The sequence below is a fragment of the Pongo pygmaeus genome, chromosome 18 (assembly GCF_028885625.2).
Source record: "Pongo pygmaeus isolate AG05252 chromosome 18, NHGRI_mPonPyg2-v2.0_pri, whole genome shotgun sequence".
NCBI classification, from domain to species: domain Eukaryota; kingdom Metazoa; phylum Chordata; class Mammalia; order Primates; family Hominidae; genus Pongo; species Pongo pygmaeus.
This window is the reverse complement of record NC_072391.2, coordinates 66,008,236-66,079,179: the sequence shown is the minus strand read 5'-3', so window position 1 is coordinate 66,079,179 and position 70,944 is coordinate 66,008,236. Positions and strand designations below refer to the sequence as shown.

Genomic DNA, 70,944 nt, shown 5'->3' with positions numbered 1-70,944 from the left:
GGTCACTCTGGCATAGCTGGGGGAGGAGTCCTCGGGAAGCAGGGAGCACAGCTGGGAGGCCCCTGCAATTGTCTCAACAAGAAATCTGGGGGTCTGGCCTAGGTCAGGGGAGGTGGGCACCAAGAGGAGGGATGGAGGGTTTGTAAGCAGACTCTGAAACACTTGAAATCAACACCCTGACACTATTCCCTGGCAGCTCCAGGGTCGGGATGTCTAAAATCCCTGGAAAAATAAACTTGCTCCCGCCTCAGCCAGCAGGAAGAAGAGCAACCCGATATGCTTGTTGATAAGGATTAGGGAACTTTTTCCCCCTTTATTAAGGGTCCACTGAATTATTAGTGGGGCAAAAGAGACAGAGGGAGACATATAAAAGTGAAGCGACTTAATTTTATTGTTTTTCCTTGACGGAAACAATATATGAGATAGATCGACATTTAAAATGTTTTTCAAGGGTCATAAAGAGTAGTCAACCAAAAACAATCTTGACGTCATTTCCATAGAGACATAGAGAGTGGGGAGAGGAGGGACAGAAGGGCGGGGAGATGATCACAGGAGGAGGGGAGACAGGCCAGGAAGGGAGGATGCTGCACTGGCTGCCAGGGGGCTGCTTAAGAACCTTGGAATTGACCAGGCACGGTAGCTCATGCCTTTAATCCCAGCACTTTGGGAGGCTGAGGCGGGTGGATCACCTGAGGTCAGGAGTTCGAGACCAGCCTGGCCAACATGGTGAAACCCCAACTCTACTAAAAATACAAAAATTAGCTGGGCATGGTGGCGCATGCCTGTAATCCCAGCTACTTGGGAGGCTGAGGCAGGAGAATTGCTTGAACCCAGGAGGCGGAGGTTGCAGTGAGCCAAGATCAAGCCACTGCACTCCAGCCTGGGTGATAGAGCGAGTCGCCGTCTCAAAAAAAAAAGGAACCTGGGAATTGAGAGGTCCCGAGTTCGAATCTCAGCCAAGTTCTCCCACCGTTCTCCCGTATCTGTCAAATGGGGATTATAACATCCTCACCATCTGCACAATGTTATGGTATTGGATTTTCATCTTAGAAAGACCTGATCGCTCTGGCCACCTGACTGGAGCCAGATAAGAGAAAATGTACCCATAGACTACCTGCTCTTAGAATGCTTTTAAGACAAGGAGATTATTATAATTATTATGACCATTATTATTATTATTATTACTATTATCATATCTTTATTATTATTTTCTTTTGAAATTCTGCTTGGCTACTGTTTACTCCCAGCTCCAGCTGCTCTTGTTGAAACCACTCTGGGCCGGGTGTGATAGCTCATGCCTGTAATCCCAGAACTTTAGGAGGTCAAGGCGGGAGGATTGCTTGAGCCCAGGAGTTGGAGACCAGCCTGGACAATATGGAGAAACTCCATCTCTATAAAAAGCACAAAAATTAGCCAGGCATAGTCGCATGCACCTGTAGTGCCAGCTACTCGGGAGGCTGAATGGGAGGATTGCTTGAGCCTGGGGGGTTGAGGCTGCAGTGAGCTATGATTGTGCCACACTGCATGTCAGCCTGGGTGACATCGCGAGAGTCTGTCTCAAAAAAAAAAAAAAAAAAACCCAAGAAACAAACAAAACACAAGGAACCTCTCTGGATGCCCAGCTTCCTAGGATCATGCAGGGTGGAGCGTGCACTCTTAAAACTTCCACCTTAGGGCTGTCCTGGGAGCACTGGCTCTTCCTCCATCCCTGGGCTGCACCCAGAGTAGACAGGGCTGCCTTGTTCCTCTTATCCTCCCACTCCACTGTCCGATACCGAAAGGCGACACAAGCAGGGTTCCTCTGTTCCTCTCTGTGAGTCAGTGCCCATGCCCTCGCCCTCGTGCCCCCTACTCAGGCCTCACCCCTCAGCTTTTACTTCTCTTCCTGAGAAGCCACCCCAGCGGGGAGGCAAAGAAGATGAAATAAAGGATGTAAGTTCCCACGGGACCACCACTTCCCCTTTCCCCTTCCTCTCCAGCTGCTGGCCACTTCCCCGTCCCCTCTCTAGTGGGAAGCAGAACAGAGGCTGTGGGAAACCGGCACCATACAGTCCCTGGCATCGGCGCAGCCAGCCCTGTGTGCAGTTCCTCGCCTGTGTAACCTTGGGTAGCCCTGCTGCACCTGAACTTCCTCACTCACAGGTCCCCCAGCCGCCTCCAAGTGTTCAAAATGCCCAGAACTCTGCACTGCCCTCCTCATACCTGCTCTTTCTCTTTCTTTCTTCTTTCCTTTTCTTTCTTTTTCTTTTTCTTTATTTGTATCTCTCTTTCTTCTTTCTCTCTTTCTCTTTCTTCTTTCTTTCTCTCTCTCTCTCTCTCTCTCTGATGGAGTTTCACTCTTGTTGCCCAGGCTGGAGTGCAATGGCGCAACCCAACTCGCGGCAGCCTCCGCCTCCTGAGTTCAAGCGATTCTCCTGCCACCTCCCGAGTAGCTGGGATTACAGGCATGCGTCACCATGCCTGGCTAGTTTTGTATTTTTAGTAGAGACAGGGTTTCTCCATGTTGGTCAGGCTGGTCTCAAATTCCCGACCTCAGTGGATCCGCCCACCTTGGCCTCCCAAAGTGCTGGGATTACAGGCGTGAGCCACCTCGCCTTCTCTCCTCTCCTCCCCTCCCCTCCCCCTCCCTTCCCTTCCCCTCTCCTCTCCTTCTCTCTTTCCCTCTCGCCTTTCTTTCTTCCTTTCTTCTTTTCTTCTTTCTTTTCTTTCTCTCTCTCTCCCTTTTTTCTCTTTCTCTCTCTCTCCTTTCTTTCTTCCGAGACAGAATCTCGCCCTGTCGCCCAGGCTGGAGTGCAGTCACTCGATCTCGGCTCACTGCAACCTCTGCCTCCTGGGTTCAAACGATTACTCCTGCCTCGGCCTCCTGAGTAGCTGGAATTACAGGCGCCCGCCACCACACTCGGCTAATTTTTGTATTTTTAGTAGAGACGGGGTTTTGCCATGTTGGCCAGGCTGGTCTCAAGCGATCCACCCGCCTCGACCTTCCAAAGTGCTGGGATTACAGGCGTGAGCCACCGCGCCCAGCCAGAGTTTTTCAACCTAAGCACTATTGACTTTTCAGAGGGAGGATCATGTGCTGTGGGGGCTGTCCTGTGCATTGTAGGGGGTTTAGCAACATCTCTGGACTCTACTCATTAGATGCCAGTAGCACCCCCACTCCAGTGGTAACAATCACAAATGACTCCAGACATTGCCAAATATTCCCTGGGATGGCAAAACTACCCCTGGTTGAGAACCACTCGGTTAGGGTGACCAGCTGGGATGGCGAGGCATCCTCAGACTAGCAAATGGGAAGCCAGGGCAGCCCTTAGTCCTAACAGGGCAAGTGCAGAAACTGCCTTTCAGACCCCAGGGAGTGTTGGAGCCATGGAAGAGGGTCCACACGACAGAAGCTGTGGCCGTAGAGGGTGCAGAGCGCAGCCAGAGCCAAACCCAGCCCGGCGGGGAGGCAGCAGGCGGAGTGATACTGCTACTTCCCCTCCTTCCCGCCCCATCTCCTGTGGGTTCCTTCCCCCAATTTAACCAACCTAATCCAGAACACAGGGCAGCTAGGGATGCCTCCTGGGTGCAGAGCAGCGGGAAGAAGGGAAGAGAGTGGATCTGGGGGAAACGGGGAATTAACCAGCACAGAGGCCATTGTGGTCATCCCAGTTGGGGTGCTGGTGGCTGGGACAAAGGTGGTGGTGGAGAATGGATAGAAGTGGCTGAATTCCAGGATATCTGGAAGGACTCCATGGCTGATCAGCATGGGCAGTCAGTAAGAGGAAGGAGTTGAGGACAAGGTGTTTAGGTTTCTGGTTTGGGCAGCTGGGCTGATGATGGTGCCGTCTTCAGAAATGAAGAAGACAGAAAAAAGAGGCCAGGCGCGGTGGCTCACGCCTGTAATCCGAGCACTTTGGGAGGCCGAGGTGGGCGGGTCGCTTGAAACCAGCCTGGCCAACACGGCAAAGCCTTGTCTCCACTAAAAATACAAAAATTAGCCGGGCGTGGTGGAGGGCGCCTACAATCCCAGCACCTTGGGAGGCTTAGGTAGTAGAATCGCTTGAACCTGGGAGGCAGAAGTTGCAGTGAGCCGAGATTGTGCCACTGTACTCCAGCCTGGGTGACAGAGGGAGACCTGTCTCAAAAAAAGAGACAAACTGTGCAACCCTGCTCACCCCACTGTAGACTACACCTCCATGAACCCTTCTCTGGTCACCTTTTGAGCTTGCCTCTCTTGCTTGCCAGCACTCTAATTGACAAGAGTGCTTCTGCGCCAGGTGCAGGGGCTCGTGCCTGTAATCCCAACACTTTGGGAGGCCCAGGAGGGAGGATGGCTTGAACCCAGATCGAGACCAGCCTGGGCGACACAGTGAGATCCCGTCCCTACGAAAAATAAAAAATTAGCTGGGGGTGGTGGTACACACCTGCAGTCCCAGCTATTCAGCAGGCTGAGGTGGGAGGATTGCTTGAATCCAGGAGGTCGAGTCTGCAGTGAACTGTGATTATACCACTGCACTCAGCCTAGTAGATGGAGTGAGACCTTGTCCCAGAAAAACAACAAACAGGCCGGGTGCAGTGGCTCACACTTGTAATCCCAGCACTTTGGGAGGCTGAGGTGGGCAGATCACCTGAGTTCAGCAATTTGAGACCAGTCTGGTCAACATAGTGAAACCCAGTACCTAATAAAAAAATACAAAAATCTGCCGGCATGGTAGCTCACACCTGTAATCCCAGCACTTTGGGAGGCCGAGGTGGGTGGATCACCTGAGGTCAGGAGATCGAGACCAGCCTAACCAACATGGTGAAACCCTGTCTCTACTAAAATACAAAAATTAGCCGGGCGTGGTGGTGGGTGCCTGTAATCCCAGCTACTCAGGAGGCTGAGGCAGGAGAATCGCTTGAACCCGGGAGGCGGAGGTTGCAGTGAGCTGAGATCATGCCACTGTACTCCAGCCTGGGTGACAGAGTGAGACTCAGTCTCAAAAAAAAAAAAAAAAAAAGAAAGAAAAGAAAAGAAAGAAAGAAAAGATAAAGCATTGGAGGGTGCAGGGCTGCAATTCTAAGGAGGATGCAGTCCCCTTCAGGGCTGGCATCTCTGACAGGCTGACATGTGGGTGATGCCTGAAGGATGTGAGGGAGCCGAGAGAAATCTGGGGGAATGGTGTGCCAGGCAGAGGGCACAGCAAGTGCAGAGGCTCTGAGGAAACGTGGTTTGATTTGGAGTGAAACTTCAGCATTTTGCCTGGCACATGGTAACTGCTTAATTTGTTCAAGCCCTACTAATTATCTTTTTTTTTTTTTTTTTGAGATGGAATTTTGCTCTTGTCACCCAGGCTGGAGTGCAGTGGTGGGATCTCGACTTGCTGCAACCTCCACCTCCCAGGTTCAAGGATTCTCCTGCTTCAGCCTCCGGAGTAGCTGGGGTTACAGGCGCCCTCTACCATGTCCCACTACCTTTTGTATTTTTAGTAGAGATGGGTTTTCACCATGTTGGCCAGGCTGGTCTTGAACTCCTGGCCTCAAGTGACTGGCCCGCCTCGGCCTCCCAAACTGCTGAGATTACAGTCTTGAGCCACTGCGCCCAGCCTATCATTCTTGTAATTAGTGGGCATCGTCTTCCTGGAGTGCCTGGGTCGTCAGGTTCCTGGAGGACACACAGAGGCCTCAGCGCCCTGCCCTGTCAGCTATGGGCCGGCCATGGTTTACCGGATGGATGACAGTGGGGACAGAAGTTGGAATGGAGCCCAGGCATTCCTGACCCACCCAGCCCCTCTCAGATTCCTCCCTGCCCTGCCACACCCCTGCCGCTTGCTGGGCAGTGGGTACAGGGAATGCAGGGGCGGCTCCCCACCCCACCTCTAACTTGGAGAGGGCCTAATACCAAGCGAGGACAAGGCTGGCAGTGACCACCTGGCGATCCCCAACTGCACTGCAGGCTCAGCGCTAAACACTGAGTGCTTTTCCACCGTTACCTCCTAGGGGTCTCCTTTCAGCCCACTGAGAGGCCAGGCTGGTGAGTCACCCCCACATCTGCAGCCTTTAGGGGCTGCTGTCTTAGCCACCGCCCTACCAGACTACAGGGCGCTCTCAGACAGGCTCCCCGGTTCCCCGAGAGAGGAATCTCATAGCTCCTGCCTGCCAGCTCTGCAGCTGCCCACAGGCCCCGACAGGCCCTGCTGCATCCTCAGGGACTGAGGATAGAGCAGAGGAGGAACCAGGTTCTGCCAGCCCTGGGATGGAGCTGAGTCAGGCCTTTTCCAGGGCTCCTGGGACTGGGCCTTGCCCTGAACTCAGCCTCCAGCCCAGGCGTGAAGGAGGACACCCAGGACTGGGCGCCTGCGCCCCCCACTCCTTACCTGTCCAACCTCATCTCTGCGCACACTCTCGACCCATCTCGACCCGTCCCTCTGCTCCAGCCACACTGGCCTCCCTGCGAAACCCTGCTGACCGCAGGCCTTAACCCTTGCCATTCCTTTTATGTAGACAGGACACTGCATACTTGCTCCCTGATAGCCTCCAGTCTTTGCCTAAATGCCACCTTCCCAGCAGTGCCTTCCCTGCCTCCTAGAACTGAGCCCTACCCCCAGGCCCTTCCTCCCTAGGCCCCATCCCAGCTCCATTTTCCTCCACGCTTCACCTTTTACTAGACCACGTGTTTTACTGATTTGTCTTGTTTATGGTTTGTTTCTCATTGAAAACTCCCTTAAACTGGGCAGCAAGGGCCTCTACCCTGCCCTTCTGCCCCTCCTCATAGAGCTAAGGAAATGTGACTACTGGCCGGGCACAGTGGCTCACGCTTGTAATCCCAGAACTTTGTGAGGCTGAGGCAGGTGGATCATTTGAGGTCAAGAGTTCGAGACCAGCCTGACCAACATGGCGAAATCCTGTCTCTACCAAAAAATACAAAAATTAGCTGGGTGTGGTGTTGTGCACCTGTAGTCCCAGCTACTCGGGAGGCTGAGGCACAAGAATCGCTTGAACCTGGGAGGCAGAGATTGCTGTGAGCCAAGATTGCATCACTGCACTCCAGCCTAGGCAACAGAGTGACTCTGTCTCAAAAAAAAAAAAAGGAAATGTGACTACTAGAACCAGCGTCTTTGTCCCTCAGGCCTTCCCCAGTTCCGTCCCCAGGCAGCCAGCACAGCCCAGGTGTGTACTCCAAGGCCCATGGGATGGTCAACAGAAGGCTGTGCTGGAGGACAGTGGAGGGAGCTGGGACACGTGGGTTGGGGTGCCACACAAGGAGCCTGGTGGTGCTGGACGGTGCTAGGGCTGGGTAGAGCAGGGCACTGGCCTCTGCTCCTGGGCTGGGACTCACCCTCCCCACGGAGCCACACTCTAGCCCAGTATTCTAGGTGTCTGAATTCAGATTTAAATCTGGCTCTCCCAATCACTGTGCGGATACACCTGTCCAAGTAGAAAGATAGAATATCTTTTACTTAGGAGTTTGTGACGTTGATCTTGACACATTTGGTATGTGGGCCCTACACATGTTTACCTGCAGCCCCCATGTTAGCGCTGGGCTTTTTTTTTTTTTTTTTTTTTTGAGAGTCTTGCTCTGTCGCCCAGGCTGGAGTGCAGTGGCACGATCTCGGCTCACTGCAAGCTCTGCCTCCCGGGTTCATGCCATTCTCCTGCCTCAGCCTCCCGAGTAGCTGGGACTACAGGCATGTGCCACCACACCCCGCTAATGTTTTGTATTTTTAGTAGAGACGGGGTTTCACCATGTTGGCCAGAATGGTCTCGATCTCTTGACCTCTTGTTCCACCTGCCTTGGCCTCCCAAAGTGCTGGGATTACAGGAGTGAGCCACCACGCCCGGCTAGCTGGGCTTTTTTACTGTTTTCTGCATTGCTATAACCCTAGCACCAAGAACACTGTCTTGGGGCTGGGCGCGGTGGCTCACGCCTGTAATCCCAGCAGTTTGGGAGGCCGAGGCAGGTGGATCACCTGAGGTCAGGAATTCAAGACCAACCTGGGCAACATAGTGAAACTCCGTCTCTACTAAAAATACAAAAGTTAGCCAGGCATGGTGGCATGCACCTGTAATCCCAGCTACTCAGGAGGCTGAGGCAGGAGAATCACTTGAACTCGGGAGGTGGAGGTTTGCAGTCAGCCGAGATCACGTCACTGCACTCCAGCCTGGGGGATAGAGCGAGACTCTGTCTCCAAAAAAAAAACAGTGTCTTGCACAGAACACGTGCTCAATGAAGTTGTTAAACGAATGAATAAAAAAGCCTTAGATGATGCCACATACTCAAGGGGACCCCAGAAGTGGCTGGGAATGCTGTGGCTTTTGTGCTTCAAGGCTACAGAGTCTCAGGGTCGGTGAGGCCAACTCCACCTTGCAGGAGGCCATAAGCATTACCTGAAGGGCACCTGCTACGGCCTGCCTGCCCCATGGCCCCATGTGCAGCTGGAGTTTATATACTTAAAAAGAGCCCACCTGGCAATCAAGGAGATCTAGACCCCAAAACTGTCTCTGCTGCTTCCTGATCATATGTGGCCATTAACCTCTCTCTCATTTTTTCGTTTTTTTTGAGGCAGGGTCTTGTTCTGTCACCCAGGCTGGAGTGCAGTGGTGCAATCATGGCTCACTGCAGCCTCGACCTCCTAGGCTCAAGTGATCCTCCTCCTCAGCCTCCTGAGTAGCTGGGACCACAGGTGTGTGTCACCACACTCAGCTGAATCAAAACAAAATTTTTTTTAATAGAGATGGGGCCTCACTATGTTGCCCAGGCTGGTCTGGAACTCCTGGGCTCCAGTGATTTTCCCACCTGGCCTTCCAAAGTGCTGGGATTACAGGTGTGAGCCACCATGCCTGGCTGCAATTTCCTTTAAAAAAGGGAACCATCGAACCTCTCCCCAGGGTTGTGAGGCGGGAGAACATGTAACTGACTCCATATTGACTGTCTTCATCAGTGTCCAAGTCCGTTCCTGCCACCCAGCTGACTCCCTGTGTGGCATGTGGCAGCCAGTGCCACTGTTCCCTTCCTCTCTCCCTCCCTCCCTCCCTGCAGACCTGGCGCTTGGGCTGGGAGCTCTATGGGCTGTGGCGGTGGCTTGAGTGAATGGTGCCCTCTGCTGGGCGTGGGGGAAGAGCCTTCAGGGAAATCATACCCGACACTGGCACTCCCTGCAGGCTGGGAATCTCAGGGAATTCCTCCTGCTGAGAAGTGCAGTTTCCACCCAGGGAGCACTAGCAGGCCTTGCAAGTCCCTACACTACCACAACAGTAGTGACAACAGGCAGTAGCCTGTGCGCCAGGCACCCTTCCAAGCCCTTGCAGATATTAACTTTTACTCGCCCATTTTATTATTTATTAATTTATGATTATTATTATTTGAGACAGAGGCTTGCTCTGTTGCCTAGGCTGGAGTGCAGTGGCATGATCTCGGCTCACTGCAACCTCTGCCTCCCGGGTTCAAGCGATACTCCTGCCTCAGCCTCCCAAGTAGCTGGGATTACAGGCATGCACCACCATGCCCAGCTAATTTTTTAATTTTTAGTAGAGATGGGGTTTTGCCATGTTGGCCAGGCTGATCTCAAACTCCTGACCTCAGGTGATCCACCTGCCTCGGCCTCCCAAAGTGCTAAGATTACAGGTGTGAGCCACCATGCCCAGCCTACCCCCCCATTTTAGATGAGAAAATGGAGATAGAGAGGTTATGTGGTTTGTCCAAGGCCTCATGCCTAGAAGTGCCAGGATTTGAACTTGTACTCTCCTGGGTGGATTGTTTTAACGGGAGGCCAGAAGGTGGGTTCTGCCTTTAGCCTGGAGGGAGTTGTTCCCTGGAGCTCTCCAGCGAGCCTGGAACTGGACACATGGGGTGTGGGCTGTAAAAGGGGCTTCCCAGGGTGATTGCTCCCACACTTTCAATGGCAGGCCCATCGCCTCAGGGCCCTTTCCTGAGTGGCCACCCCCCAGCAGTCCCCAGGCTAGGTCTTCTCCCTGAGTCCCTTTGTGGGCCCGGAAGTGAGGGAGGTCCATGCCTAGAATTGGGGGGCCGGGAATTCGGGGCCTCAGCTCCTCACCAACTGTCTAGGAATGAGAGCATGCCACCCTCCTCAGGCCTCTCTAGGGAGTGGGAAAGCACACTGTGGGGACAGGACCTATCTGTAGCCCCTTTAGTCCCTTTGGGAAGAAAAAAAGATCGTTGGGTCAGTGATAAAGGAAAAGTCATGGTATGAAGTGAGGCCTGGGCGCTGGCCCATCTCTGTCCCCACTGGAGGGGCCATAGGGAGTGCCGTCTTTTGAGCCTCTTTTTCCATCTGTAAAATGTCAGGGATGGATTGGGGCAATTTTCAAAATGCTCTGGATTTGGGGGTTCATAAGAATACAAGCTGGGAGGATGAGGCTAGAGAGAAGGCTCTCTGGGTACCCCTGACCCCTTCTTCCAGTAAACCTCCACTTTTTTTTTTTTTTTTTTTTGAGATGGAGTCATGCTCTGTTGCCCAGGCTAGAGTGCAATGGCATGATCTCGGCTCACTGAAACCTCTGCTTCCTGGGCTCAAGCGATTCTTCTGCCTCAGCCTCCCGAGTAGCTGGGATAACAGGCATGCCCCACCACACCTGGCTAATTTTTGTATTTTTAGTAGAGATGGGGTTTCACTATGTTGGCCAGGCTGGTCTCAAACTCCTGACCTCAGGATCCTCCTGCCTTGGCCTCCCAGAGAGCTGGGATTACAGGCGTGAGCCACCGCACCTGGTCAAAGCTCCACTTTTCTTTTCTGTTGGACTTGGATTCTGGGACTTTGCCTTTTAAAAGTCTGGGAGAAAAGATCACTTAATAGAATGAGTGCCAGGGGTGCTTTCAAGGGCCAGTCATCCAAGAGTGAACGCCACATTCAAGGAAACCCTGATCTCAACCAGGACCACGATCCCCATTCTCCTGCCCCCGACCCTGCCGTAGAATGGAGGACTGGCTTTGAAGCATCTGCACAAGTGGACGCTGCAGGTTGTTTGACATTGTTAAGGGCAAAAAATTAGAATGACTAATATCTGTGGATTGTGGTGACATTAAATAACACATCCAAACTGGATGTGTTGGGGACAGTAAGTCAATATGCCATGTTATGAAAAGCTATAATGCAAAGTGTGTGTGTAGGCTGGGCACAGTGGCTCACACCTATAATCCCAGCACTTTGGGAGGCCGAGGTAGGCAGATCACTCGTTGAGGTCAGAAGTTCGAGACCAGCCTGGCCAACATGGTGAAACCCCGTCTCACCAAATATACATATCTATAGATATATCTATAGATATATATATTTTTTAGATGGAGTTTTGCTCTTGTCGCCCAGGCTGGAGTGCAATGGCACAATCTTGGCTCACTGCAACCTCCGCCTCCTGGGTTCAAGCGACTCTCCTGCCTCAGCCTCCCAAGTAGCGGGGACTATAGGCGTAGGCCACCACACTTGGCTAATTTTTGTATTTTTAGTAGAGACGAGGTTTCACCATCTTGGCCAGGCTGGTCTCGAACTCCTGACCTCATAATCTGCCCGCCTCGGCCTCCCAAAGTGCTGGGATTGCAGGCGTGAGCCACCGCGCTCAGCCCAAAAATATTTTTTAAATAAAATACAAAAGAATAGCTGGGCATAGTGGCAGGCGCCTGTAATCCCAGCTACTCGGGAGGCTGAGACAGGAGAATCACTTGAACTCGGGAGGCGGAGGTTGCAGTGAGCTGAGATCGTGCCACTGCACTCCAGCCTGGGGCAGAGTGAGACACTGTCTCAAAAAAAAAAAAAAAAAGTGTGTGTAATGCATAGGGGAAACAGATCCTGGAAGGAGGCACACCAAAGTGTTGAAACACAAAATTCGAAGGACCAATGGTCCTCATCATGGCCAGCACATCAGTTGTTTCTGGTTAGTGTCCACTCTGCGTGGTGAGCGCTGGTGTCTTACCAATGCAAATATTTTTACTTATTACAAGCCCTAAGGATCAGAGTCCTAAGCTTCCGTTTGCAGATGAGAAGCAGACCCAGAGCGAGAGAGTGACTTAACATTGTCCCCATCACAGAGCCCAGGCTCTGATTCTTTCCAAACCACTCGGGGACTGGTGACTGGTTCCATTGCCGGGGGACTCTACGTCCATCCACCGAGGCCAGTTGAGGCTGGGAAAGGCTGTTTTTCCTCCAAATATCTCAGGGTAAGAAGGCCAGCCTGAACAGGGGCTGCTTGGTTTCATGATTAGCCTCCGCTGAAGATAGAGTTTCTGATTTATCCAGGCTTCTCTGAAGGGAGTTGAAGATAATGGGCAGCAGGTGTTTGCTAGCAGAGACACCCAATCCTCCCACACTCCCTGTCAGCAAAGACAGCCCTGGCAGAGGGGAATCTGAGGCCCCAGCTCAGTGGGAGAGGCAGGAGGCGGCTTTGTCCTGAGGGTGCCATGGACCAGGGACAGGTAAGCTTTCTCATCCGACTTCATCCCCTTTTGTTGTTGAGATAGGGTCTCACTCTGTCGCCTAGGCTGGATTGCAGTGGCGTGATCTCGGCTCACTGCAACCTCCACCTCCCGGATTCATGTGATTCTCATGCCTCCGTTTCCCAAGTAGCTGGGATTATAGGCGCATGCCACCACACCCAGCTAATTTTTGTATTTTTAGTACAAAAATGTGTGTGTAGGCTGGGCACAGTGGCTCACACCTATAACTCCGCACTTTGGGAGGCCGAGGTGGGTGGATCAGGCCAGGCTGGTCTCGAACCCCTGACCTCAAGTGATCCACCCACCTCAGCCTCTTAAAGTGTTGGAATTACAGGCGTGAGCCATGGTGCCCAGCCCCAACTTCATTTCCTTTTGGTTTCCCCATCCAGGGTCTGAGGCTTCAGGCTCCTTAGCCTCATCCTTCAGTCTTGGCAGCAAACCTGAGTGTGCATGAGCATCCCATGGAGGGCTTGTCAACCCACAGCAGGGTCCTGCCTAGAGGTTCTGATTCAGCAGGTAGCACCGATAACTCCGGGTCAGGGTCTGTGCTTTGAGCAGAGGCGCTTTACAGAATTAGTCATCCTCATGGAAGGAAATGTTTATTTCAACATCAGCAATTTCCTCAGCTTCACTTCAGATTCTTTTGGCTAACTGCAAAGATGACTGAACTTCACGTTAACAAGAGCATAAACAAAATCGTTCTATCGCTGCTGCCTATTCCCGATTCCTGCATTTGTGCCCTGGTATTGTCAGGAATGTTCCAATTTCACTGACATCTTGGGTAGTTTCTCTAATTTTGTTTTGCTTGATTTCAATGATGACCAGATGTCATTTAAAAAAACAAATACAATGTGGCCATTCTTTAAAGGAGAAAGTCCCCTCAGAGGGTGATTGTGAGGATTTAGAGGAAATAATTGAAGTCCTGTCTGGCCTTAAAAAGTACTGAATAAATGGTAGCTGTTACCAACTAAAAAATTGTGTGGACCATGTGCCAGATATTAATTCACTTAATCTCCACAAAAACTCCCCATTTTGTAAATGTAAAATCTGAGGCAACTAGAGGTTAAATGATGTGCCAGCGCTGGGCGCGGTGGCTCACGCCTGTAATCCCAGCACTTTGGGAGGCCAAGGCAAGCGGATCACGAGGTCAAGAGATCGAGACCATCCTGGCTAACAGAGTGAAACCCCATCTCTACTAAAAACACACACACACAGTCAAAAAAAATTAGCCGGGCGTAGTGGCGGGCACCTGTAGTCCCAGCTACTCGGGAGGCTGAGGCAGGAGAATGGCGTGAACCCGGGAGGCAGAGCTTGCAGTGAGCCAAGATCACGCCACTGCACTCCAGCCTGGGTGACAGAGTGAGACTCCGTCTCAAAAAAGAAAAAAAAAGATGTGCTAGCAAGTAGCAGAGCTGGCTGTTCCCCAACCCCTGCCTTTCAACAGGGACCCCTCCAGCATAGAAGAGGAAGTCGTCATGCACTGCCCTGCAGGGAGGGCAGCCGCTGTTCCAGAAGAGACCTTGCTGGGGCTGTGGAGGGGCTCAGCCTTGGGGTAAGAGGTTAACAGTTCTCTCTCATGGAGCAACTGACTTTGCAAACAGGAGGGCAAGTCTCCCCTCTCTGAGCCCACTTAGGCATGGAAGCTGACCCTGAGTATCCCCTGCCATTGAGAGGAAGCTTGGGTGAAGCCAGCAGGGTAAAGAGAGCCCACTCTTTTTGCAGAACTCTGAAAATTCTAAAAACCATTGAATTGTAAACGTTAAACAAGTGAATGGTATGGTATGTGAGTTAGATGCCAATAAAGCTTCTATTTAAAAAACAGTTCACTCCCCAGGCACCTCTGGGAAAAGTTTCTTTAATAAAAAAGTTCTAGTACATCTATACGATTGTCCTCACCCTTCATCTACAGCAATGCAACAGGGAAAATAAAAAATAAGGGGCAACCTAGACACACTCAGTATAAAAACGCAGAGATCCATCTGAATGGGAGGCTTGGGGTCTGGAAACCAGAAATGCAGGACGGCCAGTGGGCCCAGCAGCTCCGGGCTGCGCTTTTGAACTTCCTCTAATGTTTTGAAAATAGCATTAAAAAAAAAAATTAAGTTGCACCCGGAGGCCTAAGAAGGTTCCATTCCAGAGAGAAAGTCCATTGTGGGTCGGTCACAGCAGGCCCAGGCCCAGGACACAGGGCTGAGTATTTTACGGCAGGTAAGAGGCTTCTGGAAACTTGGCCTCTGAGGCAACCCTGGCCCAGGTGGAGAGGTTTTCAGTGCTGAAGTCAAACTGCCCACATTTCTCCATCCTGAAAGGCTAAGGAACCAACCGCTCTAACGTCAGACTCATAGCCTGTCTCCGCCAAGTTGCTACGGCTGCTTCCTGACAAGCTCCAAAGTCCTCAGCTGAAGGGGGAACTGAGACCCCTTGGAGATGCTCTGTGGCCTGACGTTTGGTCCCTAGCCCTGCAGGCAGGCGGCCTAGTCATCCTCCCCGCCACCGTACATGTCTGCCAGCTTCTTGAAGCGGCTGCCCCACTCGTTCAGATAATCGTAATCTTGGTCTTGGTCAGAGGCGGAGGAGGTGAGGGAGCTCAGGGACGCGGCGTCGGAGCCACTGCCCTCATAGTCGAACACCAAGAGGGAGTCGTAGGGCGGGGCTGTGGGGTCCGTGTTAGCCGCCTTCAGGTTCTGCGGCAACAGAGAACAGGTGGTTAGGGGCGGCGGGCCCTGCCGCTTGCCAGCCGCAAGCCTCCATTTCCTCCTCTGTGAGCCCCTCTCTCCCTTCCCCTAAGGTTTCCGAGGTTGAAATGAAAGAATGCGTTATTCATGCAGAATTCATTCACTCAGGGACCAGCAGACAGCAAGTGCTCAGTGCAACACAGGCCAGGGGGTAAGGGCAAGAACTGAAATCAGACAGCTCAGGCCAGAACTCACACCACACACTAGCTTTGTGGCCTTGAGCGAGTCCCTTAACCGCTCTATGCCTGTTTCCTTGTCTGTAAAATGACAATACTTTTTTTCTTCCTTTTTTAAAGGATGCATGCCTGTGACACAGCCTCGGGAGGTACTGAGGACATGTGCCTCCTTCGTACAGTTTTAAAGGAACAGATGAATAAGTAAATGAGTAAATACCAGTAAAGCAGTTATTAGAATAGCACCTCGCAACAATAGCTATCATTACCTAATAAATGCTACATGCTAGGTCAGTAGTTCCCAAACTTAAATTATCTGGAGAATCTTTTATAAATTCTGAAGCCCAGGCCATACCCAGTTCAATTATATCACAATCTTTGGGGATGAGCTGAGGCATCAGTGGTTTCTGAAGGTGCCCAGGTGATTCCAACATGCAGGCAGGGTCAGGAACCACTGTGCTGGCACTGTCCTAGCTGCCTGCTCATTCAGTCCTTGAAGTCTTCTACAGCAGAGTCTCCAAACTTTGCCCCCCAAGTGCAATCACCTGGGACCTGTAATCCAAACCCAGTTAGTCTGGCTCCAGAGTATTCAACTGCTGTATGTGTTGAATAAATGAATACATCATTCCTAATTTTTTTTTTTTAAGATGGAGTCTCCCTTTGTTGCCCAGGCTGGAGTGCAGTGGCGCGATCTCGGCTCACTGCAACCTCCACCTCCCAGGTTCAAGCGATTCACCTGCCTCAGCCTCATGAGTAGCTGGGACTACAGGAGCCCGCCACCATGCCCAGCTAATTTTTTGTATTTTTAGTAGACACAGGGTTTCACCATGTTAGCCAGGATAGTCTCAATCTCTTGACCTTGTGATCTGCCCACCTCAGCCTCCCAAAGTGCTGGTGGGATTACAGGCATGAGCCACTGTCCCTAGCCTTTTTTTTTTTTTTGAGATGGAGTCTCCCTTTGTTGCCCAGGTGTGTGGGACGCACGACAAGACATTCAAGCCTATGTAAGAGGCATTTGAGGTCGAGGCATGGAAAAATATTGAGGTGCTGTGTGCATGTTGTTTGTACACGAGACTAGATCTCCTGGACCTTGAAAACAGGACAGGGAGTAGTATGTGTGATAAGAAGCGCTGAACACAGCCTCCTAAAAATGTAGTTTGAGTGTTTTTTACAAGGCCATATGTGCCTCATACCCGACCGCCAAGAGCCACCTGGTGGATGTCTCATTTGTCTAAATTGTAGTTTAAACACGCTCTCTCAATAAATACCTGGCAGACAGATCTTAGAGCGACACTCTCTCAAAGGAACTGCTCCCCGCCCTGCTCAGCTAGAATTGTCTGAGTACTTCATTCTCGGCGTTCACTACAGCTGTAAGTTGCACCCAGGTGCGATCGTGGCTCACTGCAACCTCCACCTCCAACATGTTGGCTAGGTTGATCTCAAACTCCTGACCTCAAGTGATCTACCCGCCTTGGCCTCTGAAAGTTCTGAGATTACAGGCGTGAGCCACTGCGCCCAGCCTCCTAATCATTTTTTGTTGTTGTTGTTGTTGAGAAGGAGTCTCGCTCTGTCGCCCAGGCTGGAGTGCAGTGGCATGATGTCGGCTCACTGCAACCTCTGCCTCCTTGGTTCAAGCGATTCTCGTGCCTCAGCCTCCCGAGTAGCTGGGACTACAGGTGCCTTCCACCATGCCTGGCTAATTTTTGTATTTTTAGTAGAGACGGGGTTTCACCATATTGGCCAGGCTGGTCTTAAACTCCTGACCTCATGATCCACCCGTCTCAGCCTCCCAAAGTGCTGGGATTACAGGCATGAGGCACTGCGCCCGGCCCCTCCTAATCATTTTTAACCACTCCGCAAGTGAGTTCTATGGAGGAAGAAACCAACCCCAGAAGTGACTCAAATAAGCCAGAGGTCACAAGCTGGTTGGTGATGGAGTCAGAATTTGAACCCAGACCCAAGACTCCAGGCCCATGCTTGTTCTCCTGTGTGGCTGGTGCTGGGCTTGAATAAAGGGTAGCCCTGGACCGGCCTGCCATGCCTCACCTCGATTATAAAGTTGCCGATTTCATCTGGGTTGGCCGGCCGAGGACGGTACATGGGTGTTGGGATGAAGGTTGGTGCCACGTCATTGCGGAGAACCACCTCGGGCCTGGCCTCCAGACCTCGGTGGAGCTGGGTGATGTCATAGTCCTGTGGGGAAATGCAAGAGAGCAGGTGACTGAGGACTCCTGTCCCCCCCTCCCCTGCCACTTACATCTCACCCCACACCCCCTACCCTTTGGATACTCTGGCTCATGGGGAGGTCTTACAAGACAGATGATGTCACAGATTTTGGAAAACCCTCGTTTCCATCCTCCCTTGTCCTAGCAAATTAAACATAGGCTCGAGGTTAACTTGGCTAGGGCCAAAGAGACTACAGCAATGGACCAGAGGAGTGCTGGAGGACAGAAGAAAAGGAAGACGCATGCTTCATGCCAGGGCCTGGTCAACACAGCTAACTTGGTCAGTTGGTTGACCCAACAGCCCTGCCAGTGGCCTTGGGGGCATCCAACTCCCCATCCCAGAGCCCCCAGTGCCCCACCTGGTCCTCTTCGCCACCCCCCTCTTCGCCGTAGTAGAAGACGTTGTCACGGGTGTCATCTTCTGGGAGTAGGAGGGGCTCCTTGACCTTCCGCTTCTTTCTCACCAACAAAAGCAACACCAGCAGGAGGACTGCAAGGGTTGGGGAGTGTGAGTGCTCCCTCTGTAACCACACAGCGGGCCAAGACCCCCAGGCCCTCAGAGCCCCTCTAACTGCAGATGTCGTCACTCAGTAGCCAGAGCTTAACATGCTACAATGGCTTCACTTGCACCTAGGAAAACTTCAACTCCTTATCAAGGCTGGCAGGATTTGGTCCCAGCCTATGCCTCCAAGTCCCCCTACCCACTAAGGTCTAGGCACATTGGCCTCCTCTGTGTTCCTTGAATACTCCCAGCAGCTTCCCCTTAAGAACTTTCATACAGGCTCCTTCCTCACCTGGCAGACTCTATGCATACACATGGCTCCCACATGTTAGCTCTCAGCTTATAACACCTTCTCCTAGAAGATTCTGACTTCCTTCTCCCCACCCATAATGCTGTCAGTCTAACCAGATTGGTGGTACTGATCCTTAAGAAAATCTGTTGTCGGGATGTCGGGATGTCGGGATGGGAATCTCCCAGCAGATGTTGTCTTTCAATGAGACTCTCTTTTAGTCACCAGATGTCCCCTAATTAGCCACAGACTTTAAGAACAAGATAATGCAACTTTCATATGGTACAGTAATCTAAACTTATGTGAAATGCAGTGTTGGAATTTTTTTTTTTTTTTTTGAGACAGAGTCTCACTCTTGTCGCCCAGGCTAGAGTACACTGGCGCAATCTCAGCTCACTGCAACCTCCACCTCCCAGGTTCAAGCCATTCTCCTGCCTCAGCCTCCCCAATAGTTGGGATTACAGGCGCCTGCCACCGTGCCTGGCTAATTTTTGTATTTTTAGTAGAGACAGGGTTTCACCATGTTGGCCAGGCTCCCAACCTCAAGTGATCCAACTGCCTTGGCCTCCCAAAGTGCTGGGATTACAGGTGTGAGCCATTGTGCCTGGCAGGAATTTTTTTTTTTTTTTGAGAGGGAGTCTCACTCTGTTGCCCAGGCTGCAGTGCAGTGTCAGGATCTTGGCTCACTGCAACCTCTGCCTTCCAGGTTCAAGTGATTCTCCCGCCTCAACCTCCTGAGTAGCTGAGATTACACCACAATGCCTGGCTAATTTTCGTATTTTATTTTTATTATTTTATTTATTTATTTTTGAAACAGAGTCTCGCTCTGTCACCCAGGCTGGAATGCAGTGGCGTGATCTCAAATTTTTGTATTTTTAGCAGAGACAGGGTTTCACCATGTTGGCCAAGCTGGTCTCTAACTCCCAACCTCAGGTGATCTGCCTGCCTCAGCTCCCAAAGTGCTGGGATTACAGGCATGAGCCATCGCGCCCAGCCCCAGTGTTGGAATTTTAAAAGGGCCTGGCTTCAGTGATGTGGTCTGAAAGGCTGGCAGGCTATTTGGACATGGGGGGAACTGGCCAACTGGTTCCTGGCTGCCTTCTCTGTCATGCCTACACACAGTTAACCCTGTATTAAGAGGGGACCCTCTAGCCATCTCACTATGGCAGTTCGATTTAAGAGCATACACCACTGCTCAGGATCATTACTTTTTTGCCTGGTGATGGAACTGCTGTCTGTCCTTGGCCAGACAAAACAGACCCAACCTTCCTTGGGAGTCCATGGGTTCTGAAGATGCACACACATGTGGGCTAGACAGTAACCTCTCCTCTCCCGAGTCTAGGGGAAGGCAAGACGCCAAGTAGACTTCTCTAAACCCAGATCTAGCTGCCTACTGACACCTCCACTTGGACCGGACTGGCAAGTCTCTTCCCATGGTCCTTTCCAAACCGGCAAATGGAAATGCCATGTTCCTCCTTAAGCCAAAAGCCTTGTGATCATCCATGGCTCTTACCCTAATTCCACACATCAATCTGAAGGGACTCTACCTTGAAACATGACCACCTCTGACCACCTCAATGCTGCCATCCTGGCCTGAGCCTCCCATCACCTTTTTACCCCTGGATTATGGCAACAGCCTCCTAGATGGTCTCCCTGCCTCCACCTTCGCCCCCATATAGTCTGCTCAGCAGGAATCTTGCAAAACTTAAGTCAAATCACATCACCCCTCTGCTCAAAACCTTCTGATAACTTTCAGTTCTACCCAGAGTCTTCACAATAACCTATGAGGCCTGACACGATGATACCCTGTGCCTGTCACTGCTCTGACCTAATTTCCTACTTTCTTTTTTGTTTTGTTTTTCTAAAGGCAGAGTCTCACCCTGTTGCCCAGGCTGAAGTGCAATGGTGTGATCTCGGCTCACTGCAACCTCCATCTCCTGGATTCAAGTGATTCTCCTGCCTCAGCCTCCCAAGTAACTGGGATTACAGGCAAGCGCCACCATGCCTGGCTAATTTTGTATTTTTAGTAGAGACAGGATTTCACCACATTGGCCAGGGTGGTCTCAAACTCCTGACCTCAAGTGATCCACCCACCTCGGCCTCCCAAAGTGTTGGGATTACAAGTGTGAGCCACCGCGCCCAGCAAAGAGCATGTTCTTGTTGTATTCATGTGATTGATCTCTGACTGACGATGTGTGTTGTCTATGTTAAGACCAAGTCAAAATGTGGAAAAAACAACTGTGATAGGTTCTATCTTTAGAGCCAAGAAATTTGTTTTTAACTAAACATTTCCTCCCACTAGACCAGTAATTTGCAGACTCTAGCATGTATCAGAATGCCTTGGGAGCTTGTTAGCATGCAGATTACTGGGTTCTATTCCTAAATTTCTGAATCAGTAAGTCTGGAGCAGGGCCTGAGAATTTGCCTTTCTAATAATAGCAAATTCCTGGTGATGCTAACGCTGTTGGAAACCACCCTTTCAGAACCACTGTGCGGGCCCCTACAGATAACCTGATGGCAGGGCCGAGTCTGTTTGCTCACCACTGTATCCCCAAAGCCTGGTACATTCCACAAGCCCCAGAAAGACCTACTGATTGACTGATGCTCCTAGAATTAGGAGTTTAAGGAGTGGACTGGGCGCAGTGGCTCACACCTGTAATCCCAGCATTTTGGGAGGCCAAGGTAGGTGGACTGCTTGAGCCCAGGAATTCAAGACCAGCCTGGGCAACATAGTGAGGCCCCATATTTATAAAAAATACAAAAATGAGCTGGGCGTGGTGGCCCACATCTGTAGTCCCAGGAACTTGGGAGGCTGAGCTGGGAAGATCATTTGAGCCTGGGAGGCAGAAGTTGCAATGAGCCAAGATCATGCCACTGCATTCCAGCCTGGGCGATGGAGTGAGACCCTGTCTTAAAAAAAAATGTTTAAGGAATGGATGGGCAACGTTGGTGGCCTCTTAGTTCCAGGAGTTAAAGTTCAAGGTAGAATCCAGTCTTTCAACTCCCCCATCATTAGGGAGGGGGTGGGGGCCTGGTACTCACACAGCAGAGCCAGGACAGCCCCCAGCACAGGGAGGATGAAACCTCCCTTCCAGCGTGGAGGGCAGGTCTCGACACGGCCGTGGCAGTCGCACACGGTGGCCCTGATCACCGTCAGCTGCTCCTTGTTGCCATGGTCAGACAGAGAAAGGTGCACATCATATGTGTCCTGCTTCAGGAACTTCTTCAGGGACAAGACCACTGTGTCACCTGGAGTGAACAGATCATTGATTAGTTGTGGGAACCATCAGTGCGGGGATCTGAGTACACCATGAAGAAAGTTTGAGAATACGGCTTCCACATGTGGGCAATGCAGAGAAATACTCCACAAGCACACTTTGGAAAATAGCGGTAAAAGCTGATCTTTGGCTAAAGCAAAATTCACCATAATGAAAAGGATTGGGATAGGAAAATTAATTTGTCATTTTACTTTTAAAAAAATCAATAATCACAGCATTTTTATAACGTGAAGTTTTAAAAGCCATGTCATGCAGGACCAATAACTTTTTTGCATCATTGGCTGCTACACTGTTTTTTTGCTTCAAAAAGAATATTCTTCCCAAAAGATAGCTAACTCTTTTTTTTTTTTTAAAGTGAAAGCAACTTTATTAAGAAAGTAAAGGAGGGCTGGGCGCAGTGGCTTATGCCTGCAATCCCAGCACTTTGAGAGGCCGAGGCGGGCAGATCACGAGGTCAAGAGATAAGATCGAGACCATCCTGGCCAACATGGTGAAAACCCGTCTCTACTAAAAATACAAAAATTAGCCAGGCGTGATGGCACGTGCCTGTAATCCCAGCTACTTGGGAGGCTGAGGCAGGAGAATCGCTTGAACCCAGGAGGTGGAGGTTGCAGTGAGCCGAGATCATGCCACTGCACTCCAGCCTGGCGACAGAGCAGGACTGTCTCAAAAAAAAAAAAGAAAGTAAAGGAATAAAGAATGGCTACTCCATAAGCAGAGCAGCTGATAGCTAGCCCAATCTTATATGAAACACCCATATGTCCAACTGAGCATTCAATTTTTTTGAGACTAAGTCTTGCTCTGTCACCCAGACTAGACTGTAGTGGCGTGGTCTCGGCTCACTGCAACCTCCGCCTCCTGCTTCAAGCTATTCTCCTGCCTCAGCCTCCTGAGTAGCTGAGATTACAGGCATCCGCCACCGTGCCTGGCTAATTTTTGTATTTTTAGTAGAGACAGGCTTTCACCATCTTGGCCAGGCTGGTCTCAAACTCCTGACCTCGTGATCCACCTTCCTCGGCCTCCCAGAGTGCTGGGATTACAGGCGTGAGCCACGGTGCCCGGCCTTCAGTTTTTTTTTTAGACAGAGTCTTGCTCTGTCACTCAGGCTGGAGTACAGTGGCGCGATCTCAGCTCGCTGCAACCTCTGCCTCATGGGCTCAAGCGATTCTCCTGCCTCAGCCTCTGGAGTAGCTGGGACTACAGGTTTGCGCCACTACACCCAGCTAGTTTTTGTATTTTTAGCAGAGGTGGATTTTGTGCCAGGCTGGTCTCAAGCTCCTGACCTCAGGTGATCTGCCCACCTCGGCCTCCCAAAGTTCTGGGATTACAGGCCTGAGCCACAACGCCGGGCCGCATTCAATTATTAATAAAAATAAACGCACATGACTCGGTTATGTAAGTGCTAATGTTGAGCAGATCAGATCAGATGCTAACCTGTGTTATCATCACAGCATTAGTGATCACACAAACGCAGGAATGTCAGAAATGAGGCTGCAGCAGGTATTGGGCTAACTGGCCTTCCAAGGCCCAGGGGGTGGCAGGCTAACCACAGAGCAGAAGCCAGGCTCAGCCCAGCCTGCACACTGGGCACCACTCGGGGGAGACTGCGTGGCAATTCCAGAGTGGAGAAGTGGCTATGTGTGCGGGTGACGAACATAATATCAGTGGCCTCTTTAAAGAAAGGCCTTTGGTTTAGACTCAACTTTCTCAAGAAGGGAGCTGTTAGCCTGTGTGGAAGTTTTTTCATCTTGCAGGATTTGCCACAGCATTGCAGGTTTCTACCACTAAATGCCCGTAGTGCCCCCAATCACTGGAGCAATCAAAAACAACCCCCAAGTTTCTACCCCCACCCCCTCCCCGGGTTGTCAGCCTATCTCAGCACAGATTTCAAGTTTTTTCTGTTAAAATGCTCTGCACTGTCACTGGGCTCCTCTAAGTCAAAGGGCCAGAAGGCAGAATCCACTCTGTCCCCATTTAGTGCCAGGAGGCAGAGACAGCTCTCCAGTCTTGGGGTATATGTCACTAAAACATCTCTGCCATCCTATAAGGCTGATTTCTCAGTTGTTGATGACGATGGCCGTGGTGACTAAACGGGCACTTTTTCTTTCTTTTTTTTTTTTTTTTTTATTTTTTTGAGACAGAGTCTTGCTCTGTCACCCAGGCTGGAGTGCAGTGGCGCAATCTTGGCTTACTGCAACTTCCACCTCCCAGGTTCAAGTGATTTTCCTGCCTCAGCCCTCTGAGTAGCTGGGATTACAGGCATGGGCCACTACGCCTGGCTAATTATTTTTTATATTTTTAGTAGAGACAGGGTTTCACCATGTTGGCCAGGACAGTCTCGACCTCTTGACCTCGTGATCCGCCCACCTCAGCCTCCTAAAGTTCTGGGATTACAGGCATGAGCTACCTTGCCCGGCTAAATGGGCACTTACTAAGTGCCAGGCCCTACCCTGATCCTCACCATTGCTTTAAGAGGTGGGAACTGCTGTTATCCTCATTTTACAAACGCAGAAATTGAGGCTTAGGGAGTTAGGTAACTAGCCTGAGGTCACATGGGGTAGAGTCTAGATTAATTTCCCTGACAACAGAACAAAGGCAAACAGAAAAATGAAATTAAAGCCAAGAACCAGGTTATCAATAATGATCAATACTGTTACAGGTATTAATAACACTGGGTTTTGGCCATAATGCTTATGCTTTTTATTTTCCATACCATGGTGAGTGAGACTGCCTAGATTAAAATTCTGATAGGCCAGGTGTGGTGGCTCATGCTTGTAATCTCAGCACTTTGGAAGGCCAAGGCGGGAGGATCACCTGAAGTCAGGAGTTCAAGACCAGCCTGGCCAACATGGCAAAACCATGCCTCTACTAAAAAATACAAAAATTAGATGGGCATGGTGACAGGTACCTGTAATCTCAGCTACTCAGGCAGGGATAATTGCTTGAACCCGGTAAGCAGAGGTTGCAGTGAGCTGAGATTGTGCCACTGCACTCCAGTCTGGGAGACAGAGTGAGACTCCGTCTCAAACAAAAACAAAAACCCTAGTGACATTTTAATTTTATTTTATTTGAGACAGTCTCACTCTGTCGTCCAGGCTGGAGTGCAGTGGCACAATCTCGGCTCACTGCAACCTCCGCCTCCCGGGTTCAAGCGATTCTTCTGCCTCAGCCTCCCGAGTAACTGGGACTACGGCCACACGCCACCACGCCTGGCTAATTTTTGTATTTTTAGTAGAGACGGGGTTTCACCATATTGGCCAGGCTGGTCTCCAACTTCTGACCTGGTGACCCGCCCGCCTCAGGCTCCCAAAGTGCTGGGATCACAGGTGTGAGCCACCGCGTGTGGCCGTGACATTATTTTTAAAGCCATAACGCAGCCGGGTGTGGTGGGCATCTTGTGGGCTACGGGGGCAACGGCCTCCTCCAGAACCTCAATCAGATGCTATTTATTAACCTGGTGGAGGTCTTTGGAATTCCACAGGACCCCTAAAAGACCATTCTAGCCCAACCGCCTTCCTGTGTAGATGGAAAAACTGAGGCCTTGAGAGGGAGGGAGTGACTTGGCCCATGTCACGTAGCGAGAGTCAGGACCCAGCACAGTGATCGTAGCCAACACTCACTGAGCATGCTCTGTGCCAGGTCCACTTCACGTGCTCTACATAGGTTCGATTCCTCGAGGCCTCAGTTTTTCCATCTACACAGGAAGGTGGATGGGCTAGAATGGTCTTTTAGGGGTCTTGTGGAATTCCAAAGACCTCCACCAGGTTAATAAATAGCATCTGATTGAGGTTCTAGAGGAGACTGTTGCCCCCACGGCCCATGAGATGCTAGGATAGGAACGTGTGCAGAATCCTGGTGTGGGGCAGATGCCCACCAGTGGGGCTGGCACCCCATCCGCTACCACCACTCACTCAGGTACCTTTCTCATTGACCTGTGCCGTCCAGTAGATGTCTGAGTCATCTGTGAGCTGGGCCTGGAAAGGGGAGGTATGGGGAGACAGGTCCTTGTCCGTGATGTTCAGCACCTGGGCCGCAGGGCTTTGGTTGCAGATGGTGATCTGACGGGGCTCAGGGACTGGGCCATGGTCGTTGACATCAATCAGTGTTAGCAGAAGGGTTCCCGTGCCAGTGGTGGGAGGGCTTCCTGTTTATAATGACACATATGATGAGCTCCCTGTGACCCACCCAGTCAGCCTCAAGGGGGCTCCTGTTTACCGGCCAGCTCTCACCTCTCAAGACCTTCCATGCCCTTGCTTCCAGTACATGGCACATACATGCCAACTGGGCCATCATTCTCATTTTGGTCCACAGCAGACATTACTAACTATCATGGCATAGTTGCAGCCACTTCATCCAGACAGCCACTATAACCACAAAGCGAAACCTACCGGCTACTTCAGGGTTACTCCAGTGTTTGTGGATCAGCTTCAGGGAAGCCTCCCTTCACAGCCCTGCTGCAACCTCTCACCTGCCTGCAGGTCCTGGTTCATTACATGTCAACCAGAGGTGACAACTACGTCATAACCCCCCATCTGTCATGGCGTGGTATCACTAATCCGTCATGGCACTTTCCAGTCAGCCCCTAGCAATCAATCACAAGGGAAAACTGACAGGCCAATTCAGGACCCAGTGAACCAAAAGCTAAGGCTGAAGGGACTCTCCTAATGCTGATGTTTTATTTACTTATTGGAGAGTCTGTTGCCCAGGCTGGAGTGCAGTGGCACAATTTCGGCTCACTGCAATGTCCGCCTCCTGGGTCAGGTGATTCTCGTGCCTCAGCCTCCTGAGTAGCTGGGACTACAGGCGTGTGCCACCACACCCAGCTAATTTTTTTTGGTCATTAGTTATCATTAGTTTATTATAAGAGAGAAATATGGAAATTATTTACATGATGAAAGATTTCAGAACTTCAGTGGAATGGGCAGCTTCACGTTGATGCCATTTCAATAATGACTTATTTCAGTCTACGTACTTTCCAAGAATGTCACCATCTCCAAATAGGAGATAATCCTTGTTACCCAGAACTACTTTGGTGCCTCCATATTCTGGGAGAAGAACTTTATCTCCAACTTTCATGCTAACTGGTTGAATCTCTCCACCCTTTCCTTTAGAATCTGATCCAACAGCGACTACTGTTGCTGCAATACTTTTCCTTGAGATTTTTCTGGAAGCATAATGCCTCCTTTGGTTACAGTTTCAGCAGCACTCCTTTCAACCAATACACGGTCAAAGAGTGGAAGAAACTTTCTAAATGCTTGTGCTGCCATGACCCCCTCTGCCTCAGACTCGTACTCTGCTCTTGTGTAGCGCCGCAAGGAGAGACCTGCGGTCTGACCCTGGCGACACGTGAAAAGACCGCCTGGGCGCAGGCGCATTTGCCCCAGCCCTCGCTGCTCACCCCCTTATCCCTCCCCATGAGGGAGGGTGGTCGCCCCGAGGCGTGCCACGATTCGCCCCAAGGGCCCTGCGCAGGCCACTGATGCGGGAACTGGGAAGCGGCACACTCAGCTAATTTTTTATATTTTTAGTAGAGACAGTGTTTCGCCATGTTGGCCAGGCTGGTCTAGAACTCCTGACCTCAGGTGATCCACCTGCCTTGGCCTCCCACAGTGCTGGGATTACAGGCTTGAGTCACCACGCCTGGCCCTAACTCTTATTTTTTAATTTTTCATTTTTTGTAGAGACAAGGTCTCTGTATGTTTCTCAGGCCAGGCTTGAACTCCTGGGCTCAAGTGATCCTCCTGCCTAGGCCTCTCAAAGTGCTAGGATTACAGGCCTGAGTCACCACACCTGGCTCCCTCCCAACTCTTGGGTTTTAAGGAAATTGGAATCATGGCCAGTCCCTAGGATCAGTCTTTTGTTGTTGTTGCTTTTTGAGATAGTCTCGCTCTGTCGCCCAGGGTGGAGTGCAGTGGCATGATCTCGGCTCACTGCAGCCTCCACCTCCCAGGTTCAAGCGATTCTTCTGCCTCTGCCTCTGGAGTAGCTGGGACTACAGGTGCGCACCACCACGGCCGGCTAATTTTTTGTATCTTTAGTAGAGATGGGGTTTCACCATGTTGGCCAGGCTGGTCTCGAACTCCTGACCTCAGGTGATCTACCTGCCTTGGCCTCCCAAAGTGCTGGGATTACAGGCATGAGCCACTGCATCCGGCCTAGGACCAATCTTTAAAAGACACCTCTGAAAGACCCCTTTGATCGTCTGGATTGGTTTGCAAATAGCCCTCCTCGACACATGTTCCTACCTGTGGAGGAAACATGCTGTGCTGTGTCATGTGACCTGAGAACCAAAAGTGGCCCTTGTAGGAGGGCTGGGAAGATGCTCTCACCATTGTCCATGGCCAAGACCATGACTTCATAGATGTTGTTCCTCACAAACTGCTCATCCTCACGGTCAAGGGTGCCCACAGCTGTGACCTGACCACTGTCTGGGTCGATGGCTAGCCACCCTGCTGGGTCTCTCAGGATGCGGTAGCTGGAGAGGAAAAGTTGAGATGAGTCACATCCAGAATATTGACAATGCTGATGTCGTCATTCAGGGCCTCCTCATACCAACTGGCAGATGGCCTCTGGGCCCCTAAGCAGGATCATATGGAAAATGCACCTCACCCATAAACGGGGGCCTAAAGCAGCAGGTGCAGGAGTCTCAGGAGGGATACATGACAGAGTGAGAAATACCTGCCCCCAAACCCCTATTCAGTCTTCAGCCTCAAAGAGGGTAGGAAGAAGAGGACCTATGCAGGAGGGATATTGCTATTTAACAATCTCTATGGTAATCAGAACAAACTTTGGCCATAATCACCCACCCACCAACTGTACCAGCACACGCTGCTCACTGAGCCCAGCTCCTGAGTACCTGATCTTTTGATTCTCCTTGTCAGGGTCTTTTGCAGTGTAGACACACACAGTCTCCCCAGTGGGGATGCCCTCCTGGACCTCAACGACTTTGGAGGGTGGGACAAACATGGGTGCCTCATTCACATCCTCCACGTGGACCACTACGGTGGCTGTGGAGGTTGGGAGCTTCAGCACAAAAGGGGCCTCATTGGTCACTTCAACGTACAGGGTGTGCTGGTTTTTGGCCTCAAAATCCAAACCCTAGGAGAGAAGAGGACAAAGGACCTGGACCACCATTTTGAGAGGAGGCCCCGTGCAGTACAGTTGAGATGGGAGAAGAGCCCATACTGAGGGGCTTGAGGCCCCCACTAGCAACAATGCTGCCCCTTCCTGAGTGCACATCTAATGGGGCCTCTCAGACCATCCTAAAGGTAACTGTATTAATAAGCCCTAGAACAATGGTTCCCAGTGGAGTAGTGGTGATGTTTGAGAAAATCGGGGGGCCTAGCATTGTGGCTCATGCCTCTAATCCCATCACTTTGGGAGGCCAAGGCTGCTGGATTGCTTGAGACCATTATTTGAGACAGGATCTTGCTCTGTCACCCAGGCTGCAGTGCAGTGGCTTAATTATGGCTCACTGCAGCCTCGACCTTCTTGGGCTCAAGCCATCTTCCCACTTCAGCCTCCTGGGTAGCTGGGACTACAGGTGTGTGCCACTGCACCCAGCAGTTTTTTTTTTTTTTGAGACAGAGTCTCTGTCATCCAGGCTGGAGTACAGTGACGCAAACTCAGCTCACTGTAACCTTGGCCTCCCAGGATCAAGCGATTCTCGTGCCTCAGCCTCTCGAGTAGCTGGGACTACAGGCGCGTGCCACCACGCCCAGCTAATTTTTGTATTTTTAGTAGAGATGGGTTTCACCATGATAGCCAGGCTGGTCTCGAACTCCCAACCCCAACCTCAGGTGATCTGTCTGCCTTGGCCTCCCAAAGTGCTGGGATTACAGGCATGAGCAATCGTGCCCGGCCCCAGCTAATTTTTTATACTTTTAGTGTAGACAGGATTTCTCTATGTTGTCCAGGCTGGATTTTTTCTTTTTCTTTTTCTTCTTTTTTTTTTTTTTTTTTTTGGAGACAGAGTCTTGCTCTGTCGCCCAGGCTGGAGTCCAGTGGTGCGATCTCGGCTCACTGCAAGCTCCACCTCCCGGGTTCACGCCATTCTCCTGCCTCAGCCTCCCAAATAGCTGGGACTACAGGCACCCGCCACACGCCCGGCTAATTTTTTTGTATTTTTAGTAGACAGGGTTTCACCATATTAGCCAGGATGGTCTCGATCTCCCAACCTTGTGATCCGCCCGCCTCGGCCTCCCAAAGTGCTGGGATTATAGGCATGAGCCACCACGCCTGGCTGTAACTCTTACCTATTTATGAAGTGGGCTCCTGGGTAAGATTTAGTTTGAACAAAGGGACTCCCCAACACAAGAGTGGTAGAACAGTGTTGGGAGCCACTGGGCTGGCACGATTCCTGGACTACCCCACGGTAGACAGTGGCTCCTCATCCTGAAGGCTGCAGACCTGACTGCCCCGGGTATAGCCATTGTCTGAGGCCCGAACTGACTCACCTTCCTGGTTGTCAGGATGCCCTGATTGCTCTCAGGGTGGGTGGTGATGGTAAAATGGTCCCCGTCGTCACCGCCCACGATGAGGTAGGTGGCACGCCACGCTGGTGAGTTGGGGGCGTCCAGATCAGTGACCGTCAGCCTCTGCACTTCATGGCCCACTGCATTCTCAGGCACACGGGCCTCATACTGTCAGTGTGAGAAGCACAGCACTATCAGAGCAGAGGATGACTGTCCTACTCCAGAGGCTGAGAAGCCACCATCCAACCTCAGGGGATCCCCATGCCTTTACCCTTTCCTGGACCACCCACCCACTTTGCGGGGTTTCAGAGTATACACAGCGGCAGGATGTCCCCAGCAGCAGCCTCACAGCTGCTGGCACAGACCACACCAATCCTGTGCCTGCTTTCCCTACACGCAGGGGCCTGATGTTCCAGAAATCTCAAAGTTTGCATGCCCAAGCCCCTGCCACGTGTAGCTACCTATCCAGCTGAGATCAGAAAGGAATAAGGAAGGTGGCAAGAAAAGGTAGATGCCTGAATGGGCTGGGGCACTGAACAGGAAGTTTTTGGAGATTCTGGGACATGTGACAAAGACTGGAAAATCAGTTGCTCAGAACAATTTTTTTATTTTTTTTTAGACAGTCTCAGTCTGCTGCTCAGGCTGGAGTGCAGTGGGTGATCTTGGCTCACTGCAACCTCCACCTCCCAAGCTCAAGCGATCCTCATGTCTCAGCTTCCCAAGTAGTTGGGACTACAGGTGTGTGCTACTGCACCTGGTTAATTTTTGTATTTTTAGTAGAGACGGGGTTTTGCCATATTGGCCAGCTTGGTCTTGAACTCCTGGCCTCAAAAGTGTTCTGCCTGGCTTGGCCTCCCAAAGCGCTGGGATTATAGGCATGAGCCACCGTGCCTGGCCTCATTACAAACTTGTATTCAGACCTAACTAACGTTCAGAGCTGTCTAAAGATGGAAGCGGGAGGATGTAATTGGCACCCTGATTGGCACTGAGTCCTCTGCCTTGGAGGTCCGCAAGCATTCACTGGAAAAGATGGGCAGGTGTAGGTACGAGGAAAATATGTTTTCAAATCAATGTTTTCACTGGGAAAAGATGGGCAGGTGTAGGTACAAGGAAAATATTTTTTCAAATCAAAGATTTTCATATCCAGCACTTCTTTTCAGGCATCGTGTTAGGAAATGTACATAGATGATTTCATTTGAAACTCAGAACAGTGCAGCAGGGATTATCATTATCTCCTTTTCACAGATTAGGGAATGGGGCACAGACAGGTTAGGTAGTTTTCCTAAGGTCACACAGCCATAGTGCTGAGACTGGCATTTGAAGCAATATAGACTGGTTCCAGTTTCCTGAGAAAGGCAAACTTTGGTCCTTCGTTATCTGTGAGGGACTGAGTGAGGAAGGGGCATTACCTTCTGGGGGTCAAACACGGGAGCATTGTCATTGGCATCAAGGATCTCCACTACTGCCACTGCCGTGGTGGTGGAGCCGTCCCCATCCATGTCTGTGGCCTGGAGAGTCAGTGTGTACTCAGCGACTTTCTGGGGCGAAAGAGAGGAGAGGGGAAGCCCATTGTGGGTTCAATCTGAAGGGTCCCTCCCCTGAGCTCCAGGAAGCACTGGCTCAGGGGTGTGTGGATGGAGAAGAGGATCTCTCCCTATCATAATGCTGACTCCTTGGCCACCCCTCACCCACTGCCAGGAGAACAGAAGCAGAGGATGCTGTTGGAGATGGAACCAGTGATCCAAATAGTTCTCCTGGGCCTGTCCTAGGGAAGCCTTGGCATCGCCCCCTGACCCTTAACTGCTCCAGAATGAGTTTTGCTTTTGTTTTTGAGAGAGGATCTTGCCCTGTCGCCCAGGTTGCAGTGTAGTGGCGTGATCTTGGCTCACTGTAACCTCCACCTCCCAGGTTCAAGTGATTCTCCTGCCTCAGCCTCCCAAGTAGCTGGGATTACAGGTGCCTGCCACCACGCCCAGCTAATTTTTGTATTTTTAGTAGAGACAGGGTTTCCCCATGTTGGCCAGGCTGGTCTTGAACTCTTGACCTCAAGTGATCCGCCCGCCTTGGCCTTCCAAAGTGCTGAGATTACAGGCGTGAGCCACCGTGCCTGGCCTCAGAATAAGAGTTTTGAGTGAGGATTTGGATAAAGGTATCAATTAGGAAACAGGCAGCAAATCCAGTATCCATGGAGCTAATTCTGCTTTGTGGCACATAAGGGACCAATTTGGGTAATGTGCACACTAAGTGAGCCACTCTGAGAGGAAATGAGAAAATCTACAGAAAACACCAAAAGTAGGCATTTTACAGCTGCCTCCCAGCCCTGGAGGAGATTTAATGAGATTGGCTGGCAGCAGGCCATGGGCCCAAGGAACCAGGGTCATCGCATGTGAACCCAGCAGCGGCCATCCCAGCTGACGTGGGTCCTCACTGTTCTGCCTTGGGCTTTGTGGGCAGGGATAGGAGCTTCTGCTCTCAGAGTCAGGCCCCAGCCTGGGTAAGTCTGGGTAGGCAGTACTTTCCCTAAGGGCCACTCACTTCCCGGTCCAGGCCACTGGAGATGACACTGATGGTGCCTGTGCTCCGGTGAATGGTGAACATGAGGTCGTGTGGGTCCTTGGGTTCTTGGCTATGGATGGAGTAAGCAACCACCCCATTGTAGGTATAGATGGCATCATCCTCATCTGTGGCTGTCACCTGCATCACAGAAGTACCTGGAGAGAAGGGATGAGTACCTTTTCCTCCCAGTTCCAACTCCAGCCCTGTCTACTTCTGGAACTCTTTTTCTTCTTTCTTTCTTTTTTTTTTTTTTTGAGATGAAGTCTCACTCTATCACCCAGGCTGGAGTGCAATGGTGTGATCTCGACTCACTGCAACTTCTGCCTCCTGGGTTCAAGTGATTCTCCTGCCTCAGCCTCCTGAGTAGCTGAGATTACAGGTGCCCGCCACCACACCCGGCTAATTTTTAAATATTTTTAGTAGAGATAGGATTTCACCATGTTGGCCCAGCTGGTCTTAAACTCCTGATATCAAGTGATGTGCCTGCCTAGGCCTCCCAAAGTTCTAGGGTTCCCGGTGTGAGCCACCGCGCCCGGCCTCCGTCAGCCATGTTCTAACACCTCCAGTCTTTGCTGCATTCCCTGCGGCTGCCATGCACTCAAGAGCCTCGCGTTAGGCGCTCTGTATTACGTAACAGTCTGCACATGGTGTTTCTCATCTTCACCACTCTTCAAGGTTGATATTATTCCCATTTTTAGATGTGAGAAATGAGGCTCAGAGGTCAAGAATATGCCCAGGATCACAGCCAGTAAAGAGGGCTTTTCCAAGATTCAAATCTAGGTCTCTGAAGCTCCAAAGCTAGTGATTCCCAAGCTTGGTTGACCATCTGAAGCTTTAGGGAAAATTTCAAATATACAGATTCCAGAGCTCTGCTCTAGGATCATTCTTATTCAGGAACCTTGGGATGGAAGGGGGGCAATCTGGATTTTTAAGAAGATCCCAAGTAATCTGATACACACCCAAGGAAATCAGGTATGGTGGGATCTTTTAGCATTTAAGGGTGTGGGCCCAGCCCCATAGCAGTCCCCTTCCCAGTCCTCTTACCTGGTAGGACTCCCTCTAAGACACTCCCTCGGAAGGTGTCCTGGGTAAACTTGGGCTTGTGGTCATTCTGGTCGGTCACGATGATGGAGATGTTCATGGGGTCCTCCACTGAGGCACCATTCTCTGACACAGCATGGCCAAAGAGCTGTGGGGTACACAGCTCTGGGGTCAGCCTGGTGCCACCCACCTCACCAGGCCTAGGACCCCACTTCTGAGGGGACATTTACAGTAGACACTAAAGGCTACTTGCCTCATACTTGGCAATCTCCTCCCGGTCCAGTGGCTTATTCAACAACAACCAGCCTGTCTCCTTCTCTACAGCGAAGACACCCTCAGGGGGGCTGTCTGCCCCTGGCCCCGTGATGCTGTAGAAAATCTTGGTGTCTCTATCTTTATTAGACTTGAGCTGGAGGGAAAAGAAAATGGCAGCTGACAAAGTAACAAATATCCCGTGACTGTGACAGAGTCCTCTGTGAAGAGGGGCACTGCCATAGGAGGATCTGCTCACACAGGAGAGGTTTTTCTGTCTCGGCCCCCACATTCAGTAGCAAGAAATCTCATGTAGGCCTTTGGATGGGGGTCCCTGGGGCCACCAGCGCTCCCCAGGAGAAGGCACAGTCATACCTGATTCAGTCTTTGGGGGAAGGGACCCTTGCCATTTTCAGGGACAGATATTGGAGCAACCACCCAATCTCTCTTGTGTCTTCGTAAGATACGTTTGGATGGGAAGATCTTCAATGGATTCCTTTCCTTCAGTGACGTTCTTTCCTGCAAGGAGAGAAACTCCTTAACCCAGATGTGCAAATAGCTGGGACATGCTCAACATCCTCTCACCTATAAGAGTTAATAAGGGTGGCTGGGCATGGTAGCTCACGCCTATAATCCCAGTACTTTGGGAGGGTCACTTGAGCCCAGGAGTTCGAAAGCAGCCTGGGCAAGATAGCGAGACCCTAAGTTAAATTAAAAAAAAAAAAAAGTTAAGGGTGAGGAGACCTAGATGGGCCTATTGCAAGGGAAACTCAGTGTTTACTTACACAGGAGGACCAGTGAAATATACTACAGCACATCCATCTAGTGGAATACTATGCAGCTCTAAAAATAAGAAGGAGTATGCTCTCTATGTGCCAACAGGGAAAGACCTTTTTTCTTTCTTTTCCTTTTTTTTGAGATGGAGTCTCGCTCTGTCACCCAGGCTGGAGTGCAGTGGCACGATCTCGGCTCACTGCAACCTCTGCCTCCCGGGTTCAAGTGATTCTCCTGCCTCAGCCTCCTGAGTAGCTGGGATTACAGGCATCTGCCACCACACTCAGCTAATTTTTGTATTTTTAGTAGAGACGGAGTTTCACCACATTGGCCAGGCTGGTCTTGAACTCCTGACCTCAAGCAATCTGTTCGCCTCGGCCTCCTAAAGTGCTGAGATTACATGCATGAGCCATTGCACTCAGCCTGATTTTTGATTTATGCTGTCAAATGAAAAGATTAAGGTATAGGGCAGCTTAATAGAGTTTAGCATTTTATTTAACAAACACATTGTGCTTAATGTGTGCCAGGTACTGTTCCACCTTTTGTGTAAAAGGGTAGGAAATAAGACCATATAGTCATATTTTCTTGTACATGGATGAAGTCAGGCAGAATACAGAAAAAAACTAATAGTGGCTATCTGTGGAAAGAGGGTAGACATTGTGCTGTGCTGATATACTGTTAAGTAGAAAAAGAAAGGTGCAGACATGTGAACAGCATCCTAGCTTTTGCATAAGGAAAGGAATCTGTTTTTATATATGTATATATACGAAATAGGTAACATGTAAAAACATGTATAATATAAATATGTAACACATATAAGTATAGACTATATATAAACTCTGGAAGGAAAGAAACTGGGAACAGTGGTTAACTACGTGAAGGGGTGAAGGGGGCTTTGGGCAAATGGAGGCAAACAAGGGGAGATTATTTATTGTATAGCTTATTATTATTTTTTATTTTTGAACCAAGTGGCTATATTAGCTATTCAAAAATTAAAGCAAAGTGTGGCCAAGCACCCCAGGTGTGTCTTCCTGGAGGCTCATGGGATTGGCAGGCCTGCGTTTAGAACTGCCTTCAGTTGGGGTTAACATGGGTGATAAGGGAAGGAAGTAAAGGAAGGTGGGAGAGGGAATCCGAGGGACCCAGTACAGTGTGTGATTACTCACAAGGCAGTTCTTGGCTCCACTGGCCTGACCTCAGGCACCGCCGTTGGGTAGCTGCAAGCACTACCCCCCTTAGATCAGTGCTCACACCCAAGCTGTGGACAGCTGAGGACTAACACTAGCTCCTCTTAAGGGCTGACTTGGCTCACAATGGCCACAGCAACCAAGGGCTCCTGGCCAGCAATCTGGGCACAGAGAACATCTTTCTTTTGTTCTGCAGGTGGACATGGTGTTTTACCTGGACTGTCTCGCCATTCCGCACAGTGAAGTCGTCATTATCAGTGCTAAACAGAGCTGGCTCTTGCCCAGGGCAGCCCATGAATACTGTGGGGAAGGGGAAGAGAGAGCATTAGGAAGGCAGGAGTATTCTGGAAGTTGCCCCAGGAAAACAAGACTGACAAGAGTCCTCTGACTGGATCCAGGACTGCTAAGTGGCTGCAGAAGGGGGACTTGGCTTACTTTCTCTGACCAGGAGTGTGACTAACACAAGTTTCAGAGGAGGCTTCCAAGTTTGGTTTCAAGAGGGAAGATCACCTCGAGGGGAGATCACCTCAAGGGAAGATCGCCTCATGGTCAGTTTGTGGGTCAAACTCTTCTTTGTTCTTGGTCCCAGAGGACCAAGATCATAGACATTCAGGGACATTAGCCCCAGGTGGCCTCATGTGACAAGGGGTTGACTAAGGTCATAGCTAGAAGCAGAAGATTTTCTGAAGGCTGTGAGTCTATTTACACACAATATATATGCCCACAGGATCACCTGTACAACCTTTGGTTGTTTCAGTTCATTTCGCTCCTTCTGAATCCCCAATGCTTGGCTACTCTTTAAACAAGCACTCCGAGTTAGTAACCACCATTCACCAGCTGGAGGTGAATTTCATCCTTACAACTATGATACCAAGGTAGGTATTATCCCCCACTTTTTTTCTTTTCTTTTTTTTTTTTCGAGACAGAGTCTTGCTCTGTCACCAGGCTGGAGTGTAGTGGCACAATCTCAGCTCACTGCAACCTCCACCTTCTGGGTTCAAGTGATTCTCCCACCTCAACCTCCTGAGTAGCTGGGGTTACAGGTGTATGCCACTATGCCCAGCTAATTTTTGTTTTTTAGTAGAGATTGGGTTTCACCATGTTGGCCAGGCTGGTCTTGAACTCCTGACCTTGTGATCCACCCGCCTCGGTCTCCCAAAGTGCTGGGATTACAGGCATGAGCCACAGCGCCCAGCCGCCTTTCCAAAGATTAGAAAACTGAGGTTCAGACGCCAGGTCTACCCAACTCCAAGATGCACACTAGAGACTATTCACAACCAACGTTGTTACCTACTCTTCCTTATGGCCAACTACTCTTCCTTATGGCCAATGCCAAGAAATCAGGGAATCTGCCAGGGGCTATACCCTGGGTCCTGTCAGCACCGTGCTCTGCCCAGTGCTCCCATTTTTGCTAGGCTGCAACATAACAAAGACCACAAGGACAGTCCCACGCCTGTCCATAGATATGTCAGGCAAGGGCATAAACTGTCCTTTCAGAAAGGCTGTCTTTTAGTTTCAGATTATTATTATTTTGGTTTAAAAATATCTTTCCTTAAAATAAGAAAGGATAACAGATGAGGGGTTTTTTTTCTTTCAATTTTTACTTTTTTTATTTTTTGGAAACAAAGTCTCACTCTGTCACCCAGGCTGGAGTGCAGTGGCATGATCTTGGCTCACTGCAACCTCCACCTCCCAGGTTCAAGTAATTCTTCTGCCTCAGCCTCCCGAGTAGCTGGGACTATAGGCACGCAACACCATGCCTGGCTAATTTTTGTATTTTTAGTAGAGATGGGGTTTCACCATATTGACCAGGCTGGTCTCGAACTCCTGACCTTGTGATCTGACCGCCTCGGCCTCCCAGAGTGCTGGGATTACAGGCGTGAGCCACTGCACCCGGCCCAGATGAGGTTTTTAAAATAATAAAAGTAATATGGACATGACAAAGTATTCACATAGTATATAAGACACAACATAAAAAAGCAGAATTCTTTTTTTTGAGACAGGGTCTCACTCTGTAACTTAGGCTGGAATGCAGCAGTGCAATCATAACTCACTACAGCCTCAACCTCCCAGGCTCAAGGGGTTCTCCTGCCTCAGCCTCCTGTGTGGCTGGGACCACAGACGCATGCCACCATACCCGGCTAATTTTCCTTAATTTTTTGTAGAGATGGGGCCTCACTTTGTTGCCCCAGCTGGTCTCGAACTCCTGGGCTCAAGCACTTCTCTTGCCTTGGCTTCCCAAAGCACTGGGATTACAGATACGAGCCACCAGGCCTGGCCGAAAAAGAAGAATTCTAAAGGATTAATATCCAGAATATGTAAAGAATTCATAAAGCTCAACAACAACAAAACCCAATTTTAAAAAAATAGGCAAAGGACTTGAAAAGACCTTTCTCCAGGGAAGATATACAATGGCCAATAAGCACATGAAAAGATGCTCAATATCATTAGTTAGTAGGGAAATGCAAATCAAAATCACAATGAGATACCACTTCACATGCACTAGGATGGCTATAAAAGAAAAAAAAAAGAAAACAACAAGTGTTGGCAAGGATAGAGGGAAATTGGAATCGTCGTACACTGCTGGTGGGAATGTGAAATGATGCAGCCACTGTGGAAAACAGTTTGGCAGTTCCTCAACGTGTTAAATGTAGAATTACCACATAACCTAGCAATTCAATGCCTAGGTATATACCTGAAAGAACCAAAAGGATTCAAATAGATACTTATGCACTCATTTTTACAGCAGCGTTATTCATAATAGTCAAAAGGTAGAAACAACCCAAGTGTCCATCAAGAGATGAATCTTTTTTTTTTTTGAGATAGAGTCTCACCCTCTTGCCCAGGCTGTGGTACAGTGGCTCACTGCAACCTCCACCTCCTAGGTTCAAGCAATTCTCATGCCTCAGCCTCCCGAGTAGCTGGGCCTACAGGTGTGCACCACCATGCCCAGCTAATTTTAGTATTTTTAGTAGAGAAGGGGTTTCACCATGTTGGCCAGGCTGGTCTCAAACTCCTGGCCTCAAGCGATCCACCTGCCTAGCCTCCCAAAGTGCTGGGATTACAGGAGTGAGCCACTGCACCCGGCCTCTACACGATTTTTTAAAAATCATCTGGGCATGGTGGTATGCACCTGTTCCAGCAACTTGGGAGGCTGAAGTGGGAGGATCATTTGAGCCCATGAGTTTGAAGCTGCAGTGAGCCATGACTGCACCACTGTACTCCAGCAAGACCCTTTTTTCTCTAAGAAAAAAAAAAAGGAATTGACCAGGGGCTACAGAGAGAGAGAGGGGAGGGGCACTACTACCTAATGCCTAATGAATACAGAGTTTCTGTTGGGGATGATGAAAAAGTTCGGGAGATAGATAATGGCGATGTTGCACAAACTGTGGATGTACTTAGTGCTACTGAATTATTTACTTAAAAATGGTTGAAATGGTAAATTTTATGTTATGCCTATTTTAACACACACACAAACAAAAGTCTGATATGGGAGGACAATCACTTTGGAAAACAATTTGGCAGTACATATTGATATATTAATTCCCTAAGACCCAGCAAGTCCACTGTGATGTACAGACCCAACAAAAATACATTTGCCAAAACATATGTATTATAATGTTCATAACAGCACTATTCATAATAGCTAAGCCGGAATCGGCCCAAACGATGAGGGAGAATGGGCAGAAACACTGGGGTATATTCACATAATGAAGTGAATGAAGCACAAGGACAGGCAACAACATGGGAAATTTAACAAACATAAGGTTGAGTAGTAGAAGCCAGATATGAGAGGACATAAGCATGATTCCACTAACAGGAAGTTCAAAACCAGGCAAAACTCATCCAGGCAAAGGAAGTTAAGACACTGGCCATCTTTTAGGCAGTGGACTCAGTGAATGGGAGAGGACAGAGGCACTTGGGGACCCCAAAGAGCTACCTCAGAGCCCAAGAGCTTACCACACACAGGAAGATCCTCTGTGGGAAGGCTGGAATGTGATCATGAGAAAGAGAAGGTTGCTTAGGAACCAGCCCTGCCTCCTTGACGACATCCCCACTGAGGAGTGCTGGGCTGTGACGTGCTTGGCCAGTGGGAGGAAGGGGAAAGGGAATCTGGGCCTGATTCAGTTCCAGAGGGTCCCAGGGGCCACACGATCCCCAGGGTGGCCCTGCCCTTTATTGCCAGCACACAGCTTTGTGGATTCATCTTCTGAGGAACCCTGCTTTGCCTTAGTGCTAGAAGGACCAGGAACGATAATGTGGCAAAGATTAAATCATCTTCAATATAGGGCAAAAGTTAAATAATCTATGGGGGCACTTACTCCATAGGTTATTCATCCAGCTATGCAATATAACACTTTATATAGGGAAGTTCTTATACTATGATAGTAAAACAAAATAAGTAGAATGCAGAACTACTACATAATACATGTAACTAGGCACAGAAAAATGACTGAAAGGAAATGACCTTTCCCAATGATTAAGGTCATCAGAAACTTATTTTCAAGTTCACTGCAATAACCATTTGGTCATGACCACCTGTTGGCAACTTATTTTCTCAATTTTTCTGCAGGTCCAAGTTTTCCCTTAACACGAGTTGTGTCCCTCCAAAATTCTTATGTTGAAGTCCTAACCACTGGTACCTAAAATGGCCACTGTATGTGAAGATAGGGACCTTAAAGAGGTAATTAAGGTAAAATGAAGTCGGCCAGGCACAGTGTCTCACGCCTGTAATCCCAGCACTTTCGGAGGGCGAGATGGGCGGATCACCTGAGGTCAGGAGTTTGAGACCGGCCTGGCCAACATAGTAAAATCCCGTCTCTACTAAAAATATAGAAATTAGCCGGGCATGGTGACCTGTGCCTGTAGTCCCAGCTACCTCGGAGGCTGAGGCAGGAGAATCACTTGAACCCAGGAGACAGAGGTTGCAGTAAGCCGAGATCACACCACCTCACTCCAGCCTGGACAACAGAGCAAGATCCATCTCAAAAAAAAAAAAAAAAAAAAAAAAAAAAAAAGGTAAAATGAACTCATTAGGGTAGGCCCTAATCCAGCATGACTGGTATCTTTAGAAGAGGAAGAAGTTTGCTTCGGACACAGGTAGTTACAGAGGGAAGACCATGTGAAGCCACGGGGAGAAACTGTCCATCTACAAGCCAGAACTATAAGAAAATGAATTTCTGTTGTTTAAGCCACCCCAGTACCTGGCACTTTGTTATGGTAAACCTAGCAAGTGGGCATCAAATCTCAGCTGGGCATGGTGGCATGCACCTGTAGTACCAGCTACTTGGGAGGCTGAGGTGGGCAGATTGCTTGAGCCCAGGAGTTTGAGTTCAGCCTGGCCGATATAGCTAGACCCTGTCTCTTAAAAAAAAAAAGTACATCAATCTCAAATCCCTCCCCTTCTAAATTACCATTAATAGATAACATTTATGTACTACTTTTTTGTTTTTGTTTTTTTGAGACAGAGTCTTGCTCTGTTACTCAGGCTGGAGTGCAGTGGTGCAATCTCAGCTTACTGCAGCCTCCACCTCCTGGGCTCAAAGCAATTCTCTTGCCTCAGCCTCTTGAGTAGCTGGGACTACAGGCATGCACCACCACGCCCAGCTAATTTTTGTATTCTTAGTAGAGATAGCGTTTCACCACGTTGCCCAGGCTGGTCTCGAACTCCTGGCCTCAAGCGATCCACCCGCTTTAACCTCCCAAAGTGCTGGGATTACAGGCATGAGCCACTGTGCCAGGCTTATTCAGTATTATTTAAAGCTGGACTGAAGACCCATGTGAAAGTCCCTCAAGAATCCATTAATTGGAAATATCACTGCTGATGTGGAACTTGAATTAACTTATTAGGAATTTATGCTTTCTCATTTGGAAGATGGATATTACACTTCACAGAACCATCATGAGTAACACACAAGTTGAAACTCCAAACCATGATGTAGTCCCAGCCGCTTAGGCAACTGAGGTGGGAAGATAGATTGAGCCCAGGAGGTCAAGGTTACAGGGATCCATGTTCTTGCCACTGCACCCCAGCTGGAGACAGAGCAAAACCATTTCAAGAAAAATAAACCCCAACCATGAATGTACAGACCCCCAGAACCTTACAAACCATTACCCACCATTTACCACATGAGAAAACTAGGGCTGGGGGTGAGGGGTGGTGGTGGTGAGATAACTTGCCAAAGGTCAAACAGCTGGTGCATGGAATTAGAATGAGAACCCAGGGTGGTCAGGTTCTAAAGCCAGGTACCTCAATGCGGCATTCATTCAGCAACTACTTAGGTGCTAATGACATTCTTTTTTTTTTTTTTTGAGACGGAGTCTTGCTCTATCACCCAGGCTAGAGTGCAGTGGCGCGATCTCGGCTCACTGCAAGCTCCGCCTTCTAGGTTCACGTCATTCTCCTGCCTCAGCCTCCCGAGTAGCTGGGATTACAGGCGCCCGCCACCATGACCGGCTAATTTTTTGTATTTTTAGTAGAGACGGGATTTCACCGTGTTAGCCAGGATGGTCTAGATCGGATCTCGTGATCCGCCCGCCTCAGCCTCCCAAAGTTCTGGGATTACAGGCGTGAGCCAGCGTGTCCGGCCGCCAATGACATTCTTTTAGACACCAGGAATATACCAGGAAACCAAAGTATCTACCCTCAAGTATCTTTGAATTTTTACAGAATACTCCAAAATCACCTTTCCTTAGCTATCTAACCAAACTAATCAACACCACATCAATTGTAATAGCAAAAGCTTAGATACAACCTAAATGTCCATCAATAAGGGATTACTTAACTTTCTGTTATGCCGTCATCTATACAATGAAACACTAAACAGTCATTTAAAAAAGATACAAAAGATGAGGAAGCTCCTATTCCATATCTATATGGAAAGATCTCTAGGATATAGTGTTTGTTTTTTAAAATTATACCCTTTATAAAAAGGTATAGAGCAATATATTCGGAACCAATATGCTAACATTCATATTTTTAAATTGTTATTTGAAAAATAGCTCTGAAAGGCAACCCCAAAAACTGGGCTTATAGACAAGAATGAATTTTTATTTTAAAAATTTTTATTTTTTGAGACGGAGTCTCGCTCCATTGCCCAGGCTGGAGTGTAGTGGCATGATCTTGGTTCACTGCAACCTCCGCCTCCCGGGTTCAAGCGATTCACCTGCCTCAGTGTGCCAAGTAGCTGGGATTACAGGAAGCCACCACCATGCCCAGCTAATTTTTTTTGTTGTTGTTGTATTTTTAGCAGAGATGGGGTTTCACCATGTTGGCCAGGTTGATCTCGAACTCCTGACCTCAGATGATCTGCCTGCCTCAGCCTCCCAAAGTGCTGGGATTACAGGCATGAGCCACCATGCCCGGCCTTAAAAATTATTTTTTAAAAATGAGATGGGGTCTGTGTTGCCCAGGTTGGTCTCAAACTCCTGGCATCAAGTAATCACCCGACTTTGGCCTTCCCCAATGCTGGGATTATAGCCATGAGCCACCACGCCTCACCGAGGGATAAGACTTTTTACTGTACACTTTTTTTTTTTTTTTTTTGAGACAGAGTCTTGCCCTGGAGGGCAGTGGTGCGATCTCGGCTCACTGAAACCCCCGCCTCCCGGGTTCAAGCAATCCTCCACTTCGGCCTCCCAAGTAGCTGGGATTACAGGCACCTGCCATTATGCTCGGCTAATTTTTTTGTATTTTTTAGTAGAGACAGGGTATCACCATGTTGGCCAGGCTGGTCTCGAACTCCTGGCCTCAAGTAATCCGCCCGCCTCAGACTCCCAAAGTGTTGGGATTACAGGCGTGAGCCACCACACTTGGCCTATTGTACACTCTTCTGAATTCTGACCATTGTGTCTGCATTAGTTATTAAAACACTGATTTTTTAAAAAGCTAAAGGTCACCTTTTTTTTTTTTTTTTGGTAGATACAGGGTCTTGCTATGTTTCCCAGGCTGGTCTAGAACTCCTGGGCACAAGTGACCCTCCCACCTTGGCCTCCCAGGGTGCTGGGATTACAGGCATGAGCCACTGTGCCTGGCCACTTTTCTCAATCTTAAAACAGTCCTCTTCCTAAGGGAAGATCTTCAGCCAGTAAACGGCTAACCAGACAATTCTGTCAATTATTTCCTTTAAGGAGAGACTCAATGACTCCAATCCTCTCCTACCAGGTTACCCAGCAGGAGGCTAAAGGATTGACTCCCCTACTACTCAGAAGACTTAATCCCCAAAACTCTGAGAGCTGCTACTGCCACCCCCCCCCCCACCAGGAGCTAGAAATCCTCTTCCCACTGTCTACAAAATCTGCTTTCCACTAGAGTGTATAACTCACTCTTACTACCCTGTCTTCTGGTGTATTTCCAGTGTTACATGGTTCCAAATATTTGTAGCACAGTAACTGGGCTGTCCATCTCTTAGAAGGGACAGTGTCAACAATCAAGGGGAAGCCAATGGTCATGTATTATAGGTGTAAGTGCCTCCCGCTCAGGGTGCACATTCCAGATACATCTGAGGGGCTGGGCCCATCAGCTCTAAACTGCTTTGAGTTGGGTACAGAGCACAACCAAGGGGCAATGGTCCAGACTGATAGGAATAAGCTTCAAACACCCACTCTGCTCAGGATACCCAGCTAAGTGTTTTCCTACCCAAATCCTCACAAAATAACCTGCAAGGTGGTATTACTGCTCCCAATCTGACAACTCAGGAAACAAGAGGCTGCCAGGGGTTGAACTGCCCCAGGAAGCAGCAAGATCAGGTTTCAAATCCTGAAGGCAGGGAAATAATGAAGAATATGAAATTTGGAGTCCAGAAGACTTGGATTCCAATCCCTATAATGTCACTTATCTATCACATGATTGGGCAAATTGTCTGAGTATACAGAAGCCCAGTTCCTCATCTGGAAAATGAAACAATACCTACCTCATCAGGTTATCAGGAAGATTAAATGGGACAGTGTTCAAACAGCACTGAATACTGTGCCTGGCCCAGAGTAAGTAAGGTAAGCTCTCAATAAAAAGGTACCTTAGACTACTCACAATTAACCTAGGCTTCTGACATCCACATCCTGGCCTCTTTCTATGTATACCACTGAAAAATTCTCTCTCAAAGAGGGAAGAAGTTAGCTACAGCCGTATGCTTTACTCAACGGATGAAGCTGATCAAAGATGTTGACACATGGGACCAAAGGGCATGATAGGGAACTGGCTCAGTCTGCATTTGGAGAGGGCTGTTTTGTACGGGTCCTCTGTGGTTTACCAGAGGAAGCAGAAGATGCAGATTTCATGAAAAAGCTGGCCTTTCTAGGGAAACTTGCTAGGCACATGTAGAAACATGAGTAGTCTTCTCTGCAAGCTGAGTCAGAGTAAATGGTAAGCCCTGGGGCAGATCATTACAGTTTCCTCCCAGATGCTTCCTGGCACCACTGGCTTGTATCACTAGTTTCCAAATGAAACTGATACGAAACCAGGTCTCATCATCACTCATCCCTCCTTTACCCCGTCAGCGAAGTAAACTGACTCCTGTTCCTAACTGCAGCATGGTTCCACAAGGCCACGCATCTTGGCCAAATCACGGGGGCATGAATGGGCTTGCGTCAAACTCTTTCTGGGGCAACTTGATGATGAGCACGTGGGGCAATAGTCCAGAATTTAAGGCTGGAAAATGGAAGCCTAAACATAGCTCTTTCTTCCACACCCATCCAGGGCTTCAGACAGTCATTTGACCGCATTAGCCTCAGTTTCTCCCACAAGGATTCTGAATCACAAGGTCGATGAACCTGATGAAGAGGTGCCTCCTCTACCAATATAAATGGACAGCTTTTAGCACTGAGCCTAAATGTACATTTCCTAAAATATTGTCGGGGAAGGGAAAAAGGGAATCAGTAACCTGAGGCTGCTTCTAGAGAAATTAACAATTAGTATCATAGAACACATTATAGGTAAAAATAAATAAAAAGAGAAATTAACAACAAAAAAGCCAGAGCTCTATGTGTCTGCACTCGATAGAAGACATCCAGTGGAAATCAGGAGTCTTTGGCCTATATTCAAAGCTCCTCTCTAAAGATCATCCTGCCAAGCCTGGCCTCAGGTCCTGAACTGGCGCCACTAATAAAACTTGGGCAAGAAGAGTTTGGTCCCTGGGGTACTACAGCTATTGGGAAAAGAAAGCTTTTTAAATAGACTTATAAGAATCGATGGATGCTGGGCTGAGAACTCATTCCTCTTATGTTCCAGGACTGCTTTTAGGTTGCAATTTGCCTAGACACCTCCATACTCTCAAGGGAACACCCTTGAAGGTCAGGAGCTTGTCTCTTCCTGGAGGTGCTATGTGGTCCTGATGTCCAACATTACTGGATGTTCTGGCAAAATAAAACCACCCATCTCTCTGGAGACAAAACGTCCATCAAGTGATCAATCTCCACCAATCTCCCTACTGATCTCTGGGTATTTTGACTAGAGGAAAAGGAAAACATCAGCTTAAACATATTGTGGCCAAAAGGCAGCCTGGGGAGTTGGGGGAAGAGATTGCCTAGGAAATTTCTATTCTAGCTTGGCTTAGGGACATATCTAGCTCACAAAACAAACAAATTTGTCCTTATAGCTATCACTACCTTCTGTTAAGGGATTGGAATAAGAGGACACAGGGGAAAAGTAGGTGGAAGTGACTTGAAGAAAGATTCTGGCATTTTTCCTAAGTAAAACTACATATAGAAAAAAGTTCACCAACTAAGAAATACAAATTAAAAGGACAAGTGCTGTGTCACAGTTGGGAACTGGGTGCTGCTATATATTGCTAGGGGTGGGGGAATATTAACTGGCACAACCTCTCTGGCAAATTAAAATGCCTTAAACAAGTCCGTTGACCCAGGAATTGTGCCAAGATACCATCCCAGATGTGACAAAACCACACCTGCCAGGATGTTCGTGACTTGCTTAATAGGGAAAAAAAAGCAAAAAAAGGTCTCAACAACCTAACTCTCAACAGAACAGTTAATTTTGCCACAGTCATCCAAATGTCTAATGTACAGCCTTAAATATTATAAAAGAAAACCTACCCAGGAAAAAGTATTTTGCAGAAGGGGGAAAAAAGCAGGTCATAAAGCCATTTATAGCATAAGCCTGACAATTATTATATAAAATATTTATAGTTTTATTCTTGTACCAAAAAGAAGACAGAGAGAGGGGCTGAGCCATGGTACCAAGGCTGTGGTCTGCCCCTCCCGTCACCAAGTATTTTCCACGCACAGGAAAACCAAGATGGTGGCCAGTGAGCCAGACCCGTTTTGAGGAGACCCACAGGAGAGGTCATAGGGCAGCAAAGTGTGGTGGGGGGAAGAGGCTGCACATGCTGGGATCCCAAGAGGCCTTGGGGCTCCTGGATTCACTTGGGATCCGCCCCTGGGCATGCTGGGAGGCCCATTGCCCTTGCCAAGCAAGCTTGGGGCAGCTCTGCAAGGGCCTGCCAGAGCCCTGGGTGCACCTGTTGGGGGTCCAGGCCTTTTTTCCCAAGAGCTGTAAGCAGAGCAGTTCCTGGAGGGCAACAGCACCCAGGTGGAGTGCAGCTACACCTGGCAGGTGGCGCCCATCTACACACAGGGCCCCTGGACCTGGGTCTTCTCACAGATGGGGCTGACGGGGTGTGTGAGGGCCTCAGCTTGGAGCCCTTCTCTGACCCAGCCAAGCAGAAGAGGAAGCTGGGATACTGGGGAGGCAAGCCTGGAGAGTGAGTGGTGAAATCATTCAGACTCGGGCCCTCTGTCTCAGATCAGATACCCTCAACAAAGACTCGGGTGGAAAGATTGGGAAATGGATGATTGATTTCAAATATTCATTTGAAAAGACAAAGTTCCCGTATGGGTGGTAGGCCCCCATTTTGCTTATCTTCCAGTTTTTCCACAGTAAACATGTATTTGATTTTCAATAAGAATTTGATGTGAGTTTTTCCCCCTGACTAGAAAAATTATATGGCAACCCCATGTTGTTGAGAGTGGAGAAAGCAGTTCCAGGGGAGTTTTGGCTGAAGAAAGCTCTGCTGTGTTCATCAAGTTCCTCATAACCCTTAGGAGATGGGTCTTCCCTCCCAGAGTGAAACCCAAACTAGGCACTCTGAGAGTTTGGAACACGGCTGACTCAGCATGAGGTGTGCTGTCTGGCTCACTGACTACCATCCTCAAGGACCATGCCAGAACAAAGATCCCAGTGATCAACCTGAGACAGCTGTGATAACAATTAAGGGTCTGGTAGGTAAAAGTGCTGTGTATTGGCTCTGCAGCCTTGGGTCAATCACTTAATCTCTAAACTGTTTAACAGTAAGTACTCAATAAATGTAAGCCATTTATTGCTTCTTAATTTCCAGTCTCTAAAATGGGAATACACACACACACACACACCCAGGTGCTTGTTAGGGTCAAATATGATGTGTTGTGCTTTATATTTATTTATTTATTATTTTTTGAGACAGAGTCTCACGCTGTCACCCAGGCTGCAGTGCAGTGGCATGATCTTGGCTCACTTGAACCTCTCAGTTTCAAGTGATTCTCCTGCCTCAGCCTCATGAGTAGCTGGGACTACAGGCACGTGCCACCACGCCTGGCTAATTTTTTGTATTTTTTGTAGAGATGAGGTTTCACCGTTTTAGCCAGGCTGGTCTCAATCTCCTGACCTCGTGATCTGCCCGCCTCGACCTCCCAAAGTGCTGGGATTACAGGCGTGAGCCACTGCGTCCGGCTGTGTTGTGCTTTAAAAAGCACAATAAAGTATTAAAAACTAGGGGCAGTGATTTAAAAAGCAACACAGAAGGACAGGAAGGTGAAGGCCATTCAGAATCCTAATATAAGCAGAAAGTTTAAAAATGGCATCAACTGCCATAGAAGCAAGCATAGGAAATTAAATCCCAAATGCCATGCAGCTAGGCACAGTGGCTCATGCCTGTAATCCTAGCACTTTGGGAGGCCAAGGCGGTGGGTCACTTAAGTCCAGGAGTTTGAGACCAGCCTGGGCAACATGGCGAAACCCCATCTCTACAAAAAAAATACAAAAATTAGCTGGGAGTGATAGTGCATGCCTGTGGTCCCAGCTACTTGAGAGGCTGAGGTGGGAGGATCACCTGAGCCTGGGAGATCAAGGCTGCAGTGAGTCGTGATCACGTCATGCACTTCAGCCTGGGCAACAGAGAGAGACCCTGTCTCAAAATAATAATAATAATATCAATAAAATGCTATGCTTCTTTCATTCACATCTCACCAGTTTGTTCCTTTCTATACATTTAGCTCTTCAAAGAGGCCTTAATGTTGTCACAGAGCAGTGATTTCCAAACATAGCTGATAGAATCATCTGGCAAACAATTTAAAAAATCCAGATTCCCTGCCGACCGCCCACCTATCACTTCTACTGAGTCAGCTTTTGGAAGTGGATCTGGGGAAAGCAGTTTGCTGCTTTTTTTGGAAGTTCTTGATCCTCTCATTTATTTCTCATGAGAAGGTAAATTGGTGTGGCTTTTTGATGGCACTTCAGACCACGTATCAAAAATTTAAATATCCAGATCCTTCCTCTGACCAACACTTATATCTGTCTATTCAGTATCTCCTTTGGATGCTTTCAAGATATCCTGAAATCAGTACGTCAAAACTTAAATTCACGATCTTTACTTAACCCAAATATGGTCTTTTTCCAGCATCTCTCCCAGGGAATAGCATATCATGTACTCAGCTTGAGAACAGAATCCGGGCATCAGAAGCAGCCCAGAGTCTGGAGCCGGAGTGCCTGGGCTCAATTACCAGGCCCACACTGACTTTGGGCAAGTTGGCTAACCTCTCTGGGCCTGTTTCCTCAGCTATGAAATGGGAAGAATGCTAATATCTACCTCAGTTGAATGAGTTAATACTTAGCATAATGCCTGGCATATGGTTTAGCTAGCAGCTGCTTCTTCCTTGACCATTTCTCCCTTAGAGCTTCCCTTCCCAGCCTATCACCCACCAAGACTTAGGCCCCTTCCATCTCTACCCCCACCACCTTAGTGCATACAACATCATCTTTGGCATAAATGAGTGCAAAAATCTCCATTTAAAAAGATGAATCTCTTAAAAATGCAACAGCATAGTACATTTGAAAAAAATGAAATAAGGTCACTTTCGGCCGGGTGCGGTGGCTCACGCCTGTAATCCCAGCACTTTGGGAGGCCGAGGCGGGTGGATCTCGAGGTCAGGAGATTGAGACCATCCTGTAACATGGTGAAACCCCGTCTCTACTAAAAATACAAAAAAAAAAAATTAGCCGGGCATTGTGGCGGGCATCTGTAGTCCCAGCTACTTGGGAGGCTGAGGCAGGAGAATGGCGTGAACCCAGGAGGCGGAGGTTGCAGTGAGCTGAGATCGTGCCACTACACTCCAGCCTGGGTGACTGAGCAAGACTCTGGCTCAAAAAAAAAAAAAAAAAAAAAAAAGTCACTTTCCTGTTTGAAACTCAGTGATAAGCCTTTGTTCTTGGGATAAAAAACAATCTGGCCAGGGACGGTGGCTCATGCCTGTAATCCTAGCACTTTGGGAGGCCGAGGCAGGTGGATCACCATGAGGTCAGGAGTTCGAGACCAACCTGGTTAACATGGTGAAACTCCATCTGTACTAATACGAAAATTAGCTGGGTGTGGTGGCAGGCACCTGTAGTCCCAGCTACTAGGGAGGCTAAAGCAGGAGAATAGCTTGAACCCAGGAGGCGGAGTGTGCAGTGAGCCAAGATCACGCCACTGCACTCCAGCCTGGGGGACAGAGCAAGACTGTCTCAAAAAAAAAAAGAAAAAAAAAAAAACTTTAAAAAATCCACCAGCCTCCAGGAACGGTGGCTCACGCCTGTAATCCCAGCACTTTGGGAGGCTGAGGCAGGTGGATCACAAGGTCAGGAGATCGAGACCATCCTGGCTAACACGGTGAAACCCCCGTCTCTACTAAAAATACAAAAAAAATTAGCCGGGCATGGTGGTGGGTGCCTGTAGTTCCAGCTACTCGGGAGGCTGAGGCAGGAGAATGGCACGAACCCAGGAGGCGGAGCTTGCAGTGAGCCGAGATCGTGCCACTGGGCGACAGCAGAGCGAGACTCCGTCTCCCAAAAAAAAAAAAACAACAACAAAAAAAAGTTGGGGGGCGGCGCTGGCTTCAGCCTCCCAAAGTGCTGGGATTACAGACATGAGCCACCACGCCCAGCCAAAAATATCTTTTTTAAAGGGACAAGGTCTTACTATATGGCCCAGGCTGGAGTGCAGTGGCTGTTTACAGATGCAGTCATCATGCACTACAGCCTAGACCTCCTGGGCTCAAGTGATCCTCCTGCCTCTGCCTCTGCCTCTGCCTCCCCAAGTGGTGGGACTAAAGGTGCATGCCACCGTGTCCTAAAAAACAAACTCTTTAATGTGCCAATCTCTCTCTCTAGCCACATTGAGCCTCTTCTTAAATACAGCATAACCCCCTACCACAAGGCCTTTGCACACACTGCTCCCTCTGTCTGGAACAGTGTCTCTTTGCATTCCCATCCTGATTTTACACAGTTAACTCCTGACATCTTTCAGATCCCAATTCAAAAGTTACTTTTTCAGGGAAATTTCCCTCAACCCTCCCAAACTACATCAGATTCCCCTGTGAAAAACCCTTCTGGCTTTGAATAACTTTCCTCCATAGAATTTATTACAACTTGTGATTATATGTTTAGTAGTGATTGGCTGGGCGCCGTGGCTCACGCCTGTAATCCCAGCACTTTGGGAGGCTGAGACGGGCAGATCACCTGAGGTCAGGAGTTCGATACCAGCCTGGCCAACTTGGCGAAACCCCATCTCTACTAAAAACACAAAAAAATTAGCCAGGTGTGCTGGCAGGTGCCTATAATTCCAGCTACTTGGGAGGCTGAGGCAGGAGAATTGCTTGAACCCGGGAGGCAGAGGGTGCAGTGAGCGGAGATTGCGCCATTGAATTCCAGCCTAGGATACAGAGTAAGACGCCATCTCCAAAATAAACAAAAAAAAGTTACTAGTGATTATTTAATTGCCTATCTCCCCCACTAGAATTTGCTTCTCACTGTCTCCCAGCATTTAGCACTGTGCCCAGTACAAAGTAGGTGTTTAATAATTGTTGAATGAACTATGAAAGTCACGTGACCCAACAATTTCACTTCTAGAAATCCAGTCTAAAGAAATATGTATAAACTATTCCAGCTATAACAATACTGCTATTCCTCCTGCCACTGGCACTTAACATTGATGTACTCACTACATGCTGTTTCATACACAAACTCATCTAATCTTCACTATAACCATATGAGATCCCCATTATTATATTCATTTTACAGATGAGAAAACTGAGGCACAGAGGTTAAGTAACTTGCCCCAAGTTTCCACAAGTAGTAAGTGGACAAACAGATTCAACCCAGACACAGTGGCTCTGGGACCCCAATTCAGGCACTCTATACATTATAATACAGATATATTTCATGCAAACTTCAACTGCAGAAATTTGAAATGGTGCTATAAATATTAGTCTTGCTTTTTATGTAAAGTTTGAAGAAATGCAAATCTCCCAAATTAAAAGTTTTAAGTTACATAATTTCAAAGCTGGAGGGTAGTGAATTGTAAGCATCCCCTTGGCCCCCCAACCCCATACATACACTTCACATGTGTTCATATGAGAATGTAAGTCTTGAATCATGGGAATTATGAATTATTTGTAATTTTCATTTTCTTTTTTTTTTTTTTGAGACGGAGTCTTGCTATGTTGCCCAGGCTGGAGTGCTGGGGTGCAGTGGCGCGATCTTGGCTCACTGCAAGCTCTGCCTCCTGGGTTCACGCCATTCTCCTGCGTCAGCCTCCCAAGTAGCTGGGACTACAGGCGCCCGCCACTATGCCCAGCTAATTTTTTGTGTTTTTTAGTAGAGACGGGGTTTCACTGTGTTAGCCAGGATGGTCTCGATCTCCTGACCTCGTGAACTGCCGGCCTCGGCCTCCCAGAGTGCTGGGATTACAGGCATGAGCCCCAGCGCCCAGCCTATTTGTGGTTTTCAAGAATGCATCCTTTATATCAATGCAACCACCCTGTCCTAGGCTTTAGTGCAGCAATATTTGAGTTTAAGAAAAAACTCATAAGCTCCTCTTGGGGGAAAAATAAGAACAGAAATGAGTGTCTGCTTTAAGACTGGAAATCAACTTTTATTCAGCAAAATGCTTGCTAACTAGATTTTGAAATCTAAAGAAAAACTTGAGAAAAAAATGCACTTTGAATTGACTGATGACACATTCTCAATCTCTCAACACCCAGGGAAAATAATGCTAGTGTGAATGAATATGGTAGTTTACTTCTGAGTCATGCAATTTAAAAGTTTTTGATTTTTGGTGAATTCATATGCTTTTGAAACTATTGACTATTATTTAGATAGTCATAAAACAAAAGTTAGTATGAAAACTATTTTTAAATGGTATAGTAACCTTAAGTTTACAGCAGAGTCTGTCTTAAAGGTATTGTTTAAACATGAAAGCTCAGTTTATCTGGATGATGTTAAGATGAACAGTTCACTCGATCATCTTTCTACAGCAGTCTTTCCTAATAAGGCAATTACTGATAGTTAGATTGCTAAAAATCCAAACACTTTACAATTTTGATGTTAACTCTTCCCTACCACCACATCTGTAAAAGATAAAAGTAGAAGACTGGCTAAATAAATCATGGTACATTCACCATGTAAAAGACTACGGCGCTATTAAAAACAAGATAGATGTGTATTTAACAGTCTGGAAAGATGCCTGTGATTCTAAGTTAAAAAGTGAGTTGCAGAGTAACATTTGTATGCATGATATAGTCCAATTCTTGTTTTTAAAATTCCTGTATGCATACATAAGTTTTTTGTGCAAAAAAAAAAAAAAGGGTCTACAGGATTCTTATAAAATCAGTAACTGTGCTTGCCCTTAAGAGAGTAGAACTGGGGAAGAAAAGAAATTTCACGTGTTTATTTCTTTTTCTCTTTATTTATTTTTTGTTTTTTTTTTGGAGACAGGGTCTCGCTCTGTTACCCAGGCTACAGTACAGTGGTGTGATCTTGGCTCACTGCAACCTCTGCCTCCCGGCCTCAAAAGATCCTTTTTTTTTGAGACAGCATCTCACTCTGTCGCCCAGGCTGGAGTACAGTGCAGTCATATGATCTTGGCTCACTGCAACCTCCATCTCCCAGGTTCAAGCGATTCTCCTGCCCCAGACACCTGAGTAGAGTAGATGGGACTACAGGCATGCACCACCATGCCTGGCTAACTTTTGTATTTTTTGTAGAAACGGGGGTCTCACTATGTTGCCCAGGCTGGTCTCGAACTCCTGGGTTCAAGCAATCCTCCCACCTCAACCTCCCAAAGTGCCAGAATTACAGTTGTGAGCCACCATACCCCAGCCTTCATGTGTTTATTTCTGACTTGCTTCTATTGACAGGCAGTAGAGTTCAGTGGTGTTAAGCTCAGTCTGCTTAGGTTTGAATCTGAGCTCTACTACTTACTTAGCTGTGTGATCTTGGGCAAGTTACTTAACTTCTCTGGCCTCAGTTTCCTCACCTGTAAAATGGGGACAACAATAGTACCTCCCTCAAGGGATGTTTGAGGATTAAATGAGCTGATGCATATAAAGTACTAAGAACTTTATCTGTCCCATAGTAAGTGCCACATATTTTATTGAAAAAGGTGTATCTTTACAGTGAGCATATTTTCATGTATTAATTTGAAATCCCAACCAACCAACCGTCCCTATGTAAACAATATAAAATGGTATACATTGGGGAGGAGACGATTAAAAAATAAAAAGCTCCCCAGGCAGTCTGATCACCAGCCAAGCTTGCAAACTACTGACTCAGAGGCCAAAAGCAGGGATAAACCAGTTGAAGTGGAGCTGAGTCCCAGCTGGGGAATGCAGGAGACTTCTGGAAGCGGAAAAAGACCATAAAAGACAAGGGAAGAGCAGGTCTCGAAGTACGGTGGGAAGCCTGGATGAAGCGACTCTACAGGGAGAAGGCAGGCAGTGTGTGGGCCTGGCGTCCTGTCCTGGCTTGTGTGGGGAGAGCTCACAAGTTGCTGTTTCTCCCCTGCCTGAAGTTACGACAAGATGGGGCACGCTGTGCAAAGGCTGCTCAGAAGGCAGTCAGCCTTCAGCAAGACACCCAGGAGAGCAGCCGAACCCTCCACCTGGGCCCTCTCACTGGCCAGTGAGCAGTCCAGCCAGCCGCCCCCTCATAGCTCCAGGGCCATTTCCCACGCACGCACAGGGAAATTAGGGCCTCAAGGCTGAGGAGCTTGGACTCAGTAACTCGCCTCAGGCCACATCATTTGGGATGAGAAACAGCTTAGAATCCATTTTTCCCTTGCCTCTGCTGGGATATATACCATCAGGTCTCTTCCCACTGCTGGGTTTAATGAGAGTCTGAAGAATTTCCAAATGGACCCAAGTGCAAATCATTTCTCTAAACAGTAGTTCTAGCTTCTCTATAAAATGACTGGGGGCCAGGAATGATGGCTCACACCAGAAATCCCAACTTTGGGGGGCTGAGGCGGGCAGATCACTTGAGGCCAGGAGTTCAAGACCAGCCTGGGCAACATAGTGAGACCCTCTTAAAAAAAAAAAAAAAAAAAAAAAAAGCCTGGGAGATCTGGGGAATACCTGTGGTCCCCAAATTTGAAGGAGGAGACTTCTTAGAAAGATGCGCATGCACTCTTAGACACAGTTAATTCCTGGGAATCAACAACTTCCTAAAGCGAATGTGAGACCCTAGAGTCAGAACTCAAGCAAAAATACCTTCTACTTCTCCTAGCGTACAACACAGGTTGTCAAGGTCTCTTGCTAATAGGTAACTTCCAACTTTAAAGTGGTCTTGAACAAAAGGGGGGCTACTGAGATTGAAGGAGAAGAAGAGGGCCTTGGATTATACCTCCCCAGTCCCCATCTCCCGATTTAGCCCTAAGATGCCTCAGAGTCCTAGGGAAAAACAGATCTTTCCTCCTGGGGTTCAGTAGCACCTGGCGAGGCTCTCGCGAAGGGAGGCAGCCCCCCAGAGGCAGCCCCCTCTGTGGCCTTAGCGCTGAGCCCTCTCCTCAGATGTTAGACAGCCACAGAGCCAGAGTCCTGAGTTCAAAGATGGGGTCGAGGGAGAAAGGAAGACGTTTGTTTGGCTTTTTGAGACAGTTTTGCTCTGTCGCCCAGGCTGGAGTGCAGTGGCGCGATCTCGGCTCACTGCAACCTCTGCCCCCCGGGTTCAAGCGATTCTTCTACCTCAGCCTCCCGAGTAGCTGGGACTACAGGCACATGCCACCATGCCTGGCTAATTTTTATATTTTTAGTAAAGACAGGGTTTCGCCATGTTGGCCAGGCTGGTCTCAAACTCCCGAGCTCTGGTGATCCACCCGCCTAGGCCTCCCAAAGTGCTGGGATTACAGGTGTGAGCCATCACACCCAACCCGTTTGGCTTTCTTTCCCCAGGTGAGGCATTCTGGTTCACTGCTCAAGCAGCAGGTTCCCAACACTCTTAAGTCCAGCAGACAGAGGCAGCTGCAGCCTGGAGGGAATTCTGTCAGCTGGAGGAATTTGCAGACCTCTGATGCTCTAGGTAACCCAGGGCCCTGAGGATGCCCAGATTTGGCTGGGGGAGGAGTGGAATTCCCCTAGTGGGGAAGGGTCTGTCAAGCTCTTCTACCCAGAGCAAGAGGTGGGAGGTCTTTGCTGCTGGAGGCAGATGGGGGTGGGGTGACAGTTCTCTGCAGAGGGCTGTCAGTTTAAGTGCTATCAGGTCTGGGATCTGAACCCTCCTTGTTCCCCCATATCTTAAAAGGGAGGCCAGAGGTCCTGGGCAGAAGTGCCTGCCACCCCCCACCCTCCTGGCGATTAGCAGGGGCCTGTGGAGGGAACAGGAATTCAAAGCCCTTGAGTCAGAAGTTAACTATTTCCAATCTTCCTCTAATTTGGCTGGGGCCAGAAGACTCCAAATATCTTTCCCTTTCCCACCCTGATTTCCAAATGGTCAGTGCCTCATACTTAGGGGGTCACACCTGTGTTCAAAATGTGACTCCACAATTTATTAGCTGGGTGACCTTAGATAGTTACAAAGTGACAAGCCGAGGTTTCCTATCCAGTTAAATGGGGCCAATTCCACCCACCCCATGGGGCTTTTAGGAGGATTAAAGGGGCTTATTACATAAAGTACATAGTGTGATTCTGGAATTCAGTAAGCTCTCAAGTGGTATCTGGGTGGTGGTGGTGAGTTTTCACAGCCCTTCCTTGCCAGCCCTGCTGCCTGCTGCCTGGGTTGGCAATGCCAGGTGACTAAATGAAATGAGAAAAAGGCAACTGAGGCAGACATGGTCCTCCAGTCTGAGAAGTGGGAGGGGAGTTGAGAAGGGTTGCTGGGAGTGGGGGCCGATATCCTGGTTCCAGGGAAGACTTCAGAGACCCTGGCCTCCATACTGGTACAACTGGGACTTCAGCCATTATGTCGCCATACTGGTACAACTGGGATTTCCCCAAACACTTTGCTGCCTCTGTTATGGGGTGAGACAAATTTCAAGCGGGGATGGACCCTGCCTATGCCTCACTGGCTCTCCCCACCTCACACTCCATGATCCAGCCAGATTCAATGTATCCAAGTCCCTGGAACCCTCGTGTTGTTCCTCTGCCAGAACACTCCACGCCACCTCTCATGCCCAACTCCCTTGCCTAATTCTTCTTCCTTGGCTGCCAGCTTGGACATCAGTTCCTCGAAGTTTCTCCAAGAACATGTCAGCAGCCCCTCCTATGTGACTCTATATCACTCCTTTCCCACCTCCCCCTCAATCTCTTTTTCTTTTTTTGAGACGGAGTCTCGCTCTGTCGCCCAGGCTGCAGTGGAGTGGCTTAATCTCAGCTCACTGCAACCTCCGCCTCCTGGGTTCAAAGCCATTCTCCTGCCTCAGCCTCCCGAGTAAGCTGGGATTACAGGTGCTTGCCACCATGCCAGGCTAATTATTTTTGGGTTTTTTTGTTTGTTTGTTTGTTGTTGTTAGCAGAGACGGGGTTTCACTATGTTGGCCAGGCTGGTTTCGAACTCCTGACCTCAAGTGATCTGCCTGCCTCGGCTTCCCAAAGTACTAGGATTACAGGTGTAAGCCACCATGCCCGGCCCCTCCTCAATCTCATATATGCATATATTGTACTTATTTTGCCTGTCTCTCTATACTAGCAGGTAAGTGGCCCTTTGAGGGCAGGATTTTTGCACATTTTGTTCACTAATGAATCCCCAGCACCTAGAACAGTACCTGACAGTAAACAGTACCTGAACTCTAATCAGGAGTTCATTGAGGGTTAGGAGCTGTGGCCTTACTTACCCTCTGAGTATCTAGTACCTAGTAGGTACTCAGACATTTGTTGGCTGAATGACCATTTCAACTTGGCTTTGGATATCAGACACTTCACTGTTTCTATAAGAGAGGAGCTGGATTTGAACATGTTGGCCAAATAAGGAGGCTGCTGCCCACCCACACACTGGTCAGGATAAAAATCTCCACCCAGGGCCGTGCACAGTGGCTCACACCTGTAATCCTAGCACTTTGGGAGGCTGAGGCAAGATGATTGCTTGAGGCTAGGGCTTCAAGGCCAGCCCAGGCAACATAGTGAGACTCCTTCTTTATTTTATGTATTTATTTATTTTTGGAGATGGAGTCTTGCTCTGTTGCCCAGGCTGGAATGCAGTGGTGCAATCTCGGCTCACTGCAACCTCTGCTTCCCGGGCTCAAGCAATTCTCCTACGTCAGCCTCGTGAGTAGCTAGGATTACATGGGCACACCACCATGCCAGGCTAATTTTTGTATTTTTAGTAGAGACGGGGTTTCGCCATGTTGGCCAGGCTGGTCTTGAACTCCTGACCTCAAGTGATCCGCCCACCTTGGCCTCCCAAAGTGCTGGGATTATAGGTGTGGGCCATCATGCCGGCCACCTCTAATTAAAACAAATATATATATATATATATATATTTTTTTTTTTTTTTTTTTTTTTTTTTTTTTTGAGACAGAGTCTTGCTCAGTCACCCAGGCTGGAGTGCAGTGACACGATCTCCGCTCACTACAACCTCCACCTCTCAGATTTAAGAGATTCTCCTGCCTCACCCTCCCAAGTAGCTGGGATTACAGGCACCCACCACCACGCCCAGCTAATTTTTTGTATTTTTAGTAGCGACAGGGTTTCACCATGTTGGCCAGGCTGGTCTCGAACTCTTGACCTCAGGTGATCCGCCTGCCTCGGCCTCCCAAACTGCTGGGATTACAGGCGTGAGCCACCGCACCCAGCCGCAAAAATAATAATAATAATAATAATTTAAAAATTAAGAAGGCCAGGTGCGGTGGCTCACGCCTGTAATCCCAGCACTTTGGGAGGCCGAGGCGGGTAGATCACGAGGTCAGAAGATCGAGACCATCCTGGCTAACAGGGTGAAACCCTGTCTCTACTAAAAATACAAAAAATTAGCTGGGCATGGTGGCACATGCCTGTAGTCCCAGCTATTCAGGAGGCTGAGGCAGGAGAATCACTTGAATCCGGGAGGCGGAGTTTACAATGAGCTGAGATTATGCCACTGCACTCTAGCCTGGGCAACAGAGTGAGACTCCATCTCAAAAAAAAAAAAAAAAAAAAATTAAGAACAAATAAATCTCCACTCAGAAAGAAGTTCTCAAGAAATTCGGCCGGGCGCGGTGACTCACGCCTGTAATCCCTGCACTTTGGGAGGCCGAGGCGGGCGGATCACAAGGTCAGGAGATCGAGACCATCCTGGCTAACACAGTGAAACCCTGTCTCTACTAAAAATATAAAAAATTAGCCGGGCGTGGTTGCGGGTGCCTTTAGTCCCAGCTACTCGGGAGGATGAGGCAGGAGAATGGCATGAACCTGGGAGGCGGAGCTTGCAGTGAGCCAAGATCACGCCACTGCACTCCAGCCTGGGCGACAGAGCGAGACTCCGTCTCAAAAAAAAAAAAAAGAAAGAAGAAAAAGAAAAGAAATTCAGGGCCCTTTCCAGATTCCCTTTCTACTTTTGAGGAAAGAAGCAAGCATCAGGATAAGGACAAAGAAAGGGAAGCTTTTCTCCCCCAAGACAAAGGATGAGGCCAAGTACATAATAAAAACTTGCTGTCTCTTAGCATAGAGCCAGATGAAAATCAAGACTCCGGAAGGGGGTGGGTCTGGCAGGGAGACTGTTGGGGTGGGAGAATGCAGAAGACACCTCACTACTTCAGAACAGAGAGGAGCTGATATCCCAGTCCAGGATCACAGTACTGGAATCCTCAGGTCATCAGTTAACCCAGCAATTGTGCCCCAGGTGTATAACTAACAAATAGGGGTGCACAGGTCACCAGAAGATTTGCACAAAATGGAAACTACTGAAATGCCCATCAAGAGCAGAATTGTGGATAGTCACATAATGAAATACTATACAATGAGAATCAACTAGAACTACATCCAGAATTATGCAAGAATCTCTCAATGGTGCCATGAAAGCAGCCAGAGCTAAGATAATTGTATCATCCTCTTACAGAAAGTTCAAATGCAGGCAAATTCACCTGTGGTACTCAGAAGTCAGAGAGTGGTTATCTTGAGAGAAGTGTTGAAATTAGGAGGGAGGGGGCATCCAAGGCCCTGGTAATGCTGTTTCTTGGTCTGTGTGCCAGAAACACAGGGGTTTTAAGTTAGCGATGTTCATCGGGCTGCACACTCATCATTTCAGCACTCTTATCTACATTTATTATTCTTCAATAACATTGAGTCTCTGAATGGAGACTGTTCAGCCTCAGGACCAAAGCCTCAATTGACTGGAGCTGGGGAGGCCCTTCCCTCCCTCCTCTTCCATCATCCTCCAAATGCTTTGCACAGGTATAGTTTCTGGCCCTAGAAACTCTTTGCTTGTCATAAGCAATGCCTTCCTTGTGCAGCAGGGAGGTGAGAGCACCCTGCACTGGGTAACCTAGGAACACAGTGGCATATGAGGAAGTGGGAAGGGAGACTAGAGGTTTGAGACCTGCTCCCCAGGCACAAGCTACTGGTGATGCAGGACAGTCTTCAGCAAGTTAACCCTACTCTGCTGCTAAGCCAGGAAAGCAGCCTGCTAGGCTTGAAGGTCCAGTTCCCATTCATTCCTCGGAGCCACATTTATGGATATCTCCCTGGATTGTGGAGGCAAAACACCAGGGTTTAAATCCTGGCCTTCTGTTTATTGCACCAGTGACCTCTCACTGACTTCCTTAACCTCATTTTACAGCTAAGTGGAAATTATCAACAACTGCTTTGCAGGGCAACCCATAAGCACAGAAAATTACTAAATTAGGGCCCGTTGGTCACCTCCAGTCGGTCCTGTCCTGCCACCGCACCCGCCAGCCATATTCTCCATGCAGTTCAACAAGGGCCACTCATACTGGCTCTCAGCCGAGGTCAAGAACCGGCTCCTGTCCAAATATGACCCCCAGAAGGAGGCAGAGCTCCACAGCTGGATCGAGGGACTCACCAGCCTCTCCATCAGCCCTGACTTCCAGAAGGGCCTGAAGGACAGAATTATCTTACACACACTCATGAACGAGCTGCAGCCAGACTCAGTCCCCAAGATCAACCACTCCACACAGAACTGGCACCAGCTAGAAAACCTCTCCAACTTCATCAAGGCCACAGTCAGCTATGGCATGAACCCCATGGACCTGTTTGAGGCCAGTAACCTGTTTGAGAGCGGGAACATGATGCAGGTGCAGGTGTCTCTTCTTGCCCTGGCGGGGAAGGCCAAGACTAAGGGGCTGCAGAGCGGGGTGGACATCAGTGTCAGGTACGCAAAGAAGCAGGAGCGGAACTTCGACTAGAACACCACGAAGGCCGACCAGTGCATCATCGGGCTGCAGATGGGCACCAACAAATGTGCTAGCCAGTCGGGTATGACCAGGTACGGCACAAGGAGGCATCTCTACAGCCCCAAGAACCACATTCTGCCCCCGTGGACCACTCGACCGTCAGCCTCCAGATGGGTACAAACAAGTGCGCCAGCCACGTGGGCATGACGGCTCCCTGGACCCAGCAGCACATCTATGACACCAAGCTGGGCACCAACAAGTGTGACAACTCCTCCATGTCCCTGCAGATGGGCTACATGCAGGGTGCTAACCAGAGCAGCCAGGTCTTTGGCCTGGGCCGGCAGATATACAATTCCAAGTACTGCCCACAAGGCCCAGTGGCCAACAGGGCTCCCTCGGGCACCAACGACTGCCCAGGCCCAGGGAAGGCCCCTGAATATCCCCCTTACAACCAGAAGGAGGCCAGCTACTAAGGCTCCCAGCACACTCTCTCCCCACATCGTCTCCCTGTCTGGGTTTTGGTGTTTTTCTCTGTTTTCTTCTTCTTCTTCTTTTTTTTTTAACCTGTTCAGTGTTGCCAATCAACCGAGGGTCTGTGAGTAGCGGCATGGGATCTGGCAGCAGGGATTTTCCCCCCTTGCCTTGGTTCCTTCGCAGAACTGGGCCACCAGGCTGTGGGGAAGGGGTTAAGGCTGTATCCCGATGCATGTAGGGTGAGGGTCCCTGCTGGCACGTCCAGGCTATGGGCTGAGCTGTGCTGGGGAGAAGAGACCTGGGCATGGAGGGAACTGGTCCCCAAAGGTTACCAGTTGCCTTGCCTCCTCTTTTGTCAGCCGATCAGTTTGTGGTTTCTGTACCCACAAAAGTTTCAGGACATATTAAAATAAAAATATGGCCGGGCATGGTGGCTCACACCTGTAATCCCAGCACTCTGGGAGGCCAAGGTGGGCAGATCACCTGAGGTCGGGAGTTCGAGACCAGCCTGACCAACATGATGAAACCCTGTCTCTACTAAAAATACAAAATTAGCCAGGCGTTGTGGCGCATGCCTGTACCAGCTACTCGGGAGGCTGAGGCAGAAGAATCGCTCGAACCCAGAAGGTGGAGGTTGCGGTGAGCCAAGACCGCGCCATTGCACTCCAGCCTGGGCAACAAGAGCAAAACTCCGTCTCAAAAAAAGAAAAAATATATATAATTTTTTCCCCAAGGAATGGGGCAGGGACAGTAGAGAGGGTGCTGGGAAATGAGTCCCCTAGGAGAGGGGACCTGACCACGATGCTAAAATATGTCAGGCTCCTGAGTGGCCGGCTTTCTCAGGACCCTCAGGCCTGCCCAGGGGCCCAGTGGGGAAACTGAGGCCCGCACAAGGAAGTAGAATTCTGAGTTGTTGGGGCTAAACCTGATCCCCTCTCCATGCTAACCACCCCCTACTGTGGTCCTCAGGTTTTTTTTTTTTCTTTAAGGTGGAGTCTCACTCTGTTGCCCAGGCTGGAGTGCAGTGGCGCAATCTTGGCTTGCTGCAACCTCCACTTACTGGGCTCAAGCGATTCTCCTGCCTCAGCCTCCCAAGTAACTGTGATTACAGGCACACCACCACCATGCCCAGCTAATTTTTGTATTTTTAGTAGATACGGGATTTCACCATGTTGGCCAGGCTAGTCTTGAACTCCTGGCCTCATGTGATCTGCCCACCTCAGCCTCCCAAAGTGCTGGGATTACAGGCGTGAACCATCGCGCCTCACCCCTCAGTAGGTTTTAAGGTGCCCCCAGCCCTCCATTTCCCCTTCTGGGCCTGACCAGCTATACTGCTTCATCTCCCCTGGCCACACGCCCCGCCAAGTACTGCACGGGGACCCCCTTACCCAGGGGCCCTGCACTGTGAGATAATGTGAAACACCGACTGTGGGCCAAATGCAATAAAACCTCTGTTTTTAAGAAAAAAAGAAAAAAAATTACTAGACTGTAAGCTCCCCAAGGGCAGGGACTTCGTTTTGTTCATTGCTTTAGTTGAAGTTGTGGAACAGTGCCTGATCTATGCAGATGTGAAATATATGCTTACAGGAAGAATGAAATGTAAATAAAGAGCATTCCCCAGAGTAGGGGCTTCCACAATAAAAGGCAGTTTTTACACCCAGAGCTGAAATAGACAAAACCATCTTGATGTTAACTTGTGCTCAGTCAGATGCATTATTGAAGTTGGAAGTTTCCTCCCAAAGCTGATGGTTAGTTTTTAATCTGACCCAAAGGCTGACTGTGGGTCAGATGATCCTGCTGAAGGCCATAATGAAGGACTGCATCTGTTTGACTGCCATTAAGCTGCCTCTCTCAGTTGTTCACCCTTAAGGATGAGTAGACCACTGTAGGTCACTCACTTTTAATCACGGCACTAATACCATGAAAGTTCCCTCCTCCCACCTCTCCACTGTCGGCTTCCAGACCACACTTGAAGGAAGGTGGCCCCCAGACTGTGGGACTGGGCTGGGGGAATGTGCCGGCTCTCCTTCCCTCCAGATTAACCTTTCCTCTTGAGCTAGTCAAGACCCCTCACTTGGGCCCTTAGAGACTAAATCCAAATCAGTTTCCTCTACATGAATGTTTCTGGAAAACCCTACAATAAAATAAAAAAAAAATGACTAAGCACTCTTGGGGCGGGGAGCCGGGAGAGCTTGTTATTTATAGCTGTGGGATTCAGGGATCCAACGTTCTACCCTCTCCACTCAGGCCCTGCTTTCTGGTAGTAAAAAATGCCAGGGAGCTGGGCACAGTGGATCATACCTGTCATCTCAGTGCTTGGGAGGCTGAGGTGGGAAGATTGCTTGAGCCCAGAGTTTGTGACCAGTCTGGGCAACATAGTGAGACTCCGTCTCTGCAAAACATTAAAAATTAGCCAGGCATGGCAGCACATGTTTGTGGTCTCAGCTACTTGGGAGGCTGTGATAGGAGGATCACCAGAGCCCAGGAGGTAGAGGCTGCAGTGAACCGTGATTGCATCATTGCATTCTAGCCTGGGCTGGGTGACAGAGCGATACCCTATCTCAAAAAAAAAAAAAAGCCAGGGAACTTGGGGGTCCAAAATTTCCGTTCAAATCCCAGCCGATCACTGCAGTGATGACTTGGTGAAGCGACAGTCATGTAGGCTTCATCTATAAAATGGGCCGCCCTTCACAAGGTTGTCAAATTCATTCATAATTCATACACGACTGGGCATCCTGTAAGGTATCAGGCCCTGGGCATATACCAGGAGGTAAAAGTTGTGTCTGTCACCCTCAAAGAAGTTCATGAGCTGTTTGGCTTTAGCGAATCCAATCCATTAAGCTGTGCCTCTGTTTCTCTACCTTCAAAACCTCAGGCAAGGCTAGACTATGGGGTTTCTGAAGTTCAAAATTCTGAGATTAAGAGCTCAGCTTGTTTAACATTTACCTCACCTGCTTCAAGGGAATGTTAGGAGGATAAAGCAAGCTCAGAGTTGCAAAAGGGCTTTGAAGGGGAAGATGCACATACAAACAAGGCATTAATTACATCAGATAAGTTCTTTGAGCTGAACTTCAGAGACACCCTTGATATTCATAACCCAAGGGCGAACAACAGGGGTTATTGTTCCTTAGCAATATGGAAACTTGTCTGCTTGGCTAAACTTGAGAGTGTATATGTTCCTGCAGGATAACCCTTTCAACGTGGCTGGATCCAGGCTGGGGATCTATGTTTTGAGGATGAGGAATTAGGGTGCAGGTGGGGTGGCAAAAGTGCCAGCTGAAGACCAAAGGGAGAAATAGCAATATGTTTTGTTGGGAAGTCCCAATTTATTGGGACCAACTGGACCAAGAAATGCACTTTTACTTAAAAAAGAAAGCAGCAGCCCATGCCATTGGAAGCCTACTCTAAGACCCAGCCATGTGGCAGGGAGTTTCAAGGTGCGCCAAGCGCATTAACCCGTCCTTTGTTGTATAACCCAGGTGTGCTCCTGGCGCAAACCCACCATTTTTCACAATCGTAAAGCAGACATCCGAGAAAGCTGAATTTCCTCTAAAGGTTTAAAATGCCTGACGTCATCGGGAAGCACTCGCCAACCCAACCATGAAATCGAAAACCTGATCACTGCTTCCCCCCAAAACTTCAAGCCTAGTGAAGTGACAGCTAATCTGATATTTCTTGCTTCAGTAGGAAAGATAAGGTACAGACAACACTCAAAGCTATAGCCTACTCTGGGAGACTGTAGTCAGAGAACTTGACAATGGGGCGAGGGGAGGGGGCGTAGATTTGGCATAAGTCTGGTTAGCAAAAAGGCTTCCTCAGGGAACCGGAATTGGATTTGGGGCCCTGCCCGAGTTCACATTTTTACAGGTTGGCTGAGTTGCAGTTTGTTAGCCAGCCAGTAATAAACCCCTGCGCAAGAATTTAAAGTTTATGAGGCATGGCTTCTTAATGCCTCTCCTCAGCTCCCTACAGCCAAGGGTTTAAGGAGCCTAGCCTAGCCTGGGTGTTAATTGTTTTGTCAATCTGCAGAGTTATTTGCAGAAAGAATTTTTTTAAAAAGGGCTTCCATAGACTCAAGGTCCTCAATCCTCTTTTGGAGAAATAAAAGACAGCCACTGTGTCCCCTAGGCATTGACAGCCCCACATTCAAGCAGTGGGAATTTGTGCCTGGGGTGAGGGGTAAGTTGATGGAGACTTTAGAAGAATGCTAGGTAACAAGGGTTCTCAATGTTTTGAAAGCCAGGTGAGCCACAGTTCCTTCCCCCCAAAATGAATACTCAAGTTCCCAAAAATTTCAGTGTAAGGATCCTCTGAAACCCCACCCAAGGATCCAGGGTTATACCCGTTTAAGAACTAAGGTTTCATCTCTTGCTGGAGCCCCCATCCATTGTCCTCTTAACGTAGAGGGAGAAAGCCCTCCACTAGCCAGCAACCGCCTGGGTCTCATAACACACAGGTTCTCCTCACTAAAGTTGCACCGCCCACCCCCTCAGGTTTTTGAACTTGGGGAGGGGGGGTAGGAGTTACTGAGGGATCAAAAATGTGCTTTGATCTCCCGTCCATCGCCCCCATAGCCCCAGGCCTGCCAGCTTGGGACACTGACCCCCTCAAACTCCCCCCAGTGACCTAGCATCCCAGGCCCGAGACGCTGGGGGCGGGGTGGTTCCCGTACGTGATGGCCCCAGCTCAGGTGTGCCAGGGCCCAGTTTCCAGGCAGGCTACAGGGGCGCAGGCCCTCCGGGAAGGGCAGGGTTAAGAGTGCATTCCAGCTGCCGAGGAAGAAGGGGGGCGGGGTAGGGGAGCTCGGAGAAAAGAAACAGACCCGGTCTGTCTGTCGGAGACACAAAGCACGGTTCACAAAGGGGACCCGAGAGGGGAGAAGGGGGCTGCCCGGGGCACGGCTCATCCCCACACCTGCGCGGGGGTTGGGGTAAGAATGTGGCCGGCGCATTCCTCTGCTGGGGCCAGCGGGGGAGAACTTCCCACGTCGAGACTGGGTGAGGGGCTCAGCCATCCGGGACCTCGGAGAAGGGGGTCAAGGTAAGCAGTGGCTACCGGACAAGGGGCTGGATGTCATAGGCGCTCTGCTGCCCAGCCTTCTCCGTCAGCCACCACCCCCAATCCCGGCCCCCGAGGCGCGTTCTGCGCCTCCCCGGGAACTGAGGTGGCGCCAGGAGTCCCTTGCCCGGGACCGAACACCCCTCGCGCGGTCCACACCAGAGTGATCACGTGCGGCCCCTACCCCGCGGTTCCACCCTGAGGGTCTTACCTTTTCCCAGCGCCTGGCCGGGCTCCTGCTCGGCGTTTCTCGCCTCCAAGGTCACTTCAGCCTCCCCGAAGACCGCCCGGCACGGCTCGGAGGCCGCGCACTGCAGCCAGCAAACCTGCGCCCGAGGGCAGAGGGTGAAGAAGGAGGCTGGGTCCAGGCGTGCCCGGCGCTGCACTCCCAACCCTGCAGGGTCCTCACGGGCCTTCCGGGACTCCCTTGGTCCCAGGGAGCGCAGCCCCGCGCTCTCCCCGACGCCACTGCCCCATGCGGACCCCGCCCGCCCCCCAGGGAGCGGTCCCGGTCGGGGCCAGGGCGAGGCTGTGGAGTACCTGGAGGAGGAGGAGAGACGCGAGAGGTCCACGAGGGAGCCCCATGGCTGCAGACAGAGGGGTGAGGCAGCTGCCGCGACGGCAGGCCGGTGCTCCGCTCAGCTCTTGCCCCTTTGAGCACCGCAGCCCCCGGGAGCCAGCAGGAGGAGGCCAGGTGAGCGCAGGTGGGTGCTGATTGGTCCAGCGCCACAAGGTCCCGCCCCCTCGCAGGTGGGACCGATGCGGGTGCGGTTGAGGCCCCAGCGAACCCCTCCTGGCCTCCCGGATTCCCTCCTGCGCTCTCCTGGCTTTTCTGGAGCTGTTCTCTGCAGGGACTCAGCCCCTGTCTCGCAGTTCTGGGTTAGAGGAGAAAAGAACACCCAGTGCACTCCTCAGCCTCCGCAGTACGGGAAGAGAAATGTTTCCTTGCCTTGCGGCTACAGCGGAAAAAAGTGGAGACACATCTGAAGTCCACTGAAAACGGAGGCTCCGCATTCATGATCCCTGGAGGCGCTGTTATCCCAAAGCTTTGAAGCAGGCCCATGTGTCCTCCCACACGCGGCTACAGCGGGGCCGTCCAAGCCTGTTTCTCCACCTCCGGTGCCAGCCCGCCGGGGAGGATCCTCCGGGGTATAAAACTAGCAGATCCCGAGGGACCGCGTTTCTGAATTGGATACAACTTCCTAATTTTTTTTTTTTTTTTTTTTTTTTTTTGGAGACAGGGTCTCCAAAGACCCTGGTCTTTGGACTGGGACTGTTTTTTGGACCGGTCTGTCGCCCAGGAGTGCAGTAGCGCGATCTCGGCTCACTACAGCCTCGACCTCCCGGGCTAAAGCGATTCTCCTGCCTCAGCTCCCGCTGAGACTACAGGCTTGCGCCACCACACCCGGCTAATTTTTAAAAATTTTTTGTAGCGATGTGGTGGGGCGGGGGGAGGAGGGGAGGGTCACCCTATGTTGCCCAGGCTGGTCTCGAACTTGTGGACTCAAGCGATCCTCCGCCTCCCAGAGTGCTCAGGTTACAGGCGTGAGCCGCTACACCCGGACCGCTTCTTCTATTTCACAGCTAAACAAAGGGAAGCTAGTCGAGAAAGTCCCAGAGTTTGGAAGCTGTAGTGGTGCCAAAGGGTGCGAGCTAAGAGGGTTATTAGTCCCATAACCTCCAGCACCCGTACCCCCCATATAAATAACGCTTTCTCAACTTTCTGTAAAATGTAAATAAAGACAATTTTTAAAATGCAGAGGTTTTGAAATTGGTCTGAAATACTGTATATAATCTGGGTAAAAACTGCTTGCTGCGTAAAGCAGCCTCCAGAGATTCTCCCATGGAAAACAGCTCTCCCACACCGTTCCTAGGAGATAAACGCCAGACGTGGGATTCGTTCCTCTACGTTACTCTCATTCCACTACGTTAGACACGAAGTGCTTTCCTCTTGCTGCACACAAGTGGGCTCTGGTCATAAAAACGGTCCTGAGTCTCAATCACTACCCCACAAGCCCTTCCCCACGGAGCTGAGCTTTCCCGGCCAGTCTTTCTCGCCTGTCCCCTCACTCCTCCTCCACCTTCTGCTGCTGCCTTGAGAAGCCCTGGATGCCACCTCCTGGTCCTTCTCCCTCCCCGTCCCCAGCTCAGATTTAGGGGTTTGAGGAACGGACTGGAGACTGGAGAGGTTTTTTTGTTTTGTTTGTTTTTTTGAGATGGAGTCTGACTGTCGTCCAGTACGGTGGCGTCATCTCGGCTCACTGCAACCTCCGCCTCCCAGGTTCAAGCAACTCTCTTGCCTCAGCCTCCCGAGTAGCTGGGACTACAGGCGCCCACCACCACACCAGGCTAATTTTTGTATTTTTAGTAGAGACGGGATTTCGCCATACTGGCCAGGCTGGTCTCGAACTCCCGACCTCAGGTGATTCGCCTCCCTTGGCCTCCTAAAGCGCTGGGATTACAGGCGTGAGAAACGGCGCCCGGCCTGGAGTTTTAAATGACAGATTCTTTGACCTTCCAGGGCTAACCTGGTAATCTATCCGTCCTCCTCCCCGCCAGGCCTGTGGCTAAGCCATGGATTGCTTGCGTTGCGAGGGTGGGGGTCTTGCTCTCTCAGGCTTAGCATGGGCCCTTGGGCCGGCCCTGCCTGGGTTCAAACCCAGGTCCCACCCCTTAGCAGCGCTGAAGCCTCGGGGAAGTAAAATAAATCCCTTGGGCCTCAGTTCTGCATCTGTCAAATGGGGCTGTTATGATCTTAGTATTTTACCCTTTCATAGATGAGTATTAAATAAATTAGAAGGTTTGAAACGCTAAACATCGTATCCGGCACAGAGCAAGTGCCCAAATGCTGCCTGGTACTATTGCTCTCAGATGTCTGCCGAGCCGTCTCTCTTTCTAGCACCCCCACATCCCCTGAATTAAGAGAATGAGAAGCGTTGTAATCCTCCAATTTCATGGCTGAGGGTACAACGAGCAACTGGCATTTGGTATCTCGGGAGCACTCCCTTATCCGGCGGGTGAGCCCAGCAGCTGGGGCTGGTACTGAGGCTGGGGGTGGACCACGCGGTTGGGAAAGCCTGGGCTGCTCGCTGAGCTCCGCGCCCTCCCGGCCTGGATCTCCCGCGGGGCGCTTTTCATGCCCGAGGGGAGGTAGGTCTACGCGCACCCGCGCGGCGCAATGGAGTGGGCCCCCGGCGGGACAGGGTGGCCAGGCCTACGCTCGCCTCGCAGGTTCCCCTGCGCCCACCCGGAGCCAGACGAAGCCATTAGGCAGACGGTTAAACACAAACGAGCCTCGGGATGCAGGCTCTAATTAAGTAAACACCCGGCTGGAGGGCTGTTGAGCGCGCTCATTTCCGCCTCCTTCCCGGGCACTCAGCATTCCGGGCGGGGGCGGAGACAGGAGCGGAGACTGGAGAGTCAGCTCTTCTGCCTGCTACGCGGACCGCTCCGCTGCCTTCCCCTTAGCTCCCCTTGTCGGTCATTCACTCATTCATTCATATCAAAAACATTTGCTGACAGCCGGCGATGTGCCAACCACTTAAGATACAACAGTGAACAAACATCCCTGCGCCTTCGGACTTGCCATCCAGAGTGTGGAGGGTAGAGGAAAGTGAAAAAATACGTGGAAATATAATATGTTAGATGGTAACATGTGCTGTGTACAAGAACAAGGACAGGGGGG

At 49.5% G+C, this 70,944-nt stretch overlaps 1 protein-coding gene and 2 pseudogenes across 1 annotated transcript; 1 reads left to right on the top strand and 2 right to left on the bottom strand.

Annotated features, from left to right (window-relative positions):
• Positions 1–14,242: 14,242 nt before the first annotated feature.
• Positions 14,243–68,660, bottom strand: CDH3 (cadherin 3). Its single transcript, XM_054454109.2, has 16 exons — positions 67,800–68,660; positions 67,471–67,585; positions 36,104–36,189; positions 34,304–34,447; positions 33,930–34,085; positions 33,680–33,824; positions 32,615–32,790; positions 31,489–31,617; positions 30,062–30,247; positions 28,462–28,703; positions 27,935–28,080; positions 25,525–25,749; positions 21,370–21,576; positions 17,896–18,026; positions 17,358–17,504; positions 14,243–15,087 (listed from the first exon to the last, which is right to left on the bottom strand). The coding sequence occupies exons 1-16, from the start codon at positions 67,842–67,844 to the stop codon at positions 14,878–14,880; spliced, it is 2,490 nt and encodes an 829-aa protein (XP_054310084.1). The 5' UTR covers positions 67,845–68,660; the 3' UTR covers positions 14,243–14,877.
• Positions 26,565–26,872, bottom strand: LOC129015675 (10 kDa heat shock protein, mitochondrial-like; annotated as a pseudogene).
• On the top strand, positions 54,991–62,301 carry LOC129016024 (calponin-2-like; annotated as a pseudogene).
• Positions 68,661–70,944: the final 2,284 nt, after the last annotated feature.

Bases quoted from the DNA above. Each gene is read 5' to 3' on its own strand.
- CDH3 (XM_054454109.2), bottom strand. From the start codon at position 67,844: ATGGGGCTCCCTCGTGGACCTCTCGCGTCTCTCCTCCTCCTCCAG. The intron at 33,825-33,929 runs GCAAGTAGCCTT...TGTACCCCACAG, and splicing joins AGGAGATTGCCAAGTATGAG to CTCTTTGGCCATGCTGTGTC. The intron at 17,505-17,895 runs GTGGGGCACTGG...ATTTCCCCACAG, and splicing joins GGGGTGGCGAAGAGGACCAG to GACTATGACATCACCCAGCT.